Below are 72,089 nucleotides of genomic sequence, written 5' to 3'. Positions count from 1 at the left end.
CAACTTTAAAAAAGAATTACAACTTATTTTTGCAAAGAAAGAAAAAAGAGATCTTCCTTTTATATTTTCATGTTCCTCTCTTTCATGTGAAAGGAAAGCTTTTATTCTTTTGTTGTCAAATCTTCAAAATTCCTTTTTTCAAGAGCTTACAAGGTGAACTTGTGGGTTTTATTATATTTTAAAAGGTTGAGAGATGTTAATCTTTGTTCTTGATGATTTTACTTTGAGGGTGATGAAACCTTTGATTTTATATTTACCTTCTATTTGAGGTAAGTGAAAACTCTAAAGGCTAAGTTAGATTGATCTACTTGGTACTCTTAACTTGGATGGTCGTTGATTGTCAGCATATATTTGGCTTTTGTTGTCAAGCGTAGTTAAGCTACAATAATGGTATGCGAGATTTTTATGTTCACTTGAATAGGATCATCAAGTTTGTTACATGTCTAAGATGTGTTTGATAGATTTCTTAGGGGTCTTCAATTGTTTTTCTAAGATGCGATGGCAATCTTTTAGTGACAAGAATGTGAAAATTATGAATATTAAACCTGAAAGTGATATCTTTGTAATTTAACTAAGCTACCAATTTACTAGCTAAGTGTTGCTGATGTTCCCTTTGCCGATTATTTGAGTAGTCGATGTTCATGTTGTCAATAATATGAGTTGCCAGTGTCACATTGTCGATTATATAAGATAATCGAGGGATGCCAAAGTGGGACCTTCTCTAGTAGGTGTGTGGTCTGGGGATGAACCAGACTAAAGCTGATAATGACCAAGTCTAAGTAGGGAAGGGAGTGATCATTGAGGCCAGAAGGCTCGAACAAGAAGTAGCTCATGGCAAACTTTTGAGATGGCAAAGGGAGTAGGAATAAACCAAATTGCACACTAAACAGGAGCAAAGTGTGTTTGGAATGCTCTAGGAGTGTTCAAAATGCCTCATGAGTAGAGATGGATCCTAGTCAATTATAAGTATGAACTCATCTATATATATTAGATATATTCATGATCAATATGAACTCACCTGTGTATATTGGTAAGCTTCATGACAAATATGAACTTATTTATGTATATTGGTTAGCTTCATGACTAGTGAGGAATACACATTCCCTATGTATAATTGTGAGCTACTAGGTGATGTCGGTGTATCATAAACTAATATGTCATTTGCTTGTTTTTGAGTGAATGAACTTGAATATTTTTAATGGTTTTCATTGGCATGTCATGATTTAAAAAAAAAAAAAAACCACTTGTTTATGCATTTGTCATGCATGGTTATTTCCATGGACTCACGTTGTTTGTATATATATTAGGTTGAGTAATATGATAATCTCATACCTTAGACTCAGGGATTTCATTTAATAACTTTTGGCTCACCACCTATTTTTTAGCTCATCACTTATTTTTTAGTCTTGTAGGATAGATCACTTTCTGCCACTACGATTTGGAGTTCCTTTTTATTTTTATTGTACCAAGATGTGCTTATACTTGAATATATACTAGGTGTGTTTATTTCGTGGAAAATTCAATGATAAATGAAAATTTCCGAAACATTTTCCAAGAAAACAGTTTTTTTTTTTTTTTTTTTTTTTTTGGTAATGTATGATTGAAAACATTTTCTGATGAAGATATCTAATATATATAAATGATTTCATACTTATAATGACAAATATGAACTTGTTTATGTATACTAGTGAGCTTCATGACCAGTGGGGAATAGACATTCCCTATATATAATTGTGAGCTACTAGGTAATGCTGGTGTATCATAAAATAATATGTCATTTGCTTGTTTTTAAGTGAATGAACTTGCATATTTTTAATGGTTTTCATTGGCATGTCATGATTTTTCTTTAAAAAAAAAAAAAACCACACTTGTTTATGCATTTGTCATGCATGGTTATTGCCTTGGACTCATGTTATTTGTATATATACTAGGTTGAGTAACATGATAATCTCCTACTTTAGACTCAGAGATTTCATTTAATAAGTTTCGGCTCACCACCTATTTTTTAGCTTATCACTTATTTTTTAGTCTTGTAGGATAGATCACCTTCCACCACTATGATTTGGAGTTCCTTTTTATTTTGATTGTACCAAGATGTGCTTATACCTGAATATATACTATGTATGTTTATTTCACGGAAAATTCAATAATAAAAGAAAATTTCCAAAACATTTTCCAAGAAAACAGTTAATTCTTTTTTTTTTTGGTAATATATGATCAAAAACATTTTCTGATGTTTGGATCTTATTGGAAAATGATTTCAATCTCATGACTTCATCTCAACCAATTTTTTACAAATTTTAAATAATTTTTATTTCTTAAAAAGTTGAATTTCTAATTATTGTTTTTTTATTTTCATTTCTTTTTATTTTCTTTTATTTTCTTTCCTTTTTTTCTCCTTGCTCCATCGCGATTGGCTAGCAATGGCCATAGGTGAGCTCAAGCTCGTCAAATATGGCAAGGCCCGAGCTCGAGGTCAAAGCTCGAGGTTAAGGCAAGCTCGAGAGAACTCAAGCTCAAGAGCCAGATCGAGGTACGAGTTCAAGGGCCACATCACGAGGCATGTGAGGTTGAGGTGAGGTCGAAGTGCGAGCTTGCCATAAGCTCGCGCACCTCGAAAAAGCTTGAACTCACCTGGATTTGGTGAGGCACGAGCTTGTTGATCTTGGCAAAGCTTGGGCTACCCTGAATTGATCGAGCCTCAAGCTCACTGGTCATGTCTTGGCTAGTCGTTGGGCTGCTAGTTGTCACTGAGGCACACGACCGACAAAGGAAGAAGGAGGAAGGAAAAGAAAGAAAAAAGAAAGAAGAAAGAAAAGAAAGAAAAAAAGAAAGAAGAAAGAAAAGAAAATATTTAAAAAAATAATTCGATTATTTAAAAATAAAAATAATTTAAAATTCAATTTTTTATTAAAAAATAAATTTATAAGAAAAACATTCCTATGGACCCGAGCCTAAGGGTCGGGACTAGAACTCAAGCGCCGGAGACATGAACACAGCCTTTATAAACCCAAGCTCGCTAAAGCCTTGCCAAGCCCTATCATCAACTGTCGCGAGACTCAACCTTGCTAGTGGCCAAGCAAGCTCACCCAATAACCCTAGCAAGGATCCAATGAGTTTGTCGAACCTTGTTCTAACTTGGAGAGGCTCCAGCGAGTCGTTGAACCATGCCCAGCTAGTCGTCGACCATTGCTATGGCTGGCAACCTGCCAGGGAAGAAGAAAAGGGATGAAAAAAGAAAAGAAAAGAAACAAACATAGTAAAATTATTAAAAAAATTTAAAATATTCTGAGCTACAAAAAATTTATGGAACATAGCAAATGTGTTTATATTTTGGGAATATAAATTTTGAATAATTATCAAATACCTTCAATTGCTTATAAACTCATTTAGAAAGCAGAATAAAATTGAATCATTTTTAAGTATAAATTGTTCTTAGAAATAGAATGGTTACCAAAGGCATCCTAAGTCAACGATCCTAAAGTCTTCAGGGAACTAGGCCTTGCGGTTGATGCTACAACGACGACTTTCATTCTCTTCCCTCTATTGTCCTTGGTCACTTAAGAATGAACAAACCGCGCAAGAGCTTGTCGCTAGTAGACCTCATCACCTGTGCCTTCCCACGGCCGGTGGTGGTGACAGCAACGAAGAGTAAGACTTTCAGGAGGAAGTAATTTTCTCCGAAAGGAAGAAAGCCACGGAGTTGCTCTTGAAGAGGAAAATTAGGGGTTTAAACCAAAGTGTATAAGTCAATTTCTATAATAGGGTTTTGTAGGTTCCCGGTTAAGAAGCACTTTTCACCTTTATGTTATGTTGAACACTCTGATACTTGTCGACACTTTCAAACACTTTCCAATACTTGGTCAATACGTGTTGGAAAATCTGATGCTTGGTCAATTTTCTCGACACTCCTCCGACATGAGAGTTTCCGACACGTGATTATAGTATACGAGATCAATTTTAAAAATTTTAAATAAATGAGGGGTCAAAATATATTATATGTAAAAAAATAAAAAACAATAATAAAAATAATAAATGGAGAAAAAATTAATCTTCTCTTCTTTTCTTTTATAACTCTCACTTCCTATTATACACAATTCACTTCTCAAGTTTTTTTCTCTTCTTTTCCAATACGCCTGACAAACGGGTCTAGAATATGAACTACTTATTTTTTACTTCCAAGTTTTATGGATTATTGGAATTGCGTTGAATTTATTAAATTGAAACAACGAATGATATCAATAAATGGTAGATTAATGTTTTTAATATAAAATTCATTTTAAATTTTATTATTATTTATTTACTTGTGAATTTGAATCAAATTAATTTAATTGAAATAATCATAAAAATGATAATATATATAAAAATATATATTTAATATATAATTTGTTACAACGTATTAGAATTTTCTATTTTTTTAAAAATGACATGTCGATATGTCATGTTATGTCGTGTAGCCTTGTTGACACCTAAATTTTACATAAGTTAATTAATTTAAAGTAGCGTTAAAGATTAGGAATTAATCACAAAAAAATTAATTAATATTCTTTAACTAAAATAAACGAACAAAAAAGAATATGGTCGGGTCGGGCTGGATTCGGCTGTGGCCCGACCCGTCTCTCCTTTTCTTTTCCTCCCGCGTGCTGGGCCAGCCCAACCTCTTTTCTTTTTCGGCCCGGCCCGCATCCGGTCTTCTCCCTCCTTCGTCTTCGCACGACCTGCACAACTGCGCAGAGGATCGGTGTGGCAGGGGGCGCGGCATGATCCGCGGGTCGGGAGCAACCGACCGGCAACTGGCTCAGCCGTGGTCTTCGCAAGTTCCTGCAGAAAAAAAAAGAAAGGAAACGGGAAGATGAAGAGAAGGCGAGGCAGAGGATCGGCATGGCAGGGGTTTCGGCGCGATCCGCGGGTCGAGGAAGCAGAGCGATCAACCAGCTAGCACGGCAGGGGGTCTTCCCTCAGGATACCTACAGGAAGTATAAGAACACAGAGGGAAAATCGAGAAAAAGAGGAGAGGAAGGAGGGGAGGATAAAAAGGCAGAAGAATGAAAAAAGAAGGGACGAAGGGAGAACACAAAGAGGAAATCGAGAGAAAAGAGAGGAGAATAGGCCGGGTAAGGAGCCGAGGAGTCTCGGACGTCCAGTTGCCGCCAGTGAACTGCCGGCCGCAGCTGTAATCTTCAGAACCCAGCAGCACAGGGAGATCGGAACCAAAAAAAAAAAACACCAGACCGAGGGGAGAGAGGCCCAGAATAGAGAGAAACACAGAGAGGAAGAGGGGAGCAGGGCGCACCACTGTTGTCAATCGCTGCCACCCAACCTCCGCCGGTCAGGCACCGGCTACCGTTGTAACCCTCGAAGCCCAGCAGACGAGAAACGGGAGGGAACGGGGAGAAGAGGCGCTCGTCTCCGAAGTACCACCACCACCGACGCGCCTTTGGGTCGTCACTTTCGCTGCTGGCGTTTCTTCGAGCCACCGCCGCCACCGTCGACATATCTCTAAGCCGCCATTCCCGCAGGAACCCAGGTCGGTATTTTTCTTTGAGCAGTTGGAGTGTGTCTTCGAAAGCATTCCGGCCGGAGCTCATCCCGACCGGTTTCGGGCGAGCTTCGGCCACCACCTTTCCCCGTTTATTTGTTTGTTGTTCTGGTGTGCATTGTTGAAGGTTCGGATGCGCGCTCGGGCTCCGGCCGAGCTGAAATCTCTTAACGTTGTTAGTGCACGCCACATGTTTGTCGAAATGCCTCAACGAAACCGCCACATCCAGCCTTCGATCGGAGCTTAGTTTTTGATTTTTAGCGCGCTTGGGATCATACCCTGGTCACGCATCGTCCCTGTCGTTCTTCTAGCTTTTCGGTAGGTTCCCTCGCGCGGTTTGGGGCGAGACGAAGCGCGCTTATCTCACCGAAATAGGAGACTCTCGGAACGCCGGCCAACCGGTGGCCGGCGGCGCTCGGCGTCGGTCGGACGGAACCACCGAAGCCAGACGATGGGTCGGCGACTCCTTTAGGGCGGTCCGTACTCGCGGCGTTGTTGGCATCGGACCGGCGGAGGAGCTGCAGGTGCCTCGGCGAGCTGCGGTTGGGGAAGAAGAAGCCCGAAGAAGATGCCTTTTTAGTTCGTGGGCTGATTAGGTTGGGCCAGAAACAGAAATTAGATAATGGGCCCTCGGGTGGGTGAAGTAAAAATTCAAGATGGGCTTTGGGCCGAAAATTGCCTTCATTTCCTGTTCTTTTAAAAATTTCGTGTGTTTTTTTAGTGGGCCGAACCTGGGTCCGGTCGGAGACCGGACCCGACCCGATTCTCCCCTTTGTTAAAAAATATATTAAAAAAATCAAAAATCAAAAATCAAAATTTAAAAAAAAAATTTAAAAAATTTTTAAAAAAATTAAAATTTAAAAAAATCGAAAATTTACTTTTTTGAGAAACTAAAAAAATTTAAAAAATTTAAAAAATTTTAAAAATTAAAAAAAAATTATTTAAAAAAATTAAAATTAAAAATTAAAATTTTTTCGAAAATCCAAAAATGATGGGGTTTGATTAAGATTTTCCATGTATTGCCATTTTAGCGTAATTAACCTTTATGTGCTCGCATATTAATTATGTTGCATGTTTATTTTTCATATCTAATTACGTTAGATGGCATGTGCTTAATTTTATGGCAATTAGGACCTTGGTAATTATAGCTATTACTTTAATGATTGCGCACTGTATGATCACTTCACATGTTAGTGGATAAACACAAAATCAATTCAAATTGCTTGCCAAAAATCATTTTGTTAAAATGAACAAGATTAGGTACCGAAAGGGCACTATTTGGTTAATTAGTGTAATCAAGTCCCCGAACCTAGATTCTCTGGTTGCGTAGGAAGTGAGGCACCCATGCCTCACTTGGTTTCTAGCCGACCCCAATAGGCTAGTGGCGACTCCTTTTATGCAAAATTCCTATAATATATCCCAACGTCACGCGGGGTATAGGCTTGGGAGAGCCCGCGCCTGATCACGGGCCTTAGCCCCGTCCTTTAGGCAATACCCCTAAGCCTGTTCCCTCCCCCCGAGAGTAGGTCGTGACAGCTTGGCGACTCCGCTGGGGACTTGGTTTTAAACTTTAGAGGACTTAGGCCAAAATTAATCTTGTTCAAAAATATTTTTGTTTGGCAGCAAAGATAGTATGTGCATCCATAACATGTCAAATGTTAATTGTTTATGGGAGTTATAAGGGGTGGTGATTTCTAACATTTGTTTTGTAGGGGTATAAGAGTGAATGGTTTATTCATGTTTGAAGTGCTGATTGTTTTTTTAAATTATTATGCATGAGTCTCCTGCATTGCACTACACCATAGCACACACTACCTGCCGCCGGACCTGGGCTGCATAGGATCATTTAGGATGGTGTTGAGGTGGATACCACTCCGACTACAAGCACGTAGTACGAGTCGCCCACCTTAACCCCGAAATTTCTTTCTTGATGTCAGAGGTCCCCACCCTGGTCTGCGAGCATGCGACACGGGTTGGTCCTTTGACAAAGCCGGAGTCATGGGTAACACGACCTAGCCACGAGCTTGTTGGTTCAGTCCTGTGATCCCATGGCTTCATTTTGGGCCATCTAGAGTAGAATTCGAACCACTATCCATGTGCATGTCCATGACCTTAACATCGATGCTCAATGAGTAGGGTAAGTTTTTCTTGAATTCTTTTCTTCGCAATTTACTTATTTGCTTTCATTTTGGTCGGTCCATGATAAATTAGGTTGATCACACAATGGGGGTACCTGATCTTCGCATCATCTCCGTCCCGAAAGCCAAGCTTCGCGCGTGGTGGAATAAATTGGATCCAACTGGCTGCGATTGGGTGCGATCATATGTTGGATGTTTACTTCCCCTATTAGAGATAGAAACTCATTCTGGTGTAGTACAAGCGTTAGCGCATGTGTGGTGCCCCGAAACTTGCACATTCATACTCGGCGATCACGAACTCACTCCAACTCTGGAAGAATACAGTGTTGCCATGGGAAAGCCCTTAGTGTCGGAGTTAATTGGCCCACCTGTAGGGACTGAGCATGCATCGACTTTATCCGATTTCCTTAGAGTTAAGGAGGATGACGTGAGGAAAGTTTTGAAAGCTAATCGCAAGACTTGCCCATTTTCATTCCTAAATGAGCTTTTTCAAAATGCCCCATCTTTTCAAAAGAATAGGATCTTCCTGCTAGCCTTCTTCGGGTTTGTGTTATTCCCACATTGTAAGAACGCTATTAACCCTTCCGTGGCATGGGTAGTTCGTGAGACATGTATGGGAAAGGGTTTTGTTAACGCCATCCTGAATGAAACTTTTCTTTCCCTTACCCGTTTCAAAGAAAACAAAAACAAAACTTTCCACGCTCCTCCTGAACTCTTGCAAATTTGGTTCTTCTCTCACGTTAAAGGATTTGGTAGCCTAATGACCGTGAAAGACATCTCTGACTCTAGCCACCCTATCCTGAAATTTAAAGATAGGAAGACGTTTGCCCCCGACTATCACTATTCTGAGTGGTTAGCTTTCATGACCAACCCTGGACCCGAAGATTTCCAATGGCATGCCAAATGGCTCCAAATTCGAGAAGCGCGATTCGTGTGTGGGCTTACTGGACCTGTTCCTTTGTTGGGAATTACCGGAGTCACTGAGTATTACCCAACCCGAGTCGCCCGTCAGTTCCAAGAGGTTCAACAACTTCCACCGATGATTCAAGAAGACCCACTCAGGATAGACTTCCCTAATGGATGCCAAGATCACGAAGACTCCGTTGCATTAGTCAAGTCGATGTGGGATATGTGCCATCCCCGGAAGCTAATATGGCCCGAAGAGGAGTTGGAAGGGCAAGAGAAGACTTATTATGCCTCAACGGAATACATCCTTAGGCATAAAGTCCTAGAGAGCCTACGCCCGAAGATTCCCGTCGTGCCATTAAAGATCACCCATCGAGCCGAGATCAAGCGCCTCAAAAGGAAGCTCGAAGAAGCCGAGGAGCGTGCCTCGAAGTTGACTCGAGTTAGAGGAGCAGTCACAAGCGGGAGCTGTCCTCATTAGTTAGATCGAGTCAAGTGCGATATGTAATATGTCAATGCTCACCTATGTTACAATGTTAAAGAATTTGTCTCGAGTCGCGTTATCGGGAGATAAGAGTCATGATTAACCTTGTTGTTTAGGGATTCTCCCTCATGTCTTTTCCTGCGTTATATAGCAACCTTGCTTTCAATGAAACGAGCAAATTTGGGCGATTAGATCTTTGTCATGGACCGACCGCCTAATCATTACTCCATGCTTATACATGCTTATCTATCCGTTTCCAGGTACTAGCTGATCGATTATCTTTTACCGTTCGTCGACACGGCCAAGGGGAGATCCCCAATTCGCACGCGCGCAAAAGTCAGAATGGAGAACGAGGACACCAACGTATGCATGGCCAAGATGGAGGACCAAGCTGGCCCAACTCACCGCAATGATGCTTGAAATAAGCCAAAAGCTCAAGGAGCCTCCCACTGTGGCTGTCACTGGAACATCCACTCCGGTGTCGACAGAAGGCATACACGTTGTTGATCCCCCTGGGAAAGAAACTGCTGGGGAGGCTCCTTCTGTCATGCCAATCATTGTCAATTTGGATCCCCCTCCGAAGGAAAACCCAACGCCCCGTCTAAGTGAAGAGAGTGAAAAACGCTTGGCAAAGATGGAAAAGCGACTGTGTGCCTTGCAGGGTTACGAGCTGAAAGGAGCTGATAGGTTGTCTCCATACACCAAGACGAACTTCCCTGAAAACTTCCAAGAACCTGAGTTCACAAGAAAATATGACGGGACGGGATGTCCCAAGACCCACCTCAGGTATTACATGAGGAAAATGGCTCGTTATGCTGACAACGTGCCATTTCTCATACACACATTTCAAGATAGCTTGGAAGGCATTGCTCTAACGTGGTTCATTGCGCTGGACATTGAAGAACTCACTAGTTGGGAGGATTTAACCAATGAGTTCTTGCAGCAATACCGGTTTAATACCGAGCTCGCCCCCACGAGAGAAGAATTGACTCGTATTGAGAAGAAGAGGAACGAGTCATTCAAGGCCTTTGCGCAAAGATGGAGGACCATGGCCTCACAAGTGAAGCCGACCTTAAATGAGAGGGAGATGAAACAACTGTTCCTTAAGACGTTACCCCCTGAATACTTCCAAGGGTTAGTGTTCTCAGGTTGCCAGACATTTTCGCAGCTAGTTGAGGTAGGTGAAGGAGTCGAATGGGCAATGGTCGAGGGAAAGATTTCAACCGGAGGCACGAAGAAATTCCCGGCAAGAAAAGATAAGGAGGCCGCAGTTGAAGTAGCACTTGTGCAGGAGCCGCCTTTCCCTCGACCGTCCTCAACACCTGCGCATAAGCCCATAGTGGTCCAAGGTAGTTCGTCACGAGCATATGATAACGTCAAGAGGCCTTTTCGAAAGGATTTTTCTCCATTGCCGCGCCCGCTGTCAAAGCTGTTGCCCATGCTCCTCGAAAAGAGGATGGTCGCGAAGGAGGTACCAAGGGACAATCCCCCGAGGTTCGCCGGGTTCGATATGAACAAGACTTGCGAATACCACATGGGAGAGAGGGGGCATGATGTAGATGATTGCAATGTGCTGAGATATAAAGTTCAACAGCTTCTAGACAAGAAGATCTTGACTTTCAAGGAAGCTCAACCAAATGTGCAACAGAACCCTCTACCAAATCATGTAGGGGGAGTGAACTCAATTTCCAAGGAGACGCGGGCGAGTCAACAGCCTCTAGTGGTGGATGCTTCCAGGTTGTACAACTCCTTAGTGCTAGTGGGATATTACGAAAGTCAGGATGATGTGACTCCAGAAGAGAAGTTGAACCGCGTTCGCAAGATGGTAGCCATAGGGGTAATCCGCCGCGGAGAAGAGGAGGAGGGGGTCGTGTCCATGATAATGCCATCATCATTCCGCTCTTCTTTTTGTAAGTTTGCTTGTATATCTCGGGCAAAGGAGGTTATGCCTGGAATTTTGAAAACCCCAGCTTTGTATGAGGAAGGGGTTATAGCTATGATAACCCCAATAGTGATTGAACTACCTGATGAGGAGACCGCTGATGATATTAAGATGGAAATCACTGAACCCATGGTGATCGACCTTATGGTCAAGGAGATGTCAGCAATTGAAGTCACGCGAGGGAACGCAACGCCAGTCACGATAGAATTGCCACCTTGGGAGAAAGATGGAATGATAGTGTTGGAGAATCCTCCCAAATTTGATCCCAAAGCTGTACCTTGGGACTACGGAACAACTGAGGTGGACACTATCACGCGATCAGGCCGCTGTTACGCCCCTGACAAAGGAGTAGAAAAGAAGGCCGTGACCGAGGAGGAGGTAAAACAATTCTTGGCCGTAGTAAAGTCTAGTGAGTTCAATGTTGTAGATTAGCTGCAGAAGCTGCCGGCTCAAATCTCCCTCTTAGAATTATTCAAATCTTCTGAGAAACACAGGGATATTTTGCTTAAAGTCCTTAATGAGGTGCACGTGCCTGAATCAATCGATGAAGTCCAATTGGAAGAGTTTGTTGGGGCTGTTCTACTAAAAGACCAAATCTCCTTTACTGGAAGAGGCTTCGGATATATCGAGAAGCGGGGAGGCCATAACAACCGAGGAAGCCGTGGAAGACATAGGGGCCGAGGTAGCCGAGGTGGCCAAGGAGGCCAAGGCGGGTACAGAGACCAGAGTGAACGCATTGCCTAGACTGAAGAGGATGAGGGCTATCAAAGCCCGTTTTCCCTGTTGCTGGAGGAGACGTTTCCAGGACCTCCAAGGATGTTGTTCAAGGAAGAGGAGAATATCTATGGTGTGACCGAGCTATTCGAGGAGGATGTCATATGCGCCATCCTGGCGTGCGAGGAAGCTGAGTCCTCTGAAGTCATGACTGTCCCTCCAGAGTAGGGCGGCTCTTGTTTAGCATAGTCTTTCGTTTTATGTCTTATCCCCTGCGCGGGATCTTGTAGTTTTCCTTTCTCTATTTCTTTTTTTTTCATTTGTAACGTGAACTGTGGTCAACCCCGATCTTGAGCCGTTGGTCGAGGGTGGTATGTGTTAAAATGCGGCCTTATCTTTCTTCATTCAATAAAATAGACACATGTTTTATTGAGGACATGTGGAAGCACATCAAACTAGCCCTATGATGGTCGCTGAGGCCTAGGCCTCCACATGCTCCCTTATTTGACTGTTTTGCAAGAACGAGGAAATCCGAGGATATGAGGACGAGTTCTTGAAATTTTTACAAAAATACTTCAAAATTTTTTCGAAAACTACATGCATCGTCTTTGTTGTCGACATTACTCTAACTCATTTCATCGCATCTCAGGCATTACATTATGCATAATCATGATAAGGACGCATGTGACTCAGATGTGCATGAAGAAAGTCCCTCAGGTTCTGACGACACGGACGACGATGATCAGAAGGGGATCGAGCGCGAGTGGAATCGACACGAAGAATCGAAGCTGTTGACTGAAGAGCAAACAATCACCATAAATCTGGGTGATGCAGAGAATGTCAAGGAGGTAAAGATCGAGCTGTCTCTCGGAATCGAGGCGAAAGGATGACTAATCTTCTGAAAGAGTATCAAGATGTGTTTGCCTGGACATATGCCGACATGCCGGGATTGGATCCGGAAATTGTGGAACATGCTTTACCAATAGACCCCAATATGCCACCTAAGAAGCAAAGACTCAGGAGAACTAAACCAGAGTTGTCCAAGAAGATTGAAGAAGAAGTGATGAAACTACTAAAAGTAGACTTTATTGAAGTGACTCGTTACCCTGATTGGGTAGCAAATATTGTGCCCGTAATGAAGAAAGATGGGCGAATCAGGGTGTGTGTTGACTATCGCGACTTGAATCGAGCAAGTCCCAAGGACGACTTTCCGCTCCCACATATCGATGTTTTAGTTGATAGTACATCGGGATTTGAGTTATTCTCCTTCATGGACGGCTTTTCCGGATATAACCAAATTCGTATGAAGGAGGAAGACAGGAGCAAAACATCATTCATAACTCCTTGGGGAACTTTCTGCTACAAAGTGATGCCTTTCAGTCTAAAGAATGCTGGGGCAACGTATCAGAGGGCCATGGTCACGTTATTCCATGACATGATGCACAAGGAAATCGAAGTATACGTCGACGACATGATTGTGAAATCGAGACGTGGTGAAGATCATGTTAAAGTCTTGCGAAGGTTGTTTGAACGTCTTCGGAAGTTCAAGTTGCACCTCAATCCCGCAAAATGCGTTTTTGGAGCGAAATCTGGGAAACTATTAGGATTCATGGTTAGTAATAGGGGCATAGAGATTGATCCGTCGAAAGTTAAAGCCATTTGCGACTTACGACCACCGACTACCATCAAAGAAGTCCGCAACCTGATGGGACGACTTAATTATGTGGCGAGATTCATTTGTCAGTTGTCTGAAACGGCGAAGCCATTCTTCAAGCTCATGAAAAAGAATGCAAAGATCGAGTGGAATGCCGAGTGCCGGGGTGCCTTTGAGAAAATAAAACATTATCTCACTCATGCACCAGTCTTAGTGCCCCCACTCCCTAAAATTCCCCTGATTTTGTACTTAACCATACATGACGAGTCATTGAGAGCTATGTTAGCCCAGAAGAGACCAAATGATGGGAGAGAATGCGCAAGATACTACTTGAGCAAGAAGTTCACTATTTCCGAGATGAACTATACGGAAGTTGAGAGAACTTGTGTGGCTTTAATTTGGGTCTTGCACAGGCTACGGCAATATACACTTCATCACCGAATCTTGTTGGTGACTGAAAACGATCCTATCAGGTATCTCCTAGAGAAGCCGGCTTTGGTTGGGAAGTTGGCCAAATGGCAAATCTTAATTTCTGAGTTTGACGTTCAAAGCTTGGGACAAAAGTCTGTTAAAGGTCGAGCCATAGCAGACATGTTGGCAGAAAATTCCGAGAGGTCCAGAGCATCTGATGAGGATAGTGATGCAGAAGAGCGAATTTTATTTGTATCAAGAGACAAATGGACAATGTACTTTGATGGTGCAGTTAATTTAGCCGGGTCGGGTACTGGGGCAGTTCTTATCTCCCCGGATGGACAACATTACCCCGTCGCTGCTAAATTGACGTTCCCTTGCACGAATAACATTGCTGAATACGAAGCATGCGTTCTTGGCCTCCAAGCCGCCGTCGATATGAAAATTCGGAAGCTGCAAGTTTATGGCGATTCAACCCTTATCATCTTACAGACTGAAGGCAAATGGCGAACACATGATTCTAAATTAATTCCGTATCATGAGTTCCTAGGAGAGTTGACGGAAGAATTCCAAGAAATATCATTCAAATACTTACCAAGGTCTCAAAATCAGTTCGCCGATGCCCTAGCTACCTTGTCTTCAATGTTGCAAGTAACTGGAGGCTTGGACATTGAACCACTGAGAATCGAAATCCTTCGGCGCCCGGCTTATTGTATGACGGTTAAAGAGGAACCAGATGGACAACCTTGGTATCACGACATCTTGAAGTATCTGCAGAAGGGTGAATTCCCAGAAGGAAGTGAAGCAGCAGACAGAAAGCATTTGATAAAGCTAGCATCGAAATTCTTCACCAGTGGAGATGTCCTCTACAAAAGGTCCTTTGACTCAACATTGCTAAGGTGTGTTGATGCTGAAGAAGCTGATCGTTTGATGAAAGAGATACATGAAGGGGAGTGCGGCCCCCATATGAATGGACACTTCTTGGTGAGAAAGATCATGCGACTCGGTTATTATTGGCTGACCATAGAGTCTGACTGCATTCAGCACGTACGACGGTGTCACCAGTGCCAAATTTATGGAGACAGGATAAATGCCCCTCCAATTGAACTTCACCAAATGTCTCAACCCTGGCCCTTTTCAATGTGGGGAATTGACGTGATCGGGCCCATTAACCCCAAAGCTTCAAATGGGCATCGATTTATCTTGGTGGCAATAGATTATTTTACCAAGTGGATCGAGGCCAACTCGTATGTTAATGTTACTGCCAAGAATGTGGCAAAGTTCATTCGTCGTGACATTATCGCTCGTTACGGGGTACCGGAGGCGATCATTACCGACAACAGCACTAATTTGAATAACAAAGTCATAGATGGTTTGTTCAGCGAATTTCGAATTAAGCACTTGAACTCGTCACCGTACCGTCCTTAGATGAATGGAGCAGTGGAGGCGGCAAACAAGAATATAAAGAAAATCTTATCAAAGACCGCTGAAAATTATCGTGATTGGCATGATAGGCTCCCTTACGCGCTAATGGCATACCGAACTTCTATTCGCACCTCCACAGGGGCAACTCCTTTCTCACTCGTATACGGGATGGAGGCAGTCTTGCCTGTTGAAGTTGAAGTCCCTTCTTTAAGAATCCTTTCTCAATCTACGCTTGATGAGACTGAGTGGATGCAACAGAGGCATGAGCAGTTAAACATGATCGATGAGAAGAGATTGCAAGCTATGTGTCATGGTCAGTGCTATCAGAGACGAGTCGCAAAAGCCTTCAACCGAAAGGGGCGTCCCAGACACTTCGAAGTCAACGACCTGGTGTTAAGAAAGGTGCTTCCGATCATACCCGATCCTCGTGGCAAATTCACCCCGAATTATGAAGGACCGTATGTTATTAAGAAGATTCTTCCTGGTGGTGCCATGATTTTAGTTGAAATGGATGGCAGTGAATTGCCTAGACCTGTAAACGCTGATGCAGTTAAGAAGTATTTTCCATGAATGAAATCGAGGCCGAGGGGCCACTTCATGCACAATTCAAGTCGCATAGCATCATGCATAGCATTGTAGATATCATGCATATGTTGCATACACACATATCTATTTGTGTTTCAGACATCCTACCGTCGAACGAGGAAATGGCAGGAGAAAGAACCAACTCAAGAACCCATCAAGTCTTCGCACAACAAGTTGAATGTCTCTTTTGAGAGGTAAGTTGAGACGATAAAAAGGGGGGCAAAACAAACAAACAAAAGAACAAGGACAAAAACAAAAATGCATGACATGATTCGCATGACCTATTCTTTGATGTCACTATGCACGCTTCACGTCTGCGACCCTCAAGCAAATGGCTCGTAAAAATGACTTTATTTGGGCAAAAGAGTGAAAGGTTAACCATGCCAAACGAGAAGTACTTAGGATGAAGAAAGGCAAGCCAATTACCAGACACATCCTCTAGACACTTTTGAGAGTTGAGTGAAAATCGACATTCTCTTAGGACGAATGATTCATTCGCATTGAGCACAAAGATCGAAATGATAAAGGCGTTCCCTTCATCAATCCCGAACATTGCACTAATCTCCTGTTATCACTTTGGGCTAAAAAGATGATACTTCAAAGTACCATTGTCAAGAACAACCCTACATTGGGGCAGCATAGGAGGTTATGATCATGTTGTAGAGCGAAATGTTGAGAAAGATTCTATTACTTTCACTTACATTAATCTTCTGGTGATAGCTTCAAAGGAATTCTCATTAGAGCTTGACTCATCCCAAAGTGAAGAAGAGCATTTCCTTCTCTACCCAAACACCGATATCCATTGTTTTAACCAATTTGGGCCACGATTATTCATTTCTGAACCTCGAGCGGTGATCATCTCCCTTCACTGGGGGCAAGGCATGAAAATTGACCAAACACAATTGACAGTCACGACAAAATGTGAAAAATATCTCAAAAGTCATAAGAGCTATAAAAGTTCAAAGAAAAAAAGTTCGACAAATTAGGGGGCATGAAAAAGCAATGTACCTGGTAAAAGCAAGGTCAATGCCCGTCAAAAAAAAAAAAAAGAAAAAAAAGGGGGGGGAAAGCCAAAAGGCCGCATCTTATGTGAAAAAATTATCAAAGTCCAAGTGTCTAAGTAAAAAAAAAATCATTGCAAGTGCAAAGGAAATTACAGAAGAGCAAACCTCCATACATAAATGGTTAATCAAGGGACTTTCGAGATGCACTCTGTTTCAAAAGCCAAGTGACTTCGAAAGATCGAATGACACGGTCATGATGCTATGATGATCACTGACTCTTAAAAAGCCCTTTGAAAATATTAAGCCTTTCAAGCCTTTCCCGAGCCAACATTACAACCCTCTTCCGAAGTCTCTTCTGATTGGGATGATTCGAGTGAAAATGAGAATGCCACAAAGAAATTATTGCTTGAAGAAGTGGAAGTAATCCTATCTTGTCTTACCTTTCAAGTTCTCGACTTGTAAACCCGACGAAGATAGCAACAAGTGTTCCCTTATTGGCCTCAAAGCAATAATTCCTTCATGTAAGCCCTAAACGAGCCTATATTGCGACTTTTTCAAAAGACCTTTTGATCGATCATACTGTGCTCATCGCGAATGCTTCTAAAAGCCTTTGATCTGGGTTATGTGAGATACCCTCAGCAGCCAGTTATCTCCCACATGAATGGATGGGATCAAGCAGCCATTTTATTGAAAGTGCGTGAGAAGCCCTTTCTGACTAAGAAGCTCTAGTTTGGCATGCTTAATGAACCTTGTTCACAAGTCGTGATCATCTTGATAAGAACTTGACTCCTAGAGAATTTGATGATTAATGATATATCCACAAGCAATGTGACAATTTTGCGCCACATGATGCTGATTGAAATCAAATGTTTCTTCCAAAACAGTCGGACTTAGTTTGGTTAGCTTGTTCAATTAATGCTACAATATTGCCAATACGTCTCTTGATGACGTCTCTAATGACATTCACTCAAGTTGAGTTTGATAGGATTCCTCAATGAAGCCATGTAGTTTTAAAGGGGTTAGCAGGTTGCCTTCCCTAAAAATCAAGGGTTCATGGTCAGCCTTAAACCATGCCATCTCCAAGGGTTCATGGTCAACCTTAAACCATGTCATCTCACAAGGTTCGTGGGTCTATCCTTAAACCACAATGGTTGGTGGGTTTATCCTTAAACCACGGGGTTAGTGGCTTTCCTAAACCACACGGTTCGTGGGTCTATCCTTAAACCACACGGTTCATGGGTCTATCCTTAAACCACATGGTTGGTGGGTTTATCCTTAAATCACGGGGTTGGTGGCTTTCCTAAACCACACGGTTCGTGGGTTTATCCTTAAACCACGGGGTTGGTGGCTTTCCTAAACCACACGGTTCGTGGGTCTATCCTTAAACCACACGGTTCATGGGTCTATCCTTAAACCACATGGTTGGTGGGTTTATCCTTAAACCACAGGGTTGGTGGCTTTCCTAAACCACACGGTTCGTGGGTCTATCCTTAAACCACACGGTTCGTGGGTCTATTCCTAAACCACACGGTTCGTGGGTCTATCCTTAAACCACAAGGTTAGTGGGTTTATCCTTAAACCACGGGGTTGGTGGCTTTCCTAAACCACAGGGTTCGTGGGTTTACCCTTAAACAACAAGGTTAATGGGTTTATCCTTAAACCATGGGGTTGGTGGCTTTTCCTAAACCGCAAGGTTCATGGTCAACCTTAAACCATGTCATCTTCTTATGACCCGGTGGGCTTTCCGTAGCCCGGAGTCCTTCAATCCCCTTCTTATGACCCGGTGGGCTTTCCGTAGCCCGGAGTCCTTCAACCCCATTCTTATGACCCGGTGGGCTTTCCGTAGCCCGGAGTCTTTCAACCCCATTCTTATGACCCGATGGGCTTTCCGTAGCTCGGAGTCCTTCAATCCCCTTCTTATGACCCGGTGGGCTTTCCGTAGCCGGAGTCCTTCAACCCCTTCTTATGACCCGGTGGGCTTTCCGTAGCCCGGAGTCCTTCAACCCTTCTTATGACCCGGTGGGCTTTCCGTAGCCCGGAGTCCTTCAACCCCTTCTCATGACCCGGTGGGCTTTCCGTAGCCGGAGTCCTTCAACCCCCTTCTCATGACCCGGTGGGCTTTCCGGTGGGCTTTCCGTAGCCCGGAGTCCTTCAACCCCCTTCTCATGACCCGGTGGGCTTTCCGTAGCCCGGAGTCCTTCAACCCCCTTCTCATGACCCGGTGGGCTTTCCGTAGCCCGGAGTCCTTCAACCCCCTTCTCATGACACGGTGGGCTTTTGAAGCCCAGAGTCTTTCTTCATCTTACTGACAAGACGTGCTTTCATAGTTATGAGTCCTTTCCATCGACCTGAGACGTGCATATACACTTAGGGTCTCTCTTTCGCCAAAATAATTTAGGTGTCTTTTGTCTTTGATCGCGACCTCTTCAAGGCTACATTCAAAGAGGGGCAGCTGTTGACACCTAAATTTTACATAAGTTAATTAATTTAAAGTAGCGTTAAAGATTAGGAATTAATCACAAAAAAATTAATTAATATTCTTTAACTAAAATAAACGAACAAAAAAGAATATGGTCGGGTTGGGCTGGATTCGGCTGTGGCCCGACCCGTCTCTCCTTTTCTTTTCCTCCCGCATGCTGGGCCAGCCCAACCTCTTTTCTTTTTTCGGCCCGGCCCGCATCCGGTCTTCTCCCTCCTTCAGTCTTCGCACGACCTGCACAACCTGCAGAGGATCGGTGTGGCAGGGGGCGCGGCATGATCCGTGGGTCGGGAGCAGCCGACCGGCAACTGGCTCAGCCGTGGTCTTCGCAAGTTCCTGTAGAAAAAAAAGAAAGGAAATGGGAAGATGAAGAGAAGGCGAGGCAGAGGATCGGCATGGCAGGGGTTTCGGCGCGATCCGCGGGTCGAGGAAGCAGAGCGATCAACCAGCTAGCACGGCAGGGGGTCTTCACTCAGGATACCTGCAGGAAGTATAAGAACACAGAGGGAAAATCGAGAAAAAGAGGAGAGGAAGGAGGGGAGGATAAAAAGGCAGAAGAATGAAAAAAGAAGGGACGAAGGGAGAACACAGAGAGGAAATCGAGAGAAAAGAGAGGAGAATAGGCCGGGTAAGGAGCCGAGGAGTCTCGGACGCCCGCGCCGCCGGTGAGCTGAACCGCCGGCCGCGGCTGTAATCTTGTAACCCAAAGAAAGCACGGGGAGATCGGAACCAAAAAAAAAAAAAAACACCAGACCGAGGGAGAGAGGCCCAGAATAGAGAGAAACACAGAGAGGAAGAGGGGAGCAGGGCGCACCACTGTTGTCAATCGCTGCCACCCAACCTCCGCCGGTCAGGCACCGGCTACCGTTGTAACCCTCGAAGCCCAGCAGTACAGAGAAACAGGAGGGAACAGGGAGAAGAGGCGCTCGTCTCCGAAGTACCACCACCACCGACGCGCCTTTGGGTCGTCACTTTCGCTGCTGGCGTTTCTTCGAGCCACCGCCGCCACCGTCGACATATCTCTAAGCCGCCATTCCCAGGAACCTGTGTCGGTATTTTTCTTTGAGCTTGGTTGGAGTGTGTCTTCGAAAGCATTCCGGCCGGAGCTCATCCCGACCGGTTTCGAGAGAGCTCCGGCCACCACCTTTCCCCGTTTATTTGTTTGCTGTTCTGGTGTGCATTGTTGAAGGTTCGGATGCGCGCTCGGGCTCCGGCCGAGCTGAAATCTCTTAACGTTGTTAGTGCACGCCACATGTTTGTCGAAATGCCTCAACGAAACCGCCACATCCAGCCTTCGATTGGAGCTTAGTTTTTGATTTTTAGCGCGCGCTTGGGATCATACCTGGTCACGCATCGTCCCTGTCGTTCTTCTAGCTTTTCGGTAGGTTCCCTCGCGCGGTTTGGGGGCGAGACGAGCGCGCTTATCTCACCGAAATAGGAGACTCTCGGAACGCCGGCCAACCGGTGGCCGGCGGCGCTCGGCGTCGGTCGGACGGAACCACCGAAGCCAGACGATGGGTCGGCGACTCCTTTAGGGCGGTCCGTACTCGCGGCGTTGTTGGCATCGGACCGGCGGAGGAGCTGCAGGTGCCTCGGCGAGCTGCGGCTGGGGAAGAAGAAGCCCGAAGAAGATGCCCTAAGGAAAAGGACGAAAAAAAAAAATATAAAAAAAAAAGAGAGAAAAGAAATCTAAAAAAGATAAAAACTAAAAAAGAGAGATGGGTTTCGTGTTGGGCCTTTTTTAGTTCGTGGGCTGATTAGGTTGGGCCAGAAACAGAAATTAGATAATGGGCCCTCGGGTGGGCTGAAGTAAAAATTCAAGATGGGCTTTGGGTCGAAAATTGCCTTCATTTCTGTTCTTTTAAAAATTTCGTGTGTTTTTTTAGTGGGCCAAACCCGGGTCCGGTCGGAGACCGGACCCGAATCCATAGACCGGACCCGACCCGGTTCGCCCCTTTGTTAAAAAATATATTAAAAAAATCAAAAATCAAAAATCAAAATTTAAAAAAAAAAAAAAAAAAAATTAAAAAAAAATTAAAAAAAATTAAAAAAAAAAAAAAAATTAAAATTTAAAAAAATCGAAAATTTACTTTTTTGAGAGACTAAAAAAAAATTTAAAAAATTTAAAAAAATTTAAAAAAATTTAAAAAAATTTAAAATTTAAAATTAAAAATTAAAAAATTTTCGAAAATCCAAAAATGATGGGGTTTGATTAAGATTTTCCATGTATTGCCATTTTAGCGTAATTAACCTTTATGTGCTCGCATATTAATTATGTTGCATGTTTATTTTTCATATCTAATTACGTTAGATGGCATGTGCTTAATTTTATGGCAATTAGGACCTTGGTAATTATAGCTATTACTTTAATGATTGCGCACCCGTATGATCACTTCACATGTTAGTGGATAAACACAAAATCAATTCAAATTGCTTGCCAAAAATCATTTTGTTAAAATGAATAAGATTAGGTACCGAAAGGGTACTATTTGGTTAATTAGTGTAATCAAGTCCCCGAACCTAGATTCTCTGGTTGCGTAGGAAGTGAGGCACGCTCCCATGCCTCACTTGGTTTCTAGCCGACCCCAATAGGCTAGTGGCGACTCCTTTTATGCAAAATTCCTATAATATATCCCAACGTCACGCGGGGTATAGGCTTGGGAGAGCCCGCGCCTGATCACGGGCCTTAGCCCCGTCCTTTAGGCAATACCCCTAAGCCTGTTCCCTCCCCCCGAGAGTAGGTCGTGACAGGCCTGTTGTGTGCCGGTGTCAGTACTACTTAAGTTCTTGGTTCGGCTCTCCCATATTCCCGAGAAACTAGGAATTGGACCAAGTCTCATTACAATTTGAAACCAGACTAGTTCTCATTAGTCCAATTATCCAATTCCCTGTCCTATTGTAAAATCATGCTCCTCTAGGGAAAAGTATAGAATGGGCTCTTAACTTTTGGCCATTGGTCAATTCATGCCTGAAATATTATTTTGATGGATTGAGCCTTTAATATTTTGCACAAAAGATGTTCAATCAAGTCTCATACTAGATTTCCAACGTTGAAAACAACGTATAATTCTACGGTCCATGGCTACGCAACATTAGAGAAAGGCCAAGTGAGAGACGTAAAGGATTTCTAGCATTTAAGACTCACAAAACCCGTTAATAGAAAATTCAGGAGTTGATTACGGCGTTTTTCAAACATTAAGGACTCAATTAATCAAAATAAGATATTAAGAACTAGATCAATCAACGGCAAAATATCGTGGATTGGTTACGCACTTACCTCAAGTTTAGAAGGTGATAGATAAGAACTTTTTACTTTAGTGGTTCCAACTTTGGAACAATCCACATATTGGTTTAGTTTAGAAATGCCGGTACAGATTTGATCGAATCGAAAAGGAAAGAAGAGATATTTGATTTTCGCATAAAGAGGTAAGGAATCGGATAATCAGACTAAAGGAAGATAATAAATATAAATAATTTGTTTAGATATGCCCATATCGATTTACATTCTTGTTTTTACTGCGAAAACCTTGAATTCTTAGATCGAGGGAAAGAAAAAGGAGGGAGTGTATGTATATTATATGTGTGTGTGTGTGTGTGTGTGTGTATGCTACATTTATTTGTACGGTCAAATTTGATGGCTCCTCCTGAGCCAAGCCTGTTATCGTACAACTCGTGAAAGTTTGTATGCCAACTTGATAAGCATTTTTCGGAAAAAGGAAAAACTTGATGGCCATTTCGTTCACCCTCCCCTTTTATGAATGTGACTAATACCAAATTAGGTAAGCATTTAACTCATCTTGTACTCTCGGTCGAGAAACACTGTGCGAAACACAAGTTAATCTTGCAATGAGTGTTTCACCAACCTCTCCACTTTTACCGGTGCGGACAGCTACTATACCAACCTATCAATTTCCCAAATACTCTTTACGAGGTGCGGTGGAGTCTACGCTCTTCACTTGAAGAGCCCTCTAATTTTTTAGTGTAGTTTTTTCTTTTGCATTTAGGAGAGAATATCATAAATATGTTACGTCCTAAAATTCATACTGTTTTAGGATATATTTGGATTCGGATTTATATATATATGTTGCCGGTCAAATTTGATGGCTCCAAACCTGCTATCATATTACTCATAAAAGTTTGTATGTCAACTTTATGAGCATTTCATGTACTCTCCCCCTTTATGAATGTGACTGATACCAAATTATATAGGCATTTAACTCCGTTCATACTGGGTTGAAATCCTTTACACGTGAAAATTATTAGAATCACTCATTTGTTTTCCGGAATTCACGCTGAAAATTCTAAACATGAACATTAATTCCCATCCGCCTCATTCATTTCACTCCATCTCTGTTGCCAACTTGCAGTCACATCTCTCCAACTGTCACAGCATTCAACCCGACGAGTCATTTCCGATATATAGCACGTCTTTTTGGCCGTCGCTCCCTCTATTAACGAGGCAAAGGAGCTCATGGTTGTTGCGACCGCCACAATCGTCGTTGGATCTGAGCTTGCAGCTTGAGGCTCAACGTTGTGAGCTCTAACCGGAGCCCAGTTTGCCCCAACCTAAGAGAGAGAGAGAGAGAGAGAGATTGGTTTTGGGAGGAAGGGGGAAAAGGGGGAAGGGGATGGGGGCAGAAGGGGAAAGAGGGAAAATAAATTTTAATGTGCTATCGTTTATCTCTTTATCATCATAACTACTCCTTGTTATGTATCTATTTATAATCACCATTACTGATTATGTCAAACTATTTCCGGTGAAGTTTAATTCGTTATATTCGACAAAAATCCTTCATAGTTCCTCATTCAACCTCTTTACCCCCTTTAAATTGTATTGTGAGCCTCAATAATTGATACCAGGGCCTTGTTACTTGTTATTATAGGTTCTTTTATTTCTGAGCATAAAGATTTTGTTATGGCTAACTCTACAAGATGTGTTTTCTCAAATTTCTTGTCATTGATGATCCATTCTTTAAACTCATGATTTCTGGAATTACTTTGTTGCTTTTAAGGATTTCTTTATTTTGAAGTGAAATCTTCCAGATTTGTATTTTACTAAAGGTTCTTTCAAAATTTATGAACTGTCCTTCTTAGTTTCAAAAGATTTTTTTTTTTTTTTTTACTTTGATTAAGCTTTTTGGACAAAAGATTATCTAGTCTAACTGAGCAGCCTTACTTTCTAGTGAAGCTACTTATGTGGATTCTTTTGAACAACTAAATTTGTTCAATCTTGGAATATTAAGTTCGTCTTACTCGCTTTTCATCCCACGCGATCTCACTACAAGATAGAGTAGAGCAATCTCTAGCTCCACCCATGCCTACTCATCATGATATCTAGAGAGGACTTGCTTTAATTGCTTAAAACTATTCACTTTGCACATTATCTATTGTCTTATCTAAATTTTTTAGTATTTCTTCTTGCGTGATAGATAGATTTGGGATCAACTCCAAAATTACCTTTGAAGAAATCGATAGGCTAGGAAAATGAAGCTGAACATTCTAAGAAATTTAAGATGAAGCCACATGAAGATATCAACGAAATGCTCACGCGCTATAAGGGCATTATGAATGAACTTGCTGAAAATGAAAAGATCTACACAATGAGGAATCTTAAAGCAAGTTTCTCGGTGCACTCCAACAAGAATGAATTCATGGAAAGATTGTCAATTCACAAAGCTAAAATATCTCAACTCTTGACATTGGACAAGCTTATTAGAATTCCCTTGACTTATGAAATCAATCCAACAATGAGCTGAGAGAATCCAAAGGTAAAAAATCCATTACATATGTAGCTAACAGCAACAATAACAATGATGATGGGGATATAGTGTCATTGATTTAAGAAATCTAAACAACAAAATTATCATGAAGTCAAAAAGAAGAAGAAAAGTTGGATGTTAATCATCTCACATAACACAATCGACATTGATATAGACAATTTTTTTGCATCTTTTTAATTTTTTTCGAATTATTATTATTATTTTGTATGCCAATTTCTAAAATCCGGCTTTTCGCTCGACGGAATAACGAGCCTTGAATGCTTGACGGTCTATGCCACGTCATTGAACTTGTCACCGGATAACACCATTTGCACCCTCATCGCATCATTGCAAGGACGTTCCACTTCAACTCGTCCCATCATCATCGCAGAACCAACGCCACGTCGGCCACGATATCACCATTGAACGCCTCCGCCACCTCCAAGCAAACCAGTGCACGGCCACCTGTCCTCTTCATGGAACAACACCTCACATTTGTTGGAGAAATCTTCTTGAAGTGTTTTGAAGTTGACAAAACGTTTCTATCAGTCTAATCTAAAGGCTTGCAGACTCTGTTGTTTAAAGTCTGAAGACCTTCGGACAGCCAGACTCAAGACTCAAAGTCTATCCTCATTGTGAGTCTCTAATCCGTTGTAGAAAGGTTATCCGAATCTGGATGTTCCGTTGAGGATTTAACCTTATCAACGGAGAAGATCTCGTGGCTGAAGAAGACATAACGGAGTTCTTTGATTGATCGAAGATTGACTCGATAAATTGAAGATCCGGTGATTGCCTAAATATTATTGGAAGGTTCTCGCTTATGGAAACCGAGATCCCGATTGTATGGGCGAAAGATTGATGGGCTATCAACACGTTCCTTTAATAGCTTGAACAATCTTCCTAATTGATTCCGTCCAACGGGTAGATTGGAGGAATTCCTTTGGTAAGTGTCAACGGGTATGATGGCATAAAGGAGTATATAAGGAAGACTGTCTTAGTTGTTCAAGGTGCGCGCGATAGAAGAATTCCAAAGTCTAAAGCTCCTTTTTGTTTAGACAAATCCTTTGAGCGAATACTTGTATACGAAAGAGAGAGTTTATATTTGTGAGAAATCTTGAGGAGGTGTGGTAGAACATCTACCTTTGTGGAATCAAGGCAAAGCTGTGCTGTAACCTCTCTCTTGTTCATAGTGGAATCCAGCCAATAGGCTGTCAGTGAAGAAGAGTGGACGTAGGCTTGATATAAGCCGAACCACTATAAACCGCGTGTTCAATTTTCTCTTCTCTCAATCTTACTTTGATTATCGTTTCCTCCAACTGTCTAGTATTGTGCAATTGCTTGAGAAAAATTCTTTATATACCTATTCACCCCCCTCTAGGTACTCATACTAGCAATATCAATTGGTATCGAGAGCTGTGTACTTACTTTATTTGAAGTGTTTTACTTCATAGTAAAAGATCCATGGCTAGTATGCTAGCACCGGGGCGATGGAAGGGCAAAGCAATACCAGACCACCCTACTTTGATGGAAAGGATTACAACATCTGGAAGAACAAGATGAAAGCTTTCCTTCGATCAAAGGATCCTCTGGAATGGGACGTTGTAGAAAAATGAATTACTCCTACCACTACATCAGTCTCTGAAAGAGGAAAAGAAACTGATGAAACCAGCGGAATGTCTCAGGAAGAAATAATCAAGAGACAAACACTCGATGCAAAAGCAATTTACTCCTTATATTGTGCTTTATCACCAACTGAATATAATAGAATATCTTCTTGTGGTACAGCAAAAGAAGTTTGGGACATATTGCATATCACCTATGAAGGAACAGATCGAGTGAAGGAAACAAGAATCAACATTCTTCTCGATCAATATGAATCCTTCAGAATGAAACCAGGAGAATCTATATCGACATGTTTAGTCGTTTACGAGATATTGTGAATGGACTTGAAAATCAAGGTCAACCAACTTCGATCCCATGAAGGTAAACAAGCTCTGCGTGGACTCTCCGAGGATTGGAATCACATAAAGACTTCGATAAGAGAGACGCAAAGAATTATGCCACTATCTCGTCGACGAGCTAATTGGAACTCTTCAGTCTTATGAAGTGGAACGGATCAATGAAAATGAAGATCCAAAAGGTAAGAAATCCATTGCGTTAAAATCAAATGATGATTCTGATGATACAGATTCTGAAGATGATGTGGACAATGAGGAGCTTGCTCTCATGATAAGAAGATTCAGAAAACTGAATAGAAAAGGAAGAAGGTTCAACTCAAAGAAACAAAGCTTTCAAAGATAGTAGACCAAGTCTGTTGATGATGAGGAACCAAACAAAGACGTAGTCTGCTTTGAATGTAAGAAAAAGGGACACATCAAACCCAACTGTCCTCTTCTGAAGAAGAAGAGAGGAAAAGCTGAAAATTTTCGAAAAGCTCTCAAAGCCGAAACCACGGGAGTGATACGAGTGTGAAGAAAGTGATAATGAATATGCCAATCTATGTCGATGGCACAATCGGACTCGGACTGGATCGACTCGGACAAAGTGAATTTGAGGCAAGTAATTTTAAAATTCCTGTCAAAGTTTCTAAATATATTGATGAATTATGTTTTAGTCTTAAGACTTCTCTCAAAAGAATTTCCGAACTGAAAAAGGAAAACTCAGCTCTAAAACAAAAAGAAAATGTTTTAGTAGAAAGAGTTAAAAGTCTAGACTTGACTGTTTCCAATCTTAAAGAAAATGAAGATAATCTTTCAAAAGAAAATGTCTTTTTAAAAACAGACTTATCAAATATATCAAAGAAATTTTCAATAGGGTCTGAAAAACTTGAGAAAATTCTTTCAAAGACAAAGACCTTACTTCAATAAGTCCGGTCTAGGTATGTCGAAGAAACAATTCCCTGATTGATTTTCCTAAAGTAAAAGAAAGAATTAAGAAAAGACTCTCGAGAGAGGTTTACAAAAATCACTTCAAGAAAGTTTTTGTAAAATCTGTAGGTAGAAATGCTCTAAAATGTTCAAAATGCAACAGTCCGGATCACTTTGAAAAAGAGTGTCCTATGATTTGGAAACCCGTTAAGAGAATATGGGCTAATCCGCTTATGTTACTAACACCAAAGGACCCAAGAAAGTTTGGGTACCAAAGAAAGCTTGAGACTCTTTTTAAATGCAGGTCACCGTCAAGAAAAAGGTAAAGTGGTATCTTGACAAAGTGGATGCTCAAGACACATGACAGGAGACTCAAATTGTTTTTATAAAGATTGCTCAAGTAAATGGTGGAAAAGTTTCATTTGGAGGAAATAGCAAAGGGAGTATTGTGGGATTTGGAACTGTGAAAATTGGAAATCTCACAATAAGTAATGTTTCCTTAGTGGAAGGACTCAATTACAATCTTCTCAGCATTAGTCAATTGTGTGATACTGGTTTCAAGATATTCTTTCAAGAAGGAATATGTTCGGAATCGCAAAGACTCTACTCAGTCCTTCATGGGTCGTAGACATGGAAACATTTATCTTCTGGATGTGAAACCAAATGAATCGCAATGTTTTATCTCAATTCAAGACGAAGCAAGCTTATGGCACAGAAAGCTTGGTCATGTCAACCAAATGAATCGCAATGTTTGGGATGACTAGGCAATATTTCTTACCTCCAATACTCTGTGTTCTGGTTGGTCAGAAGAGATCCATATGCAGCAACTGTAGTACATGATTAGTAGAGACATGATTTATTAGCCAAAATCTCATCAAAGCAGCTTGTTCGAGGACTACCCAAATTACCTTATCAAAAGACTGATCCATGCACTCCATGTATTCTGGGAAAGCAGGTAAGAGATTCATTTAAGCCAATAAATCATGTCTCTACTAATCATGTACTACGGTTGCTGCATATGGATCTCTTCGACCAACCAGAACACGTAGTATTGGAGGTAAGAAATATTGCCTAGTAATTGTGGACGATTACTCCCGTTTTACTTGGGTATATTTCCTTGCAAGTAAGTCTGAAATCTTCTCGTATTTTGAAAAGTTTGCTAAAAAGGTTCAAAATGAAAAAGGATGTGTTATCTCAAGTATAAGAACAGATCATGGAGGTGAATTTGAAAATCAAGATTTTACAAAATTTTGTGATGAATCAAGCTTCAATCATGTGTTCTCCTCTCCATATACTCCTCAGCAAAATGGAGTTGTGGAAAGAAAGAACAGATCTCTTCAGAAATGGCTAGAACTCTTTTAATTGAAAGCAAGATTTCTTCACGATTTTGGGCTGAAGCTGTTTCAACAGCTTGTTATATCATACATAGAGTCTTCTTAAGACCTATTCTAGAGAAAACCCCTTATGAATTGTTCAAAGATAAGAAGCCTATTGTTTCATACTTTCATGTATTCGGTTGCAAATGTTTTATATTGAAAAATGCAAAAGATCGAGTTGGTAAGTTTGAAGAAAGATTAGATGAAGGTATCTTCCTTGGATATTTTACATCAAGCAAAGCCTTGAGTCTATAACAAGAAGAGCCGATCGTGGAGGAGTCAATGAATGTCAAATTTCAAGACTCAACGCAAGATGAATCAAGTCGACTCATCAAGAAGAGTCTCGAACTCGCTCTGCACCTTCCAAAGCTTACAACTCAAGAAGCATCTCGGACTCGGAAAACTAGCTTCAGGATGTTCGTGAAGATCCAAACAAAGAAAGAGATCATCAACCGAGACAGATCAACGAGTAACCGGAAGCATAAGTCCGGTCATCCCAAAGATCTTATAATCGGCGAAATGAATGAAGGAATTCGCACCAGATCCAAAAGGCGAGAAGAGTCTAGTCTTTGTGGCTCTCGTTTATGAAATTGAACCAAAAAGCATAGAAGAAGCTTTATCGATGAAAGCTGGATTGAAGCTATGCAAGAAGAGCTCGGGACAGTTCAGCATTAATGATGTCCGGGAATTGACATCCAAACCAAAAGGTAAAACTGTTATTGGAGCTAAATGGGTGTTCAGAAACAAGATGAATGAGAAAGGAAAAGTCGTACGAAACAAAGCAAGACTCGTGGCCAAGGGATATACGCAAGAAGAAGGAATAGACTATGATGAGACTTACGCTCCAGTAGCAAGGTTAGAAGCTATTCGACTATTACTTGCGTTTGCTTGTTATAAGAATTTCAGGTTATTCCAAATGGACGTCAAAAGCGCCTTCCTAAATGGATTTATCCAAGAGGAAGTTTATGTGGAACAACCACCAGGGTTTGAAGACCCAAAGAAACCAGACTCAGTTTTTAGACTGAAAAAGGCTTTGTATGGTTTAAAGCAAGCACCTCGAGCTTGGTACGACAGATTAAGTAAATTTTTAATACAAAATGGTTTTGCCAAAGGTAAAGTAGATACAACTTTATTTATTAAAAAGGAGAACAAAAGTTTCTTACTTGTTCAAATATATGTGGATGACATTATTTTCGGATCTTCTAATGAAAATCTATGCAAGAAATTTTCTAAGTCTATACAGGATGAATTTGAAATGAGTATGATGGGAGAGTTAACATTCTTTCTTGGTCTTCAAGTAAAACAATTGAAGGAAGGAACTTTTATTTATCAAGAAAAATATGTTAATGATCTTGTCAAAAGATTTGGACTGGAAAAGTGCAAAAAGACCGACATACCGATGTCAAGTTCTTTGAAGATAGACAAAGATGAAGAAGGGAAGAAAGTTGATCAAAAGCTGTACAGGAGCATCATTGGTTCACTTCTTTATCTTACTTTGCTTCTAGACCGACATTTTGTTGAGTGTTTGCATCTGTGCAAGGTTTCAATCAGATCCTAGAGAATCCCATCTCAGTGCTGCAAAACGCATCATTAAATACGTTGCTTCATCATCAAGCATCGGTCTTTGGTATCCTAAGAAGGGAGACTTTAATCTTCTGGGATATTCAGACGCAGATTTGGCCGGTTGCAGAGTTGATAGAAAGAGCACTTCGGGAACCTGCCAGTTGCTTGGAAGCAGGACAGTGTCTTGGTTTTCAAGGAAACAAAGCACTATGTCTCTTTCAACAACGAAGCGAGTATGTAGCCACAGGGAAGCTGCTGTTCGCAAATTCTATGGATAAAACAACAGCTAAGAGACTTTGAAATTGAAGACTCATGCACGGAGATTAATTGCGACAACACCAGCACTATCAACCTCACCAAAAATCCAATTCTCCACTCAAGAGCAAAGCATATAGAGATTCGACATCACTTTATTAGAGACCATGTTCAAAATGGAGATGTTTCAATTCAATTTGTTGACTCAAAGAATCAACTGGCAGATATATTCACAAAGCATTTGGAGAAAAATCAATTTGAGTCTATACGCTCCAGACTCAACATTTTTAGGTATGAGGATATCAAAGTCTAAAGACTTTCGGACTCGGACTTACAAGACTTTATCTCGAAAGACGGTCTTGGTACATCCGTCGACTGTAAGTCTTTCTCTCTTGAATCTCATCTTGAAAAGGTACGATCGTCGGACTGTGTTTAAATTGTTGCTATATTTAATTGACGTAAATATTGCATCGTTTCATTTTCAAAAGGGAAGTTATTTTTGAAATGGCTATTTTTGCGGAAAAAGACAGTTATTTTGAAAAGGCATATTTTTATTTCCTTTATGACGGTTCGTTTATCCCTCTTTTTAACCGATCGTGAACTGTCGATTCCTCTTCACTTTTCTCTCAAAAACCCTAGAAAGCATCAATCCTCCATTCTGTTTGTCTTATTCGTTTAATCCTCAAAAAGTTGTCATCTTTCCTGGAAAAGTCAAGCAAGGAATCTTCCAAAACGAGAAAGATGTCATCTTCAAGAAAGTCTTCGAGAATTGCAGCGGGGACCACGGCGGATGAGTGAGGGGCCTACGCACTTCGATCTTACGAAGATGAAGTGACTCCGAGCAACAGCAAGCGAGCCCACAACATTCTCAACAGCGTCATTCTCCTCCATCTAGTCCTCAAGGCGTTGATCATCAACAACAGGAAGAAATCATCGAGGATGCAGACCCTGTAAGAGTTCAAAAGCCCACTTATATTTACCAGTTATATTGTGCCCTAAAATGAATTCGTACTCCTTTGAACTACATTGATGATTTTCTTAAAGACAAAGGACATGGGAACGAATATATCTTTCTAAAAAAAATGGAAAGTTTGGGAATTGCTCGAAAAGGGGTGGCTGAGGAAACCCTTGCAAATATCCCAAGTGATCCTCATATTTGGGGCCGAATCCGTAGATGGGAATGATGATGATAAATTATACTGATCAATTCCAACCGAAAATGGGTGTTGCGGTTGATAATCAAGGAAAAAGGGGAGATTTGTTCAGATCAAAGGAGCAAAAGGATCTCGTACTCGAAATTGCTGAAGCGTGGGGTAATAAACCCTAGGAGTGTGGATTTTGATTTTCTAGATGCTTTGTGAATATGAACTTGAGGGAAAAGTTCAGTTATCTTCAACTTGAAAAGTTATGCTCGACTCTCTGAGAGGCCTATCTTGAATTAACTGCATATTTCTATTCAAATCTAAGCTTTTGGATGCGAATAGATTCTCGTTCAGCGTTAAAGACCAAGATTATGTTGTGGATATGAATATGCTGGCAAATGTGTTAGAAGTCGAAAGAGGAAGATATCAACCAATCAAAGTTTCCATTGCTCGGGCCACTCTTGAACTAGTGAAGGACAGGAGAACAGATGAAAAGATCACCTACTTAAGGATGGGTGCATTCAACATCTTGCTTCACAAGATTGTGATTAATTGCCTCCAACCGAAATCAACTTCCAAGACCGATGTTTCAAGTTCGGAGGCCAAGCGATGTATGCCATTCTCTTTGGAAAAAGGTTTTCTCTCCCTCACACTTGTGATGTTTCACATGCATAGAGCAATGATGAAGGACAGAGGTCAACTCCCTTACCCAAGCCTTGTTACGAAGTTATTCGGACATCGAATATTCAGCCTCCACAAATCTTTTGTGTTCGACCATGCGATCATATGGTGGTAGGACTGAAAATGGTGACCAAAATGCGTCTGAAGGAACTGAGCAAGGAGTTGGAGAAATTCAAGGAGAAGACTCCTGCAAAATCTCATCAAATCTCTTTTGCAGCTAAAAGAAAAGGGAAGAAGCCCATGGTTGCTCCATCTAAGAGAAGAAGAGCTCTCCTCGTTGAGGATGAAGATGATGAGGAAGACATCACCATCTCTGCATTGGCTTTGAAGAATTTAAGTCGTCTGTTCCACGAAAGAATCGGATCAAATGACGAAAGAAGCGAGAGGAGAAGGAAGAAAAATAAATAGAAGCTGAAAAAGAAACAGAGGAGGAAAGACCAGAAGAAGAAAGAAGAGAAGAAGAAGAACCTGAGGAACACTCTTCTCCACCTGTAGGCATGGAAACAGGGGGAGATCAGGAGAAATGAGTGAAGTCTTCATGTCCTGATGCAAGTGAAGGAGTCAGTCGCTCACCAGCAGACCCAGAGGATGTTTATGCATCTCAGTTTCCAGAAGAAGGTCATGAAGTTTCATCGCCAAACCTACGCGATTATGCTGATCTACCATCGTCTGCATTCACTCCATCGATCGAGTGAAGCAAGTACTGGGACCGATAATGGAGCAGATTTTCGCAGAATCATGGATATTCTCTTGGAGATGCGAGGTCAAATTTATGCCTTGGGATGCGAAGTTCAAAGCTTGAAGAATGAAGGTCAAGCTTCTTCCTGTTCATTGAATGATAAAATGCAAGCCCTCTCTGTTCAGAATCAGGCCAATGCCAAGAGTGAGGAGATTGCACAACTAAAGGAAGACTTTAAAAGGCTGGAAGGCATCGTTCAGTCTATGGAAGATTTCCAGCTTGTCCGCGTTCCTAAGCAATCTTAACTTCATCTCATCCTTTTTAATGATGACAAAAAGGGGGAGAGATGCAAGATTTGATCAAAAACTTTTCATTCATTAAACTTTTAATTGTTTGTTGATTTGTGGTGGTTTGTGGTTTGAACCTGTTTGACTTTGTTTTGTGTCTGGACAAGAACTGAACTAGACTTGGACTTGACTGCTTCTATTAACTAATATTGATATCTGATGGATGGCTTCATCATATACTGGACTAACCTATTTTATGTGGTTACAGATTCTAGTGTTATTCTGTCAGCCATTTACCTCTATAAGATATGCATATGTGTTTGAGAAATCTTTTGCAGGTCAAAGATATCCAAATCTGCAGGAAAGTTTTGTCACCATCAAAAATGGGGAGATTGTTGGAGAAATCTTCTTGAAGTGTTTTGAAGTTGACAAAACGTTTCTATCAGTCTAGTCTAAAGGCTTGCAGACTCTGTTGTTTAAAGTCTGAAGACCTCCGGACAGCCAGACTCAAGACTCAAAGTCTATCCTCATTGACAGTCTCTAATCCGTTGTAGAAAGGTTATCCGGAACTGGATGTTCCGTTGAAGATTTAACCTTATCAACTGGAGAAGATCTCGTGGCTGAAGAAGACATAACGGAGTCCTTTGATTGATCGAAGATTGACTCGATAAATTGAAGATCTGGTGATTGCCTAAATATTATTGGAAGGTTCTGCTTATGGAAACCGAGATCCTGATTGTATGGGCGAACATGATTGATGGGCTATCAACACGTTCCTTTAATAGCTTGAACAATCTTCCTAATTGATTCCGTCCAACGGGTAGATTGGAGGAATTCCTTTGGTAAGTGCCAACGGGTATGATGGCATAAAGGAGTATATAAGGAAGACTGTCTTAGTTGTTCAAGGTGTGCGCGATAGAAGAATTCCAAAGTCTGAAGCTCCTTTTTGTTTAGACAAATCCTTTGAGCGAATACTTGTATACAAAAGAGAGAGTCTATATTTGTGAGAAATCTTGAGGAGGTGTGATAGAACATCTACACTGTGGAATCAAGGCAAAGCTGTGCTGTAACCTCTCTCTTGTTCATAGTGGAATCCAGCCAATAGGCTGTCAGTGAAGAAGAGTGGACGTAGGCTTGATATAAGCCGAACCACTATAAACCGCGTGTTCAATTTTCTCTTCTCTCAGTCTTACTTTGATTATCGTTTCCTCCAACTGTCTAGTATTGTGCAATTGCTTGAGAAAAATTCTTTATATACCTATTCACCCCCCTCTAGGAACTCATACTAGCAATATCAACATTCCACCGTCTTCTTTGCCTGCTCATGGCCACGTCCGCTCGCCTGTCGAGTGCTCTGGATGCTAAGTCAACAAGCATCGTACCACTCTCCTTGTAGGCAATGACCATCATAAGTGGCAAATTTTAAAAGAAAAATCAGCCTCTCCCTCCCTTCATTCTTCCTTGAGAACTCCACCCCTGCATCTCCTCCCTCACGACCGAAACTTCTCTCTTTCGTTTTCTCTGTTTAAGCCATTACTGTCCTAGTTTCAATGGCCCAACTCAACCAATAAGAATGCCTTAGCTCAGTCCTCGCTGTCTCGCGTCGTCGCCTCAACGTGATGCGAACTACCGGAGCACAGATTTCAGTTCAGGACTCTCCGGCAATCATATAAGTTACGATACCGCTTAGGATCTGAGGCAAGTGAATTACTGCCCTTTTATGTTACGTTGAGCTTGATTTCCTCGAGTTTTAGTCACCTCGATCAATTTTGTCCTTAATTATGTTCATCGACAGTTTCGGAATATTCTTGTCGCAGGTAGTGTTAATAATTTAGTACATTGAGTATATTAATTTGTTGTAAGAACGCTGGGTATTGGTGTATGTTGGTTTGAGCTTAATTGACACAAGTCATGGACGAATATGAGGTTACGACAATTTTTGAATTAATTTACTATGGACCTAATTGTGCTAATTCTGTGTAGGTCCTTATGGTATAAAATTGATAGACTTTCTTCACAAAAGTTGTGTGTTATGGCTTATTTTACAACATATTTTAATTTCAGATTTTTTCGGACTTTGTATGTGCAAAATATGTATGAAAAACTATGCAGGTTCAAAATTGTTTTTATAAGCGTTTCTAAACCTTTGCTAGGTTTCCATTTTCTACAGGATTTTTGATAAACAATTTGGACTAGTATCCTTCATAAAAGTTTTAGATGACATCTTAGACTGTAACGTGAAATTTTTCAATGAGTTTTGGAGTTCATTTAACTGTCCAAAATGTGATTTCTTGAACGTGTTGCAATTTAAGCTTTGTGCCCTATTTTGATCCATATTCCAGAAAATTATCAGGACCCATACAAGCTAAATCCGACCTCGAGTTCTACACAAAAAAATGTTTCTCAGAGCCTCGTCCCTGTCATGTTAAAGTTTCATAATTTTTCAAATTGATTTACTAAGCCCTTCATTTCTACAAGTGGGCGCGCTGCCCTTTTTCTGCTGATTTTGACTACACTCCCTTTTGTAAATCGTCTTTTTGGCTGGTATTGTTAACTAAATGTTTATATCAATTCTATGGCTTACAAAGGGTAGTTGATGGTAGATACAAAACTATTCCTGCACAATAACTCGCGGTTGCGACCTAACCTCGGGTGCACTACTTAAGATTTGGCTAATGGACTACTAAGTTTAAACCTAGCTCGGGCTCCCCTAAGCTCATATCAATTCGCGACTTAGGTTTAAGCATTTAGTGTGCAAATGATTATTAGCTAGGAGTTGCCACTAATCTATATTTGGTGGGTCGATTAAAAACCCAAGTAAAGTAATGGGAGATTTACTTTACTCATGCGAACTAGAGATTGTGAGTTCGAGAATTTGATTACGTTAGATTTCTCTAACGCCTTTTCGGTACCTTTCTCTTTTATTTCGAAAAAAAATATATTTTGCAAGCAGCTTGAATTGATTTTAATTTACTTCTCTAACATGTAAGATGATTATGTGGGTGCACAAATAACCAATTTAACACCTAAGAAGGTACTGTGAGTCAATCAAATCACGTATCACACCACGTTGGTCGCCGATAGGGTAAAAAACTAATTAACCCTTTTTTTTTTCCTTTTTTCTTTTTTTTAAAGCAGTGCTTAACTTGTCAACTAAAATTCAAATATAAACATCTAGATTATCACAAATACATAAAACATTCAAATACCTAGATAACCATAAGTATTTGAAAATTTGTGTAAACATGGACTTACACAAGTGACAAGGCTTGGAGAGGAAGCACTTGGATAATCGCAAATACTAGACATATTCAAATATTTAGATAACCAGGAGCATCAGAAAATTCTCGACATATTTAAATACCTACGTAACCATAAGATTGGGAATGATGCTTGCTTATGAGCACAAACAAGGCAACAGAATAATTAAGGATTTGCGTATCCTTCGGAATCAACTTTGCCTATATTGGCAAAATCCCAACCGAAGCGCTGATTTTGGGTTAGATCGATGGACAACGCTTATGGAACATAGACGGGGAACTCGTGAATATCATCCATCCATGGGTTATTCTCCTTCGCCGGGTTGACGGTCCTCAACACTTGCCAAACTGCGCTGTTGCACTTGAATCCAGCCCCGAATGTGATTTGCCATGTCCTATCGCCTTCCCTAATCCTTCCTTTGGCCTCCAAAGAGGCCAATTCATACCACACCGAGCTACTCGAGGTGTTCCCGAATCGGTATAGTCATTCGTAATGGCTCCATGTGCCACTTGGTGAGCTCGAGGCTCTTCTCCATCTCATCAAGAACAGGTCGGCCTCCAACATGGATGCAAAAATGGTTAAAGGCCAACTTGAAGTCGGGAATGTATGGCCTAATCTTCATCTTGAACACCTTCCTTGCGACCAAGGTCATGAAGAACCAGAGCTATTTTGACATTGGGAGCACTGCTGAGCCAAGGGTCGTGATGTTGGTCTTTATGGCTTCCTCGATGACCGCCACCAAGTCCATGGATAGCGACAAACCGATCTTCTTCTTCTTCTCCTCTCGCTGGAACAAGCAACCATAGCTTTTGTCATCCTATCCTTTGTGGGTGCGCACGGTGTGGATGAGCTGGTACTTGGAGTGGCGGCGGTCGGAGGACCGGTTGGAGAGGAGGATGGCTGCCCTACCCATTCGGAAGAGGTAGTTTGAGATGAGCATCGACCGGTCATTGCCGAGATACCAGTTGAGGGTGAGGCTCTCGATGCTCACCACTAGGGCATAAGAGTTACGATGTACCTAGTGATTAACCCATAAGAGAAGTAATAACATTGGCTGAACTTTAATTTTGTTGAGACATAAATTGAATCTCCCTAGTAAGAAAACTTAGAATTTTGAGTACCTAGTAGATAAAGCATATAGTAAATTGAGAATGTACAAAGCTTAAATTGTTCAATTTCGTTGTCATATATCGAATTCATAAATGTGAAAAGTCCTATTTCAAATCTAGCTATATTTTGTGGCATAATAAATCTTGGGTTGACTTATCGGTGGATCATTTTGTTCAACGACATCAAGGTTTCGAGGGTTCCGAGTTCAAACCACTCACTAGCTCCTACTTCTCTACCAACCAAAGCGTAAACTAAGGAAAGTAATTACCTAAAATTTTACTATCGACACAACCTAAATAAAGTTGTTTTTTTATGACTTTATTAACATAACGGTCTTGGGGCTACTATGTAAATAATAATTTTTTTTAGCCATAAAATTTTAAGGGATTTGATCCCAAAAATAATTTATAATTATATGTTTATGTATACTGGTGAGCTTCATGACCAGTGGGGAATACACATTCCCTATGTATAATTGTGAGCTACTAGGTGATGCCGGTGTATCATAAAATAATATAATATTTGCTTGTTTTTGAGTGAATGAACTTGCATATTTTTAATGGTTTTCATTGGCATGTCATGATTTAAAAAAAAAAAAAACTTGTTTATTTATTTGTCATACATGGTTATTGCCTTGGACTCACATTGTTTGTATATATACTTGGTTGAGTAATATGATAATCTCCTACCTTAGACTCAGAGATTTCATTTAATAAGTTTTGGCTCACCACCTATTTTTTTAGCTCATCACTTATTTTTTAGCTTTGTAGGATAGATCACCTTTCGCCACTGCGATTTGGAGTTCTTTTGTATTTTGATTGTACCAAGATGTGCTTATACCTGAATATATACTAGGTGTGTTTATTTCGCGGAAAATTCAATGATAAATGAAAATTTCCAAAACATTTTCCAAGAAAACAATTTTTTTGTTGTTTGGTGATGTATGATCGAAAACATTTTCAGATGTTTGGACCTTATTGGAAAGTGATTTCAATCTCATGACTTCATCTCAACCAATTTTTTAAAAAATTAAATGATTTTTATTTTTTTAAAATGAATTTCTAATTATTTTTTATTGTCTTTTATTATCTTTTATTTTTCCTCCTTGCTCCACCGCGATTGGCTGGCGATGGTCATAGGCGAGCTCGAGCTCATCGAATATGGCGAGGCCCGAGCTCGAGAGACCTCGAGCTCAAGAGCCAGGTCAAGGTATGAGTTCAAGGACCACATCACAAGGCATGTGAAGTTGAGGTGACGTCAAGGTGCAAACTTGCTTGGATCTAGCTAGTTGCGAGCTTGTCATGATCAACCGATCCACAAGCTCGCCCACCTCGGCAAAGCTTGAACTCACCTAGATCTGGTGAGGCACGAGCTTGCTGGTTTTGGCAAAGCTTGGGCTATCATGAATTGATCGAGCCTTGAGTTCACTGGTCGCGTCTTGGCCAATTGTTGGGTTGCTGGCCATCACCAAGGCACACGACTGACAAAGGAAGAAGGAGGAAGGAAGAGAAAGAAAAAGAAGAAAGAAAAGAAAAGAAAATTTAAAAAATAATAATTTGATTATTTAAAAATAAAAATAATTTAAAATTCAATTTGCATTAAAAAATAAATTTATAAGAATAAACATTCCTGTGGACTCGAGCCTAAGGGTCGGGATTAGAACTCAAGCATTGGAGACATGAACACAACCGTTATAAACCCAAGTTCGGGTACCGAAGCATGAGGTATGGGTATCAAGGGTTCGAGCCTAGCCTCGCTAGAATTGGATGTGGTTGTTGAGGGCCCATGCCTATCCACAAAAACTTGGTTTTGAATGCTTGGACCCAAGAACCAATGTTGGGATTTTTGTATTCAAATGTAGAATTTCAAATTCAAATGCCAATAAATAGTTATATTTTAGAAAATATTTTTCGGTTCTTATAAAGAGAATTATTTTTCTAAATTTCAGTTTTAATAGAAAAATATTTTTCGTTGACTTATTTTTTTAAGAGAATTAATTGCTGAAAAATGAGCAAAATATTTTTTGAGAAAATGTTTTTTGCAAAAAGTCGGACCCTAAGGATTCAGGTTGTTAGACCATAAGGGGTTTCGATGGTTGCCTTAGTTTCGATGGCATTGACTGGTTGATGGGTGTAGTAAATGCGTTGGTGACGGTTGACCCTTACCCTTCATAGGATTTACGCTTTGTAATAGCGTTGTGCTTGAACATTGCATTAAAGAGAAATCAACTACTCCGACCGACGATTAATTTGGTTAGTTAAGAAATGGCCAGTGAATAGTTTTTAAATAGTTTTTGGTCGGGAGGCATTGAATTGTGACAACTGGGGAAACAGCGGGTCTGATCAGCATGTAACCACGTCGTCACCGGTTTGACATGCAACGTGTGAGCCAATGCGTAATAATTTTTTGCAGGAGGGACAGTTGGCGCACGGTCACATCAGTGCTGGTCGGAACTCGATGATGGGGTAATGCGTTGTTAAGCAAAATTACCACCCCGACCACCCCGAGAGAGCAACAACAGAGTGGAAGCGGAACAGGAAAGTCCACAGGATTACGATGACCTAGATTTGCAAAAGAAAAAAAAAATCCAATTTACATAAACCGAAAAAATACAGAGCCTTGAGTGGGAGAAAATATTGGGTAAAACTTGTGCTCCAGTGTGGCAAACAAGAAGGCACCTGAAAGGCGACACGTGTCCTCGTGGGACCTATAATTTGAAGAGAAAAAGAGACATCATTTTGAAAATATTTTAGACGAACTCCCTCGCTCTCTCTCTCTCCAACGAACTCCCTCTCTCTCTCTACCCTCCCTCTTTTCGACCAGCGAACCACTGTGCCGGCCCTCCGGCTCCGGATCTAGCCTCGACTCATTCATCCCTTACTCTTTCTCTCTCCTTGCGTCTCTGTCTGCCCTCCCTTTCTTCGTGGCGAACAAGCGCATGACCGGCGAACCACCACGCCTGTCACGTCCCAATCCTCGAGCACATGCCCATCTCTCGGTGGTCGATTAAGCTTGCGACGTTTTAGGACGCGTCGCCCACCTATTCATTTTAATGCACATGCAGAAGCAATTAAATAAATCCCCAGACAATAAAAATATAGGATGGAAAAGCAGGGCCACGATTTTAAAACCACACAACACACTTTTATGCACAGCATACTAAGGGTGCATTTGGAATCAACTTTGCAAAGGACTTTGGGCTTTTAAAGATACTTGAGCTAAAGCTAGGGTGTTTAGAAGCAACTTTAGAATTTCCATTAGGCCAAAGCTGGCCTTCTCAAGGCCAAAAGCCCAAGGCGAGGTGAAGGGGTGCCTTGGGCTTTTAGCTTTCTCGGCATACAAGTGGCACTTTGTTCACTTTTTTTTTTTTTTTTTTAATTTTCTTCCAAAACTATCCTCACCTACTCTCGATTTTTCCGGTTTTGCCCTCATTATTGTATTGTTCATCTTCTTCTTCGTTGAAGGCCGACAGCGTGTTCCTTGAAGCTATGAGTGAGCGGCCGCCGACGGCTCGGCATGGTTGCAGTGGCCTAGGCGACCGTCGTCGGGGAGTGGTGCAACTGCCGCCCTGTCTGGGTTGCAGTGAGGTTTGGGTCGCCGACCTTGCTGCGACCTAGATTCGAGGTCGCGGCGGTCGCCAAAGGTCGCGCGACCTCGCCGCGACCCAAATCCGGGGCAGCGAGGTTGCATGACCCCGCCGCGACCTAGATGCGGGGCCGCGAGGTCGTGGGGACCTCGCCGCCCTAGATTTGGCTCGCGGCGGGGGTCGCCTGATATCCGGAGACCCTCGCCGATGGTTTTCAGTGGTCGCCCAACGTCCGGCAACCCTCTGTGTTGGTCTTTGGTGGTCGTCCGACGTCCGACGACCCTCGCCGGTGGTCTTCAATGGTCGCTCGACGTTCGGCAACCCTCGCCAGTGGTCTTCAGTGGACGTTCGGCAGCCACCTGCCGTTCCTGGCCATCTGTCCTTCCGGTCAATTTTTTATTTATTTTTCTTTTGATAATTTTTTTTATTACCAAAGCGCTTTGTAAATGTAGTTCCCCCAAACACCATTTTGCTCAAAGGTACTTCAAATGGGCTTTCAAACTACAATTTTACCAAACACACTTTGCATTTTGGAAAATATATTTAACTCAAAGGTCTTTGCATTTTCCTAAAGACTTTCCCCAAAAGCGTTCCCAAACGCACCCTAAGTCATATACAATACTAATCTATATTCACAAGTCTACCAAAATAAAAGAGCTACTAGTCCTCTAAGCATTACATCCTCAACCGAAGCCTCTAGGGTCTCTGGCTTCGGGGAACTCGGGTCTACCATTGAACCACCAAGAGGGTCTGTTGTACCCTTGCCAAAAGCGATCTCCAGCACCAATATAGGAATCTCATATTCTAGTAGGGGACCTTCTCTAGGTCTATCTCGCCCATAATGATACCACGATCTGAATTGATTGGGTACTCTCTGGGGTAGACCCGCATCAACCCATACAATGGATCTCAAGAGCTTGTAGACCCAGTCTCCTTGGCTCCCAGGGTGGGGAATTCGAGATCTGTTCGGTGACCTTCGGCTGGCCAAACTGCTTAAGAGGAACAACCATCTAAGGACTTGTAAATGTTAACCCACGATGACAATGTCTCAGCAAGTCCACCCCTTAAACTATGACTAGGAAGGAAATATGCCTAAAGGCCATCTAGTCACACACAAAATAGATAACTTGCCTTTGCCTCAGTTCCTTCCTACAAGTCAGTATAATTCATATACTCAACTAGTCACTTCAATTCAAATCCAATCATTGATCCGCTCAATTCCATACCATCAATACCATATATAAAATTCAATCGATTCAAGCACTGCTCACCCTAAGTTGAAAATAGATGTTATAGCTCACCAAAAACTGATAGATATATAAAGATGCTCATCGAAGCTGCTATATATCTATATTGCTCATTGAAGCTGTGCGATACTTATAATGCTCACCAAAGCTGTACAATAGTTATAATGCTCACCAAAGTTGATATAATAGATGCTCGCCGAAGCTGATAGATATCTATAATTGCTCACCGAAGCTGCTAGAGTATACTGCTCACCGAAGCTGATATATCAAATCCCGTAGGTTGATATAATATATTGTTCTCATCCACTAAAAATTTACCGTTTTTATAGTATCTGGTAAAAATAATCGTATGTGGGTACACAATCAACCTTAACCAAGATACAATATCTATCTTTTAGAAAATCCCACTAATTATAATAGTCCATAAACACATTTTTAGCATTGTAAATCGATGCCCAGTATTTTCTAATTAAATACTAAAAATACTCAATTTTGGGATAAATACCCAAAATTACAATCACCACTCAATTTGCACAAAATAGCATTCCGGTCAGCATGAAATTTGCACAAAATAAACCAAGCACACCATTGCAATCAGCATGAAATTCCGGTCACTAACTATCCCGGTATAATTTCCGAAAAATAATAAATAAATAAATAAATAAATAAATGCCAAAAATAATTAAATAAATACATTTAAATACCATAAATACAAACTTAGGCCGGAAAAGCCTAATTAAATACCGAAACGAATTTAAAGCATTTTCCCTCAAATCTACTTCAATTTCTTCTTGAATCGATTCAATCTGGTCCCCATAAATCCAACTAAGATGCCTACACTTCAATTCACATTTTTTTCTCGCCAAAAGAACCAACTTGCATCCCAAAAACGTGATAAAAAATGGTCTCCTAAATTTTCCGAATGAAAATGGCCCTATTTTGAATTTCCGACAAAAATCTCGGTTTGCAGAAAAATCTTCGGAGGATGAGTCGACGGTTCTAAAATAAATCGTGACATGACAGAACTTTCAATTTCTAAAATCAAATTCAAATTAGTGGTTAATTTCAATCTGGCGCAATTTTTGCGTGACCTAACCTATCGGGTAACTTTTAGGAATTTTTTGTGCAAATGACCCGTGATCAATTTATTTTGAGCCACAATGTACATCTTTGACACATTGGCAACTCTTGGTGGTTGTGAAATCTCGAGGTTTCAAATATGAGCACAAGGTACCAAAACAACCAAAAAATCGGTCTAATACCAATCGACAAGAATTTTGCAATCTGGTGGAATCACCCACACTCTAATCACTTATCTCAGTTGAATCGACCTATCTCTGATCACCGATCGATTTTTAACTGTGTCGTAATGATCTTTGCAGACGAGCACGGTCGAGTAGTCGATTCCTAGTCGAATTCTCCAGTCTATTGCATTAAAATTCCTTAATGACTTTCCCAGATAGTCTAGTTATCTCATGAGTGATCAGCTCAGAAAATAGAACTATAGGCGTGTTGATGAAAGTCTCGATTCATTTAATTGAAAACAGGGCTGAAATTTCAAGCTGTCATAGCGCCCCCCCTCCAGCTCCAAATCTGGAACCTTAGCGCCCGACCACCTCACACCCACCGGCCTGTTGATCTCTAGTTCTACCCGCATTACGATCCTGCCAGTCGCTCACCTGACCTCCTTCGTTGAGTCCCCAGCCCTCCTCTCCAACGTCTAGGTAATTTTGTTTTTCTCTCTTTTTCTGTGATGGGTGTTTTCCTCTGATTAGATTGTAAGCTTCATTAAAGTACAAATGAGCATCGATGAAACTTACCTGTAGAAGGAGTTAATTGTCTGCCTTTTCTCTTACACGGGTGAGTAATTGCATGCTCCCACGTCTATGTTGAGAAGACCATCTCCACTCTCGCAACTTCAGTTTCTATCCAAAGTTTCTCATAAGTTGTTGAGGAAGGGCCTAGAGAAATACTACAGATGGTCCTCTTCTAGTCTTCTCTTATTTTCGCATAACGTAGGTAGAGAATATGTGTTAGGTAATGGGAGAATTGGGGATACATCTTGTGTCAATAAAATAAGAGATATTTTGCTATATTCACTTGTTGAAGCAAGTATTGGTGTGCAATTTCAAAAGAATATGCAGCAACTTTGAGTAACCAGGGGCTTCTTGATGCATGGACATCTTTAATGATCATTTGTGTCCCCTTTAATGCAGCTGTTTACATGTAGGCTAAACATTTTTCTTAGTTCTCATAGTTCAATTGGAAATGATAATGACTCGGTGGAGCTGAAATTGATGTAAAGTGTTAGGTAGGTTTGGCACTATATATCTCTCGGTGCATGTGAAACCTATCAAGTAATGAACTTCTGAGACCATCACCATCTTGTGTACTGATTTGGTAGTAATGGTATTTCAATACATCAACTTCACATGCAAGAAATAGTAGTGGACGCAAATAGAGGAGACCCAAGACCACTTGACACTTGTTCTGTTCCGCAATAATGGCCTTCAAGTTAATATTTTTCATTTTCATTGTCATGATAAATAATAGTTCATCATATAATATTTTTCATTTTCATTGCAAAATATCTTGCGAAACTGTTCACTCGATGTTATGGAGTGAATATATATATTTTACTAGGCTGCATTTTGCTTTGAAATATTTAGCCTTAAGATATTTTCGAATAAGTTTGCGGATGGCCTTTCCTTTGTTTCATATTATAGGTTATATTCCATCAACACTCTTCGGTGCTTTGGTGGTGCATAATCTAGGTTGTTTAACATATGTTATTTTGCTTAGAAAAGCTCCTGATTACACGCATTGATGTTACTATCCTCTTAGCTGCTAATAGGTGTTCATAACGATACCTACAGTTTTGTGGGGAAGTGTCTCATCTTTGTAGAATGACCGTTTCGTACATTTTTTTATTTACTTTTTTTTTTAAATTTTAGCCTAAAAAACTGTAGTTCATGTTCACTCCTATGGCACCAAAGGACCATCTTGAATTTGACACTTATTGACAAATATTGATTATTTATTCTAGAATGTCGTGTGCTGTCACTGTTTTCATGGCGTCCTTGTTTCGGCTAATGAATTTATGATCATTTTTTAAGGTTGCACCTTTTCTTTTCTCTTTGAGTCTCAATTAAAACATCGAGCAAAGAAACCTTTCAGTACAGACATTAATTTCTGATGGCTTGTTCATTTTCTTTTGCTAAATGACTCTACAGGCGGAAGCTCCAAGACTTTGCTGATTGTTAATGTGTCTCCTGATGCATCAAATGTATCTGAGACATTATCATCCCTTAATTTTGCTTCCAGATCATGAAATGCTATGCTAAGCCTTGGAAACAGAGATACGATAAAGAAATGGCGAGACGTTGTATGTTCTGTATTCCCTGGTAGACTGAACCATAGTTGGGATTTTTGGTTGAACTAGTGTCGATAGTCTATGGGCATGAATCCACATTAGAAAATATTGTTTGTTTCTCCCCTTAAAGCTTGTTGATTTTAATGGATGTGAGAAGGTGTCCATCGCTGACTTCACCTTTTGCTTGCCTGTTGCCTGAATAATTGTCTTGTCAATTTTTTTAAATTGCTAGTTATCATGAGCATACTCTTTTCAGCTTGTCCCCTGTGATGTGATATGTTCAATATTTTTATCCTTATGAAAGAATGTTAAAGCACTTTAGTACAGAATTTCTGGCCCCTGTGAATCTTTCTATTGTTTGTCATCAAAAAGAGGAAAAAGCACTGAATTTTTGCAGGTGCGTGTCTTTATCTTATTTAGGCCAATGATGCGAGGAAGGATTTGTATGATAAAGAGAAAGAATTACAAGATGTTGAACAAGAGGTTTTGGGGCTAAAAAAAGCGTTGAAAGATGCAAATGATCAATGTGTCCTCCTTTTCAATGAAGTTTATAAGGCATGGAAGGTCTCCCATACTTTGCAGTCAAATTTGAAGGTGTGCAACTTCATAGTGGCATTTCTCCAAGTTTTGTGTGGAACTTGTATGATGATCAATTACTTCAGTTGATGGTCACGTCATTTGCACTCATGATTAATGCTGGCTTCTTTGAGAAAAAAATGTGTCCCAGATTTCTTTGAACAACCACTTTGAACAAATGGCTTTCTTTAGGGCAAGATTTCCATGTAGTTGTCCTCCAAATGACCGCCTTTTCCCAAGAGAATTGGATACTATTCTCCAAAGAAAACTTTTTCTTGTAACGTTAGTTCACTGGATGTTAATGGTTGATAGACTTATTGCTCTCTATCTACATCTTTTATCCTCTCTGAAATATATTTTTGATGATGGATTCTAGGGGTGTGCAAAAGAACCAATACCTGCCTGGACCGCCTAGAATTGGACCGGAATCGCCCGGAACCAGTGGTTCTTAAGGAAATCGGTCTAGTTCCTAGTTCCATGGGCAGATCCACCCACCCGCCCACCCAGACCGGACCAGTTATATTATAACAATATATTAATTTTTAATATTAAAAAAATTTAAAATTAGCAAATCTAAAGTTTAGGACTCCAATCATCATCTTGTTTCAATTCACTACTTTCCTACTCCATCTCATCTCTATTAGTTCAAAATCTCCCCGAGCTCCCTCTTCCTTTCCAATTCACCTCCGGATCTACTCATCTTCTTTCGAGTTTTAGTCTGAACTCAGCAAAACAATGAGTTAATTCTCTTTTCCTCCCTTGAACTTGAACTCTCTCTCCATGTCGTCGCCACATCCACATTCACTGTCACTATCGTCCTCTTTGTTGTTGGGCTCGTCCCGCTTCTACCTCCCCTCTTCCTCCTCCCCCTCCTCAAGCTTCTCCCCCATCATCCTCATCTTCGAGGACGGGGAAAATCCAAGTCTAAGAATGGCTCATCATCCCCATTGTCCTCCTCATTGTCTGTCTCGAGGGAGGAGTGGGCAACAACGGAGGTGATGGTGAAGATGGTGGTGGTGGCCGAGACGAAAGTGGAGCAAGGGTCATGACTGTTGCCGTCGCGGACACCACCACGGACACCGCTGCGACGCTAGTACTTGAGGAGAATAAAGCTACCATGGCTAGGAGAGCTAGAATAAGCAGATATGGGGAGACAAAAAAGGGAAGACGCGGAGGTTGGACTGGTTCTATGGATCCACCCAGGAACCAAATCGGACCGGTCCAGTCCTAGGTGGATCCATGCAACTAGCTGGCGGTTCCCGGTTCCAATTTTTCGAAATTGGTTCTTAGCGGGTGGTTCCCAGTTCTAGGTCGGAAACCACCCACCCGAACCATGCACACCCCTAATGGATTCCCATGCAGTGTTGCATTTGGTTTTTAATAAGTGTTGTACTATGAAATTTTTTATCAAATTTGTAGTTATAATGAAGTTTCTGGGAAATATTTAATGATGTTAACACCCATAATTAACTTCTTCCTTGTCTGTAGTATGTGCATAAGCAGTCCAATATAAATCCAGGAAAATGTTGTGTTTCAATTTCGAAATGATTTCCATCTGTGGTTTTCATTAGGATTATTTACTAAAATCATAACTTTTTCTAATGTAGTCTAAGAACATAATGCTGGCAGATAAGCATAAGATTGAAAAGGAGCAGAATGCGTAGCTCAAAAATCAACTTGCTCAACTGGCACAGTTGGAGCAAGCTCAGAAGCTGCAGATACAGCAGCAAGATTCAACTATTCAATCTTTGCAAGTTCGTCTTATTTGAAACTTAATGCTTTTCAGCTTGTGCTTTATCATATGTTTCACAACTAAGTTGATCATATGCTTTGCCGTTCTTTTATGGATCTTGGATTCTTGAAATTTGCCTCTTTGAACTCTTGAAACATGCTTTTTATGGTTATAGTTGCTCCTGGAAAGTTTTGATGATGGTCCTATTTGTGTGAAATAAACCACCAAATATTATTGGAAAAAGTTGATGTAATTTTAGTTTGCATATGATGAGAGACAATTGATATGGCTCCAAAGTTTTGTTGAAGTACAGAGATGTTGTTGCCTGCATGTGTGCCTTTAAGTAGGAGCATATGCTTGTGTGCCCGTGCTTTCTCATTGGTGTATGTGTCCGTGGGCTTGCAAATGCCGTCTCAACATCCACAAACTGCATGGGGGCATTCGTACGTATCTCAATTTGGTACACATAGTTCTGCTGCAATAACATATAATGGGAACGCATTAGACAATTTCTATTCGTTAAGTGCATTGATTGTCTTTTCATTCTTATGTCATGATCTGTACGCCTTATTTGTGTTTCAGGTTATTTGGTCACTTAGTTACCGATTTAACAAGGCATAGTGCAGCCAAGTCATTTGGAAGCTAGTCTTTGCATCTCCTTGTCCTGCCCTGAATTGTTTTCCCTCCTTTTTGGTTTAATTAGGACGTGACTTCACTTAGATGGAGAAATATATGCATGTGATAAAGAAATATGTGCATGGTGCAAGTCTCATCTGCGAGAATGCTTTGGGTTTATGGTCATGAGATACTAGAAAGTCAATTATGTGATATGACATCTTCTGCTTCTAGCTTCAAATGCAACTCTGTATTGAAGTTTTTCTCTTGCCCTTATTTTCATAATGCAGGCCAAGATTAGAAGTCTTGAGCACGAGCTTAATGAGATGAGTTCTATGTTAGTAACTCAGTTGTGACTTGTTCGTAAGTTGTAGAGTTCTCATGGATGCTGAATTTTACACAGTCCAATTTATGTGAGTTGGGGGAGTATAATTTGGGTCATAAAAGGGGATGTAATTTGGTTCATCCATAGGTTAGAGCTGCACTGACAATGAATTTGGCAAATAATATGTTTAGGGGAATAAAAAATTCGTTTAGATGAAACCTCTGAACTTGCAGTAAATTTCATTTAGGTTCATCCATGCTGACTAAGAATCAATCAGCCTCTTTTTACTCGTGGGCTAAAGTGAAAGGCATTTGACTTGTCTGCTTCCTCTATTGTTTTCATGGGTTGTATTGGCTTTTCATATATGGAGGCTTCTACTCCATTGACGAAGTTTATATATATTTGAGTGATTATGCAAGGTACTCTTCAGTTTACTTCTTTCTTTTGGTAAGGATACTTTCTCAGATTTCTGACGTGCTTATCATTCTTTTGAGATATCAAGTCCATTATCGAAAGGAATCACAAACATGCCATCTCGGTACGTTTCTGAGATGAAACTTGCTTTTTGTGATTCTAGCCTACACCATGTTTCACATTGTCCATTCTTCCATTGTCGGTTTTTCCAGGACAAGTAACAACAATGTTAGACGTACTCTGGATGTTGTTCCTTCGCCATTAAGTGCTGAAAAGTCTGTCGGTTCAAATGCTCTGGTCAAAGCAAGTTCTGAGAAAGTTAAAACTACACCAGCGGGAGAATACCTGACTGCAGCATTGAATGACTTCGATCCGGATCAGTATGTCAGTCTTGCTGCCATTTCTAATGGAGAAAACAAACTCTTGATGTTGGTATGCTTACTTAATGATATTCACGTGCATTTGAAAAATAATGAGGGGTGTTCATTAAGTGGAAAAGAAAAAATTCTGATGAATGTTTCATCACTGGTTTGTCATTCAACATGTATAAAGTTTTATCTTTTTATGGGTAGTAGTTTCGTGATCGAATCGCTATCAGTCGGTGTGCTTTGTCTTTGGTAAAGAACAATAGTGATTGGTGATAGTTTGTTACTTTATCTTGTAATTTTTATCTCAAAATTGTTCATTTGCACTTCTTATTGAGTGTGTTTCATTCATTTTGTCGAAGAAAACTCAAATGTTCAAGTGCTAGAAACAGAAGCATGAGCAAAAAGCTAATAAGAAGTCATGTAGAATCATTTAATATTACGAGAAGTAATTGCAAGTACAGTATATTTCATGAATATACAATTTCTGGTCTCCACAAAATTGGGCCTGAATGATAATTTTTTTTCACTATTTTAGAAAGAATTACAACATGCTGGTGAATGGATGCTGTCATCAAGGCAAGTGCTTCCAGAGAGCATGGACAAGCTATCTCTCCAAAATATATTTGTTAATCTACCATCTTGGTCTACTTGTACAGTGTAGGAAAACATTGGGTTTTGTTGTTCCATGCTATGAAAATTATTCAAAAGATTTTGACAATCTCCCTCAGTTATACTATTGGATCCTGTTGTTTGCAAATAATTTTGACAATCACGCAATTTAAAACCTAAGTTTTTGCTTCCTCCTGCTTCATTTGCTAAAAACATATATGCCATAGTTCCGCCAATGCCAGCTTTCATCATGTCAACTAAAACACCATTGTAAGTCTCGGACATGATTCTTCCACATCTAATCATATGCCTTTGATTTTCGGGAATAAAAGTATGATTATGCTCAGAATTATACTCTATCACTTCATAGACATCATTATCCACCTTAAACTTGATATGAGCAAGACAGCCACATCTAAATTCAAACCTCTCAAATTTCTTTTCTTCATCGGATGAGTTGACTGAATATCCCTCACAATTGCATACAAAAGTCCATCGAGATATTTTTCCTTTAGTATTTCTAACCAAATTACCCTTCCTTACTCCAAATCCTTTACTAATTGCATAGGCCACATACTTATTATATGCTTCAAGTTCATTTGAAAAAACCATTCATATTGCAAACTCAAAGTCTTTTTCCATATCATGCATTACATGTACAGATGAGAAGTTTCAAGCTGCAATTAAAAGAACAAAATATAATTATCCCACTTTTACTTAAGAAACAATATATGTTTCGAATAATACAAGTAAAGAATTACCTCCGATTAAGCCATCTAATAAATCTACATGTGCAACTTCACATCTAAACTGGGATTAACATGAAACACCAAATGCTTGACCTGTTAAAGAGGAACAACATGCAATCAGCAATAATTTTTCATTACTTCAAAGTAAAATGTCTTCAAAACTATGCAACATAAGTTCCAAATTGATCAAATATTTCGAGAAAAACAATTTCTTTTGTTTTACTGTTTGAAAAGGAATTGATAGTCCACATCGTATTTATCATTTTTGTTGTTTTAATTTGCACAGTTTTGTCTTTAGACAATAATTCAATCTTGAACATATGAAGTAATGAAAAATTAGAAGGTGTCCAATCTTTCTTGACAATAAACAACAATACTTGAATTTTCACTTTTTCTTTCTGATATGGCTAGTAATAGCACCTAGAGGGGGGTGAATAGGTGTTTAAATAATTTCTCGAGATATGAAAGCAATACTAGGCAAACAATAGAAAGGAAGCTCTCCTTTAGTTAACAAAGTAAAGCAGAGAGTAGGGAAGAGAAAATTGAACACAAGGTTTATAGTGGTTCGGCTTATTTCAAGCCTACGTCCACTCTTCTGCATTGACAGCCCACCGGCTGGATTTCACTATGAACAAAAGAGATGTTATAGCAATGCTTTCCCTTGATTCACAATGTAGATGATCTATCACACTTCCTCAAGGTATCTCAAAATATAGACTCTCTTTTGCGTACAAGATTTCGCTCAGCAAATGAATTGACTAAGAATCAAAGAGCTTCAGACTTTGGAATTCTTCTATCGTACACTCCTCGAACACCTGGAACGTCTTCCTTTTATACTCCTTTGTGCCATCATACCCATTGGCAATTACCAAAGGAATTCTTCCAATCCTCCCGTTGGACAAAATCAATTAGGAAGATTATTCGAGCTATTAAAGGAACATGTCGATAGCCCATCAATCCTGCTCGCCCATACAATCAGGATCTTAGTTTCCATAAGTAGAACCTTCCAATAATACTTCGGCAATCATCGGATCTTTAATCATTCTTGATTTGAATAAAGGAATCCATTATGTCATTTCCAGCCAGGAGATCTTCTCCAGTCGATAATGCCAAATCCTTAATGAAGTAGATCTGGATAGCCTTTCTTCAACGGATTAGAAACTATCAATGAGAATAGACTTTGAGTCTTGAGTCTGGTAGTCCGGAGGTCTTCAAACTTTAATAGTAGAGTCTACAAAACTTCAGACTAGACCGATAGAAACGTTTTGTCAGCTTCAAAATATTCCAGAAATATTTCTCCAACAATCTCCCTCTTTTTGATGGTGACAAAACTTTCCTAGAGATTTGAATAACTTTGACCTGCAAAATATTACTCAAGCAAATATGGATATCTTATAAAGATTAATGGCTTAATGATAACACTAGAATCTGCAACCACTAAAAATAGGTTAGTCTTGAATAAGGGTAAAACCATTCATAAGATATCAATAATACTTAATATAAGCAGCAGTCAAATCCAATCCAAATCCACATTCAATCAATCCTCATCCAGACACAGACATATAAGTCACACATCAAAACAAATTAAAAATTCAACAAGTTTAAGTTAAAAACATTTCAAATCTCGCATCTCTCCCCCTTTTTGTCATCATAAAAAAGGTTGAGATGGGAATAGAATGGAGTCAAGTTTGCTTGGGAATGCGAACAAGCTGGAAATCTCCCATGGACTGGATGATGCCTTCCAGCTTTTTCAATTCTTTATTCAGTTGATCCACCTCTTCACCTTTAGCATTGGCTTGAATTTGAAGAGCAAGAGCTTGGATCTGATCAGATAATGAAATGGAAGAAGCTTGTCCTGCATTCTTCAAGTTCTGAACTTCGCTTTCCAAAGCATATATCTGACCCCGCAATTCTAAAAGAACATCAATGATTCTGTGAAAATCTACTGAGTTATCAATCTGCGTACTGGCTTCGGCACGATCTGATGGAGTAAAAGCAGATGATGGTATATCAACATAATCACGCATATTTTGCGATGAAGCACCATGTCCCTCCTCAGGAAATTGAGAGGCATGAATGTCCTCTGGATCTACTGGAGATCGGCTGACTCCTTCACTATTAACAGGATATGAGGACATTCCTCTGTTCTTACCACCTCCCCCTGTTTCCATGGCTTCAGGTGGAGAAGAGAGTTCCTCATGCTCTTCTTCTTGTTGATTTTCTCTGTCTTCTTCTTCTTCAAACCTTTCCTTCTCTGCTTCTCTTTCTTTAGCTTCTCTCTCCTCTTCTTCCTTTTCCTCTGCTTCTCGCTCCTCTGTTTCCGCTTCTGCTTCTTCTTTCTTCTGTTCTTCTCTCTCCTCTGCCTCTTTCTCCTATCGTTCCTTTGATTCTGGAACAGAACAACTCAGCTTCTTCAATGCTATAGCAGAAATTGTGAGGTCATCCTCATCATCTTCATCAGTAATGAGAGCTTTTCTCTTTTTGGATGGAGCAAGCATGGGCTCCTTCCCTTTTCTTTTTGATGCATAAGAGACTTGATGAGATTTGACAGGGGTTTTTTCCTTAAATTTCTCCAACTCCTTGTCGAGTTCTTTCAGACGCATTTTGGACACCATTTTTAGTCCTACCACCATTTTGTCACATGGTCGAACGCAGAGAATTTGTGGAGGCTGAATATTCAAATGTCTGAATATCTTTGACACAAGACTTGGATGATGAAGTTGGCCCTTGTCCTTCACCACTACTCTATACATGTGAAACAGAATAATGTGAGGAAGAGAAAACTTTTTTCCAGCATTGATGGCATACATCAGCTTTGCCTCTGAGTTAGAAACATCAGTCTTGGAAGTTGATTTGGGTCTGAGGCAATTGATGACAATCTTGTGAAGCAGAATGTTGAACGCATGCATCCTTGAGTAGGAAATCCTCCCTCTATCATTTTGTCTTTAACAAGTTCCAATGTGGCACGAGCTATAGAGACACTAATGGGTTGATATCTCCCTCTCTCAACCCCAATCACATCTGCCAACATATCCACATCCACTACAAAGTCCTGATCTCGGACACTGAAGGAGATTCTACTCGCATCCAAGAAACTAAGATTTGAATAGAAATATGCAGTTAATTGAGCGTAGGCTTTTGTGGTGTCAAGACAGAATTGTTCAAGTTGAAGAAAACTGAACTTTTCCCTCAAATTTACATTCACAGCATCAAAGAAATTAAAATCCACACTCCTAAAGTTTATCACCCCACGCTTCAACAATTTGGAGTATAGATCCTTCTGTTCCTTCGATCTAAACAACTCTGTTCTTTTTCCTCGAATTTTCGCCACAACACCCATTCTCAGTTGAAATTCTCTGTACAATCTGTCATCATCATTTCCATCCATCGAATTAAATCCCCCAACACGCGGATCACTTGGGATATTTGCAAGGGTTTTTTCTGCCAACCCCTTAGGAGAAATTTCCAAACTCTCCATTTTTCGCAAAAAGATGTACTCATTCCCATATCCCTTGTCCTTAAGAAACTCATCGATGTAGTTCAATGGAGTACCAATGCTCTTTAAAGCACGGTAAAGCTTATAAATAAAATAGGGCTTTTGAACTCTTATAGGATCTGCGTCTTCGACGATTTCTTCCTCTTGTTGATGAACAGCATTCTGTGGACTAGATGGTGGAGAATGACGCTGCTAAGAATGTTGTGGGCTCTACTGTTGACTTGGTGACTCCTCTTTCTCGGTGAGATCAAAGTGAGTAGGCCCCTTACTCATTCGCCATGGTCCCCTGCTTGCAATCCTCGAAGACTTTCTTGAAGATGACATCTTTCTCAGTTTTTGAGAGATTCCTTGCTTGACTTTCCCAAGAAAGATGACAAATTTTTCGAAGATTAAACAAGGGAGAAAGACAGGAATGGAAGATCGATGCCTTTTAGGGTTTTGGAGTTAAGTGAAGAGGAACCGACTATGTATAGCTCAATCGAAACGGGGGAATGCTAAACGTCATAAAGGAAGGTTAAAAGATACCTTTTTAAAAAATAACTGCCTTTTTAAAAAATTAGATAACTGCCATTAACTCTTTTGAAAAGGAAAAATTGCACTTTTCACGAAAATTGAAGATAGCATAAATCAATTATGAATGGATAAATGATCGTACCTTTACGAGATTTAATAAAAGAGAAAATGAAATGACTTACAGTCAAGAACCATGATTGTTTGAGACTAAGAGTCTCTAGACTTTAACTTCTTCAAGTTTCAAGATGTTGAGTTTGGAACGGATGATTTCAAATTGATTTTTCTCCAAAGGCTTCGTAAATATATCCGCCAGTTGGTTCTTTGAGTCAACAAACTGAATCGAAACTTCTCCATTTTGAACATGATCTCTAATGAAGTGATGTCGAATCTCTATATGCTTTTCTCTTGAGTGAAGAATTGGATTTTTGGTAAGATTGATTGCACTGGTGTTGTCACAGTTAATCTCCGTGCATGAATCTTCAATTCCAAAGTCTCTTAACTGTTGTTTTATCCACAGAATTTGTGAACAACAACTTCCAAGAGCTACATACTTTTCTTCTGTTGTAGAAAGAGCTACTGTATTTTGCTTCCTTGAAAACCAAGACACTGTCCTGCTAACAGGTACCCGAGGTGCTCTTTTTATCAACTCTACAACTAGCTAGATCTGCGTCTGAATATCCAAGAAGAGTAAAGTCTCCCTTTTTAGGATACCAAAGGCTGATGCTTGAAGTTGAAGCAATGTATTTGATAATACGCTTTGCAACACTTAGATGAGATTCTTTAGGGTCTGCTTGAAATCTGGCACAAATGCAAACACTAAACAAAATGTCAGGTCTAGAAGCAGTAAGATAAAGAAATGAACCGATGATACTCCTGTATAGCTTCTGGTCAACTTTCTTTCCTCCTTCATCTTTGTCTATCTTCAAGGAACTTGACATTGGTATATCAGTCTTTTTGCAGTTTTCCAGTCCAAACTTTTTGACAAGATCATTAGCATATTTTTCTTGATGAATAAAAGTCCCTTCCTTCAATTGTTTCACCCATCATGCTCATTTCAAATTCATCCTGCATAGACTTAGAGAATTTCTTGCACAAACTTTCATTAGATGATCCAAAAATGATATCATCAACATATATTTGAACAAGCAAAAAACTTTTGCTTTCTCTTTTGATAAAAACGAGTAGTGTCTACTTTACCTTTTTCAAAGCCATTTTGAATTAAAAACTTACTCAGCCTGTCGTACCAAGCTCGGGGTGCTTGCTTTAATCCATACAAGGCCTTTTTCAGTCTGAATACTCAGTCTGTCTTCCTTGGGTCTTCAAACCCAGGTGGTTGTTCCACATAGACTTCCTCATGGATAAATCCATTTAGGAAAGCACTTTTGACGTCCATTTGGAATAACCTGAAATTCTTATAACAAGCAAAAGCAAGTAATAATCGAATTGCTTCTAACCTTGCTATTGGTGCGTAAGTTTCGTCATAGTCTATCCCTTCTTCTTGCGTATATCCCTTGGCCACGAGTCTTGCTTTGTTTCTTACGACTTTACCTTTTTCGTTCATCTTGTTCCTGAAAACCCATTTAGCTCCGATAATAGATTTACCTTTTGGTTTAGGAGTTAACTCCCAGACATCATTAATACTGAATTGTTTGAGTTCTTCTTGCATAGCTTCAATCCAACTTTCATCAAATAAAGTTTCGTCTATGCTTTTTGGTTCTATTTCAGAAATAAGAGCCACAGCATTAGACTCTTCGCGCCTTTTGGATCTTGTGCGAATTCCTTTATTAATGTCGCCAATAATGAGGTCTTTGGGATGACTGGACTTATGCTTCCAGTTACTGGTTGATTTTTCAGGTTGATGATCACTTCCTTCATTTGAATCTTCAATAACCATTTGTTGCTGGACTTTCAGAGTCTAAGTTGCTTCTTGAGATTTAGACTTTGTAAAGTCTGGAGCAAGTTCAGATTCTTCAAGATGAGTCTGAGCAGATTCTTTTTGCATAGAATCCTTGAATTTGACATTCATTGATTCCTCCATAGATTGACTCTTCTTGTTATAGACTCTGTAGGCTTTGCTTGAGGTAGAATATCCAAGGAAGATGCCTTCGTCTGATTTTTCTTCAAATTTATCAACTCTATCATTTGCATTTTTCAATATAAAGCATTTGCATCCAAACACATGAAAATATGAAACAATAGGCTTCTTTCCTTTGAATAACTCATAGGGTTTTTTTTTTCAAGAATAGGCCTTAGAAAAACTCTATTGATAATGTAACATGCTGTTGAAACTGCTTCAACCCAAAATCGTAAAGAGATGTTACTTTCAATTAAAAGAGTTCTAGCCATTTCTTGAAGTGATCTATTCTTTCTTTCCACAACTCCATTTTGCTCTAGAGTATGTGGAGAAGAGAACACATGCTGAAAACCAGATTCATCACAGAATTTTATAAAATCTTGATTTTCAAATTCACCTCCATGGTCTGTTCTTATACTCGAGATAACATATCCTTTTTCAGACTTATTTGTCAGGAAATATACCCAAGTAAATCATGAGTAATCATCCACAATTACTAGGCAATATTTCTTACCTCCAATGCTCTGAGTTCTGGTTGGTCCAAAAAGATCCATATGCAGAAGCTGCAGTACACGATTAGTGGAAACTTGATTTATTGGTTTAAAGAAATTTCTTACCTACTTTCCCAATACGCATGGTGTGCATAGATCAGACTTTTGGTATGATAATTTGGGTAGACCTCGAACAAGCTTCTTTGCTGAAATTTTGGCTATCTGCTTCATATTAATATGCCCAAGCTTTCTGTGCCATAAGCTCGCTTCATCTTGAATTGAGATTAGACATTGCGATTCATCTGGTTCCACATCCAAGAGGTAGATATTTCCATGTCTTCCACCCATGAATGACTGAGTAGAGTCTTTACTGGTTCCTGAACATATTCCCTCTTGAAAATTGATTTTAAAACCAGTGTCACACAACTGACTAATACTGAGCAGATTGTAGTTGAGTCCTTCAACTAGGGAAACATTGCTTATTGTGAGCTTTCCAATCTTTACAGTTCCAAATCCCACAATTCTTCCTTTGCTGTTTCCTCCAAATGAGACTTTTCCACCATTTACTTGAACGAGCTTAATGAAGCAATTTGAGTCTCCTGTCATATGTCTTGAGCATCCACTATCCAGATACCATTTTACCTTTTTCTTGATAGTGATCTGCATTTAAAAAGACTTAAGCTTTATTTGGTACCCATATTTTCTTGGGTCCATTGGTGTTAGTATGATATGCGGTTTTTGCCCATATTTTCTTAATAGGTTTCCAAAACATAGGACACTCTTTTTCAAAATGATATGCACTATTACATTTTGAACATCTGAGAGCATTTTGACCCACTGGTTTTACAAATACTTTTTGAAAATGATTTTTGTAAAATGTCTTTGAAGGTCTCTGCTTAATTCTTTCCTTCACTTTAGGAAAATCAATTAAAGGAATTATTTCTGCTATCATTCCTAAACCAGATTTATTGAAATAAGGTCTTTGTGCTGAAAGAATTTTTTCAAGTTTCTCGGATCCTATTGAGAATCTTTTTGAAATATTTGATAAGTCATTTTTTAAAAATGCATTTTCTTTCAAGAGATTATCTTCACTTTCTTTAAGAGTAGAAACATTCGTGTCTAAATGTTTCAACTGTTCTTTCAAAATATTTCCTTGTTGTTTTAGTGCAGAGTTTTCCTTTTTAAGTTCGGAAATCCTTTTAAGAGAAGTCTTAAAACTAAAACACATCTCATCAATGTATTTGGAAACTTTAACAGGGATTTTAAAATTACTTATCTCAAATTCACTGTCTGAATCTGAGTCTGGCTTGGAGTTTGAATCTGAATCGGATTGTGCCATTAGACATATATTGGTATAATCATCATCACTTTCTTCACACTCTGTATCACTCCAGGTTTCTGCTTTAAGAGCCTTTCGATACTTTTTAGCTTTTCCTTTCTTCTTTTTCAGAAGAGGACATTTGGGTATGATGTGTCCCTTTTTCTTACATTCAAAGCAGACTACATCTTTGTTTGATTCATCATCATCAACAGACTTGGTTTGTTACTTTTGAAAACTTTGTTTCTTTGGATTGAATCTTCTTCAGTTTCTGTTCAACTTCCCGAATCTTCTTATCATGAGAGCAAGCTCCTCATCATCCATGTCGTCTTCATAATATGTGACATCAGAATCATCATTGGATTTTAATGCAATGGATTTCTTACCTTTAGGATCTTCGTCTTCATTGATTTGTTCCACTTCATAAGACTGAAGAGTTCCAACCAACTCATCGACAGATAGTGGCATGATTCTTTGTGTCTCTCTTATTGAGGTCTTTATGTGATTCCAATCCTTGGAGAGTCCACGCAGTAACTTGTTTACCTTCATGGGATCAGAAATTGGTTGACCTTGATTTTGAAGACCATTCACGATTTTTGTAAAACGACTAAACATGTTAGTTATAGATTCTCCTGATTTCATTTTGAAGGCTTCATATTGACTGAGGAAAATGTTGATTCTGGTCTCTTTCACTCGATCAGTTCCTTCATAAGTGATATGTAATCTATCCCAGACTTCTTTTGCTGTAACACACGAAGATATTATGTTATATTCAGTAGGTGACAAAGCACAATATAAAGAATAAATTGCTTTTGCATCAAGAGCTTGTCTCTTGATTATCTCTTCCTGAGTCATTTCACTTGACTCAACAGTTTCTTTTCCTCTCTCTAAGACAGATGCAGCTTTAGGAATGATTCATTTTTCTACAACGTCCCATTCCAGAGGATCATTTGATTGTAGGAACGCTTTCATCTTGTTTTTCCAAATATTGTAATCATTTCCATCAAAGTAAGGTGGTCTGGTATTGTTTTGCCCTTCCACCAGCCCTGGAGCTAGCATACTAGCTATGGATCTTTAACTCTGAAGTAAAACACTTCAAACAATGTGAGTACACAAGCTCTGATACCAATTGATATGGCTAGTAATAGCACCTAGAGGGGGGTGAATAGGTGTTTAAATAATTTCTCGAGATATGAAAGCAATATTAGGCAAACAATAGAAAGGAAGCTCTCCTTTGGTTAACAAAGTAAAGCAGAGAGTAGGGAAGAGAAAATTGAACACAAGGTTTATAGTGGTTCGGCTTATTTCAAGCCTACGTCCACTCTTCTGCACTGACAGCCCACCGGCTGGATTTCACTATGAACAAAAGAGATGTTACAGCAATGCTTTCCCTTGATTCACAGTGTAGATGATTTATCACACTTTCTCAAAGTATCTCAAAATATAGACTCCCTTTTGTGTACAAGATTTTCCTCAGCAAATGAATTGACTAAGAATCAAAGAGCTTCAGACTTTGGAATTCTTCTATGGTACACTCTTCAAACACCTGGAACGTCTTCCTTTTATACTCCTTTGTGCCATCATACCCGTTGGCACTTACCAAAGGAATTCTTCCAATCCTCTCGTTGGACAGAATCAATTAGGAAGATTATTCGAGCTATTAAAGGAACATGTCGATAGCCCATCAATCCTGCTCGCCCATACAATTAGGATCTTGGTTTCCATAAGTAGAACCTTCCAATAATACTTCGCCAATCATCGGATCTTTAATCATTCTTGATTTGAATAAAGGAATCCGTTATGTCATTTCCAGCCAAGAGATCTTCTCCAGTCGATAATGCCATATCCTTAATGAAGTAGATCTGGATAGCCTTTCTTCAACAGATTAGAAACTGTCAATGAGAATAGACTTTGAGTCTTGAGTTTGGTACTCCGGAGGTCATCGGACTTTAATAGTAGAGTTTGCAAAACTTCAGACTAAACTAATAGAAACGTTTTATCAGCTTCAAAATATTTCAGAAAGATTTCTCCAACACTTTTGAGATCCATCGAGAAAAAAATTCCCAAGAGATGAGAGCAGCTTCCCCAGGCTTCTTTTAGTACGCTTGACAGATTGGACAAGTGCTACATATGCAATTTGAATATATCAATTGTTATTTTCTTGGAATGGTTAGGATGAATCTTAAAATCTTCAATGGGCTGCTCTCATAATTTAGTTAGCAAATAATCAATTTTAGTTACTGAAAGAGCTCTAGTTAAATAGTTAAGGTAATCAAGTCTTCAATTTTGAAATCTTTGGTTGTGCATGCATTAAGATGACACTTCCTTGTGTTGATTAGGGTTTTTAGCCAACCCTCAACAATGGCTAACGGTGACTCCTTTTGAACATATAGATTAGGAGAACCAATGTTGGTACGGACTTTGAAAAGCTCACGCTTTACAAGTATCTATAAATCTACTCCCCCAAAGACAGTCCTCGAAAGGCAAGTCGCAAGAAACTTTTAATTGGAATTAGTTTTCTTAAACCTACTTTCCACAAAAAGACAATTGGGACCAAGGATTTCAGTGTGACTAGCCAAGCCCTTGGGGGGTTGAATTTCAATTGTAACAGCGAGTTGAGGCCAAAATGCAATCTTCAAATGCGGGATCAATTTGCAAATGTAACGAAATTTGCCTAAGCTCTTAAATCATCATTTTTATCATTTGACCCCCAATTAGTTTGAAACCGAATGGGGGCTAGGTTAGGTTGATCAAATCAAGCCAAAAGGACTAAATGAAATCATAATAGGCATTCTCTAATAAGAAAATGGCCTACTTTGATGGATTTTCTTGCAAAATTAAGTGAAGAAAATTGCAAATTTCGGTAATGGGCTTAAAATAATATACGTAGACTTTTCAATTGATCAAAAACTCCAACACAATTGATGGATTAAGGCACTTAAACCAATTGACAAAAGTTAGTCCACAATTTGGCCATAATTCAAAGTTACTGAGTAAGTAATTGTGTAGCCCCATTGTATCCTACTCAACTACCCTATTAGCCCAATCTTTGGGTGAGATGGAAGACCACTTTATGTGCAAATAGAAAATAACTAGCCATGGATAATTTAAGAAGAGAGAATGAAAATTTCATTTAAACTAGCCAATTCAGCAACGATACAAATTTGAAAATCTAATAGAGAGTTGGTGAAACAGCTCAATTGACAGCCTTTTCGTGTGGGCAAGGATTGACCAAAAGCTTGCTTGATTTAGCATACACACTCCATGAAGTACACTCTTCCGAAACTTAAAGGGTTGAAGACGAGGCAACTTAGAGAGTTCTCCATGACCTCCACAAACCACTCAAAAAACTGATGTTAATCCAAAAATTTTGGATAGACTTATTGAGAAAAAATGCAATCTTCATAAACTCCTTGCCAAAACTAGCTAAAATCTTAGGAGAAGTACAGCCAAAATGCCAAAACTTGACATGGATGGACACTTAAGTGCCAAAAGTTAGAAAAGTGACACTTAAGTGTCAAAATCGGAACAAAATAAATCACTTAAGTATCAATCCTGCCAAAATGCTGATGTGGCGATTCTCCGATGAAATAAGTGCAAAACGGCATCTTTTGCATGCCGACGTGACTAGACAATGCAAATGCTATTTTTAGGTAGCCTGCATATATTGAGAAAAATGACTATATGGGTAGTTCTATTTTTGGACAGTAACATTAATAGTAATTCCAATGGCTTTTTACTTTTCCAATCTACCTCCAATGAATAGATTGAAGATGGTTAAGAATGAGAAAATCTCAAAAGTTAAATGTTTGAGAGAGACACGTGTTAAAGTCTAAAACTTGCTACACATTGTGTTTTAAGCAAAATGCTCTCCTTCAATTATCTTTATAAGTACTATATTCATGCTATATGATAATTGTGCTAAAAGTCAAATGTACAAGAGTAAAAGTAGTAGTTGAATCCTAATAGTGTGATCTATCAAGGGATGGGATCAGTCTTGTCGATTGTAACTTTTTAGGTAGATTACTAATGCAATTTGGCCCAATTTGTGGTTATTACTCTAAAGAGTGAATGTAGGCTTGGGGACAAAAACAAATCACTATATATCGTTATATGCTACTATTTTTTTTTATTACTTCCACGAGTACATATTATGCTCAGGAGATTTGAAACATCATCTTGATCAGATCTTAGCATCAGTTATTTTCCATGAAAGATTGTCAAAGTTTTTAAAACAACCTATTCACCCCCATATGTTGTTTTGTTAGCCCCCAATGAAAATAAGTACTAGTGCAATCACAAAATCACACAAGGTTGCTAAGGTTAGCACAAGCGAATACTGATACAGTATTGTGCTTAAATTAGCTACAAAAATTAGTGCAAGTGCAAGCACAAAATTGTAGTAAGTTGATGATGTAAGCGTAAACCAATACAAGCAAGTGTAGTCTTATGCTTATATCAGCTGCAAAATAAGTGCTGGCATAAGCACAAAACTGCATCAAGGTAATACTGCTTGCATTAATAGCACAAGACTAAACACAATTTACACAAAAAATAACAACCATAAAAGTAAAACAAAAATAGGAAAAGGCAAAAGCATAGACAAAAAACATTATTTATCTGAATATTCATTAGTTAATCTAAATATGATAAAACATCTCAAAACCAAACATATAAAGCTATTGCAATAACTCCAACAATCGATATTAACCTCCCATCAGGCAACTTCTCCTCTCACCAAACATCTCAAAACCAACCCAAACAAAATCATTTGTAGCAACTCTAACAATCAATATAAACATCCATCAATCAAACCCCCATCCCCCTCCCCCCAAAAAAAAAAAAAAAAAAAAACACTAGATCTAGCACTTTCTCATCAATCAACACAACCCTATAGTTCATTTTCCTTTTGATGGATTTTTGATTTAGTTCATAATCCTTGCACTCTTTCTAATTAGAGCTACACCTATAGGTACTTGAATTAACTTTCTCGTCCCAAGTATCTTCTTCTTAATGGCAGCCATTCTCCTTATAGGAGAGCATAATGTCATTTGATGGAAACTTTCCATAAATGATATTGATTTTATGGTAATAATGCTAGTATCATTATTGGTGCCAGCATCAATTGGTTTAGATGAAAGAAGTATAGAGTTTTTTGTTGGTAGCTATTTTGGACTACACCCGATATCACCTTCTTTGGAGCCACCTCTCTTGTGTTTGAACCTAACACTTGTGTTGTCTGTTTTTGTGCAACTTTTGGTTGAGTTTCTTTGGGCTTGTTGTTGGGTTCTTTTTATGGGTGTAGCCCACGACCCTTGACTAGGGCCACCTTAAAAGATTAACATCTTCAAACTGTTCTCAAACTATAAAAACATACACATATTGTCAACAATCAAATACTATAAATTAAATGAACAACAATTATAAAACTTATATTCAAAATTGTCATTTTAATAGCGAAGTCTGTAAATAAGCCATGACTATATTACCTTATCCTTTTACTAAAAGCCTATCTTATTCACTATGGTGCCTCACTTTTCAAAAACCTATTTAAATGGTCTTCTTATCACATGAGAAAGACATAATGAACTTAATTTTGCCAACATATCGACATAAAACAACAAAAATACAAATTGTACAACTTATTAGATATTTTCTCTCCGTCTATGTAATAGTCGACTCAAGGGTTGGCCTTGCACCTACAGCAAGCCCTTTAGCTGGTCTTTCAAATAAACCTTTAATTGGGCCTTTAATCAACTTTGTACTAAGCCTTACATCAGGCCTTACAAATGTCTATTATTGTTTCTTCAATTTTCGACCTCCCTTATTGTGCCCTTACTTACACACAAAACAGGACGTGCAACAGCTGAATCATAAGAACACTTACATTTCATTTTACCCACAAGTTTATCATTATCTTGATTCTCATTCTTTGAACTCTTAGTCTCATTGTCAATGCTACTTTCTTCATATTTAGTGTCATTTTTATCAACCCACCAGTTGAGATCTATGTGATTCTCCAAGTGTTACAACTTTATTTTTCTAAAATTCTCTCTACTTTTGCCTTAACTGTGCAAGTTCCTCGTCGTCATCACTTGAGCAATTCATATTTGCAGAGTTTCATCATCTAACTTACTAGATAGAGCAACTTCCCAATTTAATCCAGTCATTTCTTCATCACCTGTGTCTTCGGTAGAGACTTTGGGACATGTAACCCTTTATTGAACTTTCTCTAATACACAAGTTATATGCCTTGCCTCCCTCTCCTATTCTCCTTCATCTAAAATAGATCCATTTCTAGCTTGAGTAGTTGGTTCAATATCATCTTTTACTTCTCCTATTTGAGTGTTCTCGTGATCTTCATCATCATCGTGACACTCAACATTCACTTGAGCTTCCTCACCATGAAGATAATGGAAAAAAACAAAAAAACGAAAAAAGATATCCCTAATGCCATTACCATCATGGAAGTATCTCAAAGCATCCTTCGGCTCTTAGAATGCAAATTTTCTATTCTGCATCCTAACTATTGCACTATATCCCTCTTAAAATTAATAAATGACAACCTATTTATATTGACAAAGATAGTGTCTAACATTTCCACCAACGTATTTCCACTAATTGCTATTAATAACAAAATCCCTAACATAGGAGGTGATGGGTGCAGTATCGTCTCCTATACCGACACTGCACCCAAGAAATAAAAATTAGCTTTTGTGACCACTATGAAGACCAGATGATAACTTCACGTGAGTACCCTATAATCACACCTTTGATTAAACAATGACTCGGCGAGTACAAAGCAACAAAGCTAGCATCGGAGTGATTAAACAAATTGAGGTCCCCTTGTGTGACTCCTCCTCTAGCACCAACATCCCCATAATTGCACAAAAAACCAAGCCCTAATTTTTTCCTATGAGCCCTAATTTCGTAACAGTTGAGCGAGTAAAAGAGGATGACGAACCTTGGGTGAGTGATTGAGTGAGAGCGTCAAAGTTGGCACCGAGCGAGTGACAGTGACAAGGAGAGATGATAAAACACAAGTATTGAGTGACGGTGACCAACCAATACCTATTTTCAGAGTCAAGCGTGCAATGTTGTTTTTTAGGCAAGTCAACCATGTTGTCTCCTCCGACATCATTGAGGATGTCCACATGGACTGGTTTTTTATTAAAAAAAATGCCAACTCATATTAAATTCTTATTATAAAATGCACATAACTTTTTCGGTAGGATTTCTCTAAGTAATCGTTTTTTCCCCAATTTGACACTTAATTGAGTTGGCAAAAAATTGACACTAAAATGAGCACCGCATGAAACTTTCAGCACTTATAATGTTCTTATGCCAAAAAACGAGTTAGGACAAGAGCCACCACCATACACAATACGGTTCATTTTGATGAGGTCAAATAGGATGCCCTATTCCCCCACCACATGAAGGGTGTGTTTGGAGATATGTTTATGCCTAAGTTACTTGCACCCTATCTCCTTATTATTCTACATTGATTTCTGGAGTTCACATGAAGGGTGCGTTTGGAGATATGTTGATGCCTAGGTTACTTGCACTCTATCTCCTTATTATTTCTACATTGATTTCTGGAGTTCACATTTTGTTCTAGCTCTCTATCTCCAATAACTTTGAAATGTTCAGTTGATTCCATGCGCTTGGTTGCTCATTGATAGAAGCAGTCATTCTTTGACTATGTAGCTATTAACTTCCACAAGTTAGGACCACCGGCCGCGGTGACTCCACTGGATAAGGCCCTGCTGATCCTCAGCCCAGAGGTGAAGGGTTCAAAACCCAAGGGAGACGCTAGGTGTATTAAGTGTGGCTCAGGGATGGTGGGTCCTCCTGCTTAAATGTCACTTGGGGGTTTACGGCGTGGCTGTCAGCTGCAAGCCGATTCCTCCAGCACCAAAAAAAAAAAAAAAAAAAAAAAAAACTTCCACAAGTTAGGCATACAAAGTGGTTGTGCAAACTCATGAAGCCATGTGCATTCATTGCGTGCCATGAGTCATGCCCATTTTTCGATACAAGAACAAGTACAGAGTCAACACCCAACTGCCCGAGTCTCGTCTGTTTTGCTATTCACACTATGACTCCTGAAGTCACTCTCAAGGGACTATTGTTACGAGTCCCCTGACTAATAGTTATCTCTCGCTAGGATCATGACAAACTTTCATTTGACTGAGTAGTTGACTGTCGGGTTGGAATACAATGAATCTTGATTCGAATAGCAGTGTCTCCCGCTTATATTAACCTTGGAGACCATGTGAATGAAGCCTTATTCAATATATGTAGACATGATAGTTTACGTATATTTATAGGAATTAATCCATCCATGAGGTAAGGATAGCCCATGTCATAGGAAATTCGTGCATTTGAAATATTGCTGATGCTTTGAGACGGACTAATAAATTCTATAGTATCAATGAAAATTAGCTTTGCATTTTAATTTCAGCATGTGAACTAATGGTTTGCTACATGATGTGTACATCACACATGATGTGTAATGACGTGCAAGTTTCTTATCAATTAGAAAATATAATACTGTATTTTGATCGATCAAAGGCATTATTCAATACTTTCACTTAGTGAACAATGTTGGGCATTGTTTGGTGGAGACAAAACGCTCAAATAAGAGCGTTTGGAGACCTGAGTAAGGCACTCAAACCTTATAAAATTCCTTAGGATCATTCTTTCACTCAACCTATCTACCTTTTTCTTTTTCAAAAAAAGGGCGAAGTGCTCAAGAATTCTCAATGAAACTATCTACGCTTTTCAGCCAGCTAGAAACCTATGAGAAGTCCTGATCGTAATGTCTGTTGACCCTTTCTTATGCAAAGAAGAAATTCGTTGACCCAACAACTGCCCTTTCTCTTCATTTCTTTTTCCAATTGCTAAATTGGTTCGTGAGTCACACAAGCAATTTTGATCCCTTAGAGACACAGACCGGTAGCGTAAGTTGCTTACCAAACTCTGATTCAGCAATTCTAGAAGTCTTGACTAATCTTTCAAAGCTAGTGTATTTGGTTCTGTATATAAAATAACTGTATCTTTTTACTATTTAGGCTTTGTATATATTATACTCTGGGTTTCATTTTCATTCAATCATGTCCTTTAAGTCACACTTAAAGATCCAAAAATGACACGTGAGAGCGACGATATTCAATTTCGGATATTCAAGTGATATATAGATAGTAACAGCTTATGTTTTTCTCTTTATGTCCGCTATATTATCTTCGTAAGATAGTAATAAGGATCTTGTTAACAAGCGTGTAGCTGTTAAAAATAATTTTATAAAAATATTTCAATTTTCAAAATAATTCTTACACATTTCATCTAAACAGTCAATGTGTCAAAAATTATTATATTTCCTTAATTGGTTAACAAGTACCCCTGAGGTATTCTTTGACGAATTTACAACCATTATTAAGGATAGCAAGCGTGATGCTTTGAGCTATTCAACATATCCATACATTATTTTATGGATTTCGTGAAGAAACATCATTATGTACTTGGTAAGCAGTAAGAAAAAAGAAAGAAGAAAATATTACAACTTTTAAAGTATAGATTATTCTCATGCTATGTGAAATCAATATTTTAAAATTAAATTATTGTCCAAGAATATTTGGCAATTGAAACAATGCAAACAAAATCCATATTATAAAGGGATAATCACGTGAATGGTCTCTGAATTTTTAATTTCCATGAACTTTATTCTAATGTCAATGTGATCCATAGATTTTTAATTTATTGAATGAATTTATGAATTTTTGGTACATGTTCAATTTTTCGTTGAACTCTATGAAAATATTCAATGTTTTCTCATTAATTCAAATTCAGAGACAAAATTTAACATTTTTATATATTCTTAAGACTAAATTGAATAGGTACTAAATTTAAAAGTTTAAGAACGATATTGCATGTTGAGCTAAAGTATATGAACCACATCGAACAAATTAAAAGCTCATGGACCACATTACACATTAGAGTAAAGTTCAATGCTCAGGGACTATTCTGGTCATTTTCCCTATTATAAACTAGTTTCCTACAACTAGCAATTGTCATTTCTTAAATCTATGAATTATTGTTTATACTGTAAATTTAGGTCAACTATTGTAATGTATGGACCTATCAACCGTTATTTCTACTTTTAGTAATTGCCATATCTATTACCTATTGATATTATTGATGAGGTTTTGTTACTGAGAGGACTCCAAAAAAATGAACCCTAATGTTGACGCCTAAAATTAAAAAACAGAAAAAACAAAAAAAGCAGCCCCCGCATGGGCCTTTGGCCCATCATCGCCTCAAGCCCGGCCCCTCCACATCGTCTTCTTCCTCGCGCCACTGGAGAGCACGCGCGGGCAGGTGCAACGCCGGAGAAGCATGAGCGGACAGCGGTCGCATGCGGAGCAGAGGGGCAGGTGGCGTCGACGGGATGTGACCGGAGGCAGCGATGAGGGCAGATGGGACAGCGGTCCAACTGGCGGGTCGAAGCCTCGCCGACCGGCTGCTCCCACGCCTATAAATAGAGGCGAGCCACCGTCAACAGAGCGGACACAGAGAGAGAGAGAGAGAGGGCAGCCGAGGCTTGGGGTCCCCTGAGAGACTTCGGGGAGCTTGAGTTCAGGCCGGCCGTGGTGTGGTGAGCTCGGAGGGGTCCCCGAGAGACTTCGGGGAGCTTGACGAGCGAACCCGAGGGAGAGAGAGAGTGTCCCGGCCAGATTCGACCGAGCCCAGGTCTCGCCGTCGCCGTCGTCGCTCGCCGTTTCTCCACCGTCGTGAACCGCCCTCCTGCCGTCGCCGTCCCCGTTCGAGAGAAGGTAAAAAAGGCGTCGTCGTTCATCATAGCCGTTTTCCGTTGACCTAGCCGTCGTCGCCATTGCCGTTGTCGCCTTCGCCATCGCCGCCGTCGCCACTGTCGCCACCGCCGTCACCGCTACGCCTCTGTCCTCTCCCTCCGCGGCGCCGCGATTTGGAAACCCTAGAGTTCCTGATTTTCCGGGTCGCGACCCCGGGTTGTCGGGTCGGACCCGGATCGGGGACCGGGTAAGGAGTCCGTAAATCCCGGGGGCGGCGGAAGGCCGGGTCATGATTCGGGTCGGATCCGGGTAGGGTTCGCCAGGGAGTCGGGTCGCGAGGTCGGATCGGATCCGGGTCGTCGAGCCGGGCGGTGTCCGAACGCCCGCCACGACGCCGTTTCAAATATAAAAAAAAAAGTTCTGAGTCGGGCCCGCTTTGCAGGCCCGTCCGCGGGTGGGTCGCTGGCCCGGGTCGGACCCAACCCGCGGATCCGAGGCCGAGTCGATTTTTATATTATTTTAATATAAAATAATATTTTTAATAAATAAATAAATAATAAATATTTTATTTTCGAAAAATAAAAAATAATAAAAAATAATTTATTTCCCAAAAATATTAAAAATATTTAGAAAATACTTTATTTTCCAAAAAATCAAAAAATAAAAAAATTCATATTTTCCAAAAAATGTCAAAAATCCAAAAAAAAAGTCAAAAATTCATGAAAAAGCCAAAAAATTCAGAAAAAGCAAAAAAGACTTGTATTTTTCCAAAAATACCAAAAAACCCCAAAAATCCATTTTGTGTCCAAAAATTAGAAAATGACTCAAAAATGTTTTCCTCCAAAAAATGCATGGAAAATCCCTCGAACATCCAAAAACCTTAGTGTTTAAACAAGATTAGGTACCGAAAGGGCATTAGTGATTAACTAGTGTAATCAAGTCCCCGATCCTAATTTCTTCGGTTGCGCAGAGTGAGTATTTCTCCCGATACTTCACTTGGGTTTCTAATCAACCCACCCCAAATCGATTAGTGGCGACTCCAATTTAAAAATTGATTTACAAGTTAAAAACTCAGACCATTAAGTCGTGAATTGGTGGACTTGGGAGAGTCCGGGCTTAATAAATTCAGCCGAGCCATTAGCCTCCTTAGGCGCCCGTACCCGATTGCGGGCGCCGAGAAAAAAGAGGTTGCGACAGCTTGGCGACTCCATTTGGGGACTTTGAGGACTTAGGCCATTTTTGTCTTGTTTAAATTCTTTCGACTTAGGTTTTTTTCTTCATGCAAGTCAAAAGCTTAGAAATTTATTTTAATTTTGCTTAAAATAGATTATCTTGTGATTATAAATTGTTGTGCATGCTTTACTTGTTTTAGCACTACACATGGCACACACAACCCGGCCGCCGGACCTAGGCCGCCATAGGATTTCTAGGATGGTGTTAAGAAAGATACGACCTCGAACGCGAGACTGCGATGTAGAGGTTGCCTTTCTTTTCCCCGAATTTCTTAGCCGAGGTTAGGAGGGTATGCTGCTAA

The 72,089-nt window shown here is 39.8% G+C and overlaps 1 pseudogene; it reads right to left on the bottom strand.

Moving 5' to 3' along the window:
* Positions 1-37,372: 37,372 nt before the first annotated feature.
* On the bottom strand, positions 37,373-70,846 carry LOC104416126 (annotated as a pseudogene).
* Positions 70,847-72,089: the final 1,243 nt, after the last annotated feature.

The sequence above is a fragment of the Eucalyptus grandis genome, chromosome 8 (assembly GCF_016545825.1).
Source record: "Eucalyptus grandis isolate ANBG69807.140 chromosome 8, ASM1654582v1, whole genome shotgun sequence".
Classification (NCBI taxonomy): Eukaryota; Viridiplantae; Streptophyta; class Magnoliopsida; order Myrtales; family Myrtaceae; genus Eucalyptus; species Eucalyptus grandis.
Note: the sequence above shows the minus strand (reverse complement) of the source record. Positions and strands in the feature narration are given on the sequence as shown.